General features: G+C 45.0%; 1 protein-coding gene across 1 annotated transcript; it reads left to right on the top strand.

The window, feature by feature from the left end:
- The first annotated feature begins 27,736 nt into the window (after positions 1-27,736).
- On the top strand, positions 27,737-34,778 carry LOC123122430 (phospholipase D delta). The gene is made up of 11 exons (XM_044542629.1): positions 27,737-27,846; positions 27,955-29,353; positions 29,991-30,107; positions 30,463-30,657; positions 30,835-31,107; positions 31,191-31,259; positions 31,434-31,581; positions 31,957-32,105; positions 33,223-33,393; positions 33,930-34,127; positions 34,220-34,778. The coding sequence occupies exons 2-11, from the start codon at positions 28,379-28,381 to the stop codon at positions 34,511-34,513; spliced, it is 2,589 nt and encodes an 862-aa protein (XP_044398564.1). The 5' UTR covers positions 27,737-27,846; positions 27,955-28,378; the 3' UTR covers positions 34,514-34,778.
- Positions 34,779-72,089: the final 37,311 nt, after the last annotated feature.

Here is a 72,089-nt window from a genome sequence, read left to right on the forward strand (position 1 = left end):
AGTCGCCCGCATGAAATCCATCCTAGTTGATTATGCTGACTCTGTTGGTCTGAAGATTAACTTCCAAAAGTCCACGTTGATTCCCATAAATCTTGGCTTGCAACAAGCTTCTGCCCTAGCGCAAATTTTTGGCTGTACGGTCGGATCCCTACCCTTCACATACCTGGGTCTTCCCTTGGGAACGACAAAACCAACCCTTCTTGAGCTCATGCCAATGGTTTGTGCAGTTGAGAGAAAGCTGTCCACGGCCCTCTCCTTGCTTTCAGCTGGTGCCAAACTCACTCTGGTAAACTCTACCATTACTTCGTTGTTGATCTATGCCATGTGTACACTTAAGCTGCACCCCAAGGTGATTGAACACATTGATAAGCTGTGTAGATACTGTTTGTGGGCCAAAAACACAGAGACAGGAGTTAAAAATAATTCTTTGGCTGCTTGGGAGTTGGTCTGTAGATCGAAGCGCAACGGTGGTCTTGGGGTGATTGACATCAAAACGCAGAATGTCGCACTCCTCCTCAAACACCTTTTCAAGTTCTACAATCATCACGATGTCCCATGGGTGACTCTAATATGGGATACTTACTATGTGGGTCGAGTGCCACATGCAGCAGACCAGATCGGCTCTTTCTGGCGGCGTGATATCATGCAGCTCAGTAATGTGTTTCGTGGCATCACTCAGGTTGCGATTGGGGACGGATCTTCAGCTTTGTTTTGGAAGGATGTCTGGATTAAACATGATCATGATGAACCACTCTCCGAGGTCTTCCCCCGTGCCTTTTCCTTTTGCACAAACGAGGATGAGTCGGTGGGAACTGTTCTGACGGCTACTGACCCCGCTATGCTTTTCCATCTACCTCTATCTACCCAAGCGAGACAGGAGGTCAGAGAAATTCAGCAACGATCCAGGCATGTTGTGCCGGAGAGGGATTCCGCTGATTCTTGGGTTTGTACCCTTGGAGGAAAGTTCTCGTCTAGCAAAATACTACAACCACTGCTTCAGGGAAACGATAGCCGATGAGGCCTTTCTGTGGCTTTGGAAAGCTAAGAGCCCCATCAAATTCAAGCTGTTTGGCTGGCTGTTGCTGGTTGACCGTCTAAACACAAGGAGCATGTTGAAACGGAGACACTACACTGTTGTGGACAACATTTATACATGCATGATGTGCCAAAACCCGCCAGAGGAAACGGTTGAACACCTCTTTTTCTCATGCCCATTTAGCCAGCGATGTTGGGCCAAAATGGGATTGTTTTGGCCGAATGTGGGTAATAGGGTATCTTTGTTGCATGCTGGTAGAAATCAATGGAGTCAGCCGCTGTTCATGGATATTTTCTTGCTGGCTGCATGGAGCATTTGGAAGGAGAGGAACAATGAGTATTTCAGAGGGGTGCCTTACTCCTTCGTGGCATGGCTAGATAGATTCAAAAACCTACTAAGCCTGCTTGTGCACAACTGTAAAGAAGAGCTTCGCCCCTTCCTAGACTCTTATATACAAAACCTGTAACTTACATACACTCTTTTCTCTTGCTTGGTCTGAGGGGGGCCCTCGAATACCCCTCACTTGTAATGATGTAATTGTTGTGGTGTGAGTAATACAAAGTCAGTGGGAGCCTCTCCCACTGTCGTTACTGTTCAAAAAACATCTTTCTTCTTTTGCATATCACACAAATCAACGAAGCTATTTAGATGGGTAGCGACATCTTCACTAGGAAGGCCGGCGAATTGATCTTTCATGACAAGATTCAACACGGAAATATTAATTTCACAAGATTCAGCATCGGTAAGAGGAGCAATCGGAGTGCTAAGAAAATCATTGTTGTTGGGATTGGTAAAGTCACACAATTTAGTATTGTCTTGAGCCATCATGACAAGCAAGCAATCCAACACACGAGCAAACAAGAAGCAAGCGAAAAAGAGGTGAACGGAAAAGAGAGGGCGAATAAAACGGCAATGGTGAAGTGGGAGAGAGGAAAACGAGAGGCAAATGGCAAATAATGTAATGCGAGGGATAAGAGTTTGTGATGGGTACTTGCTATGTCTTGACTTGTGCGTATACTCCCCGGCAAGGGCGCCAGAAATGGCTCATTGACGGGAAATCAAATCTTGACTTGACTTGGCGCGAATCTCCCCGGCAACAGCGCCAGAAATCCATCTTGCTACCTCTTGAGCACTGCGTTGGTTTTCCCTTGAAGAGGAAGGGGTGATGCAGTAAAGTAGCGTAAGTATTTCCCTCAGTTTTTGAGAACCAAGGTATCAATCCAGTAGGAGACCACGCTCGAGTCCCACGCACCTACACAAACAAATAAGAACCTCGCAACCAACGCGATAAAGGGGTTGTCAATCCCTTCACGGTCACTTACGAGAGTGAGATCTGATAGATATGACAAGATAATATTTTTGGTATTTTTATGATAAAGAGTAAATAAAGATGCAAAGTAAAATAAACGCCGCCAGAAATAGCTTGTTGTCGGGAGGTTAATATGATGGAAAATAGACCCGGGGGCCATAGGTTTCACTAGTGGCTTCTCTCAAAATAGCATAAGTATTACGGTGGGTAAACGAATTACTGTCGAGCAATTGATAGAACTGAGCATAGTTATGAGAATATCTAGGTATGATCATGTATATAGGCATCACGTCCGTGACAAGTAGACCGAAACGATTCTGCATCTACTACTATTACTCCACACATCGAACGCTATCCAGCATGCATCTAGAGTATTAACTTCATAAGAACAGAGTAATGCTTTAAGTAAGATGACATGATGTAGAGGGATAAACTCATGCAACATGATATAAACCCCATCTTTTTATCCTCGATGGCAACAATACAATACGTGTCTTGCTGCCCCTACTGTCACTGGGAAAGGACACCGCAAGATTGAACCCAAAGCTAAGCACTTCTCCCATTGCAAGAAAGATCAATCTAGTAGGCCAAACCAAACTGATAATTCGAAGAGACTTGCAAACATAACCAATCATACATAAAAGAATTCAGAGGAGATTCAAATATTGTCATAGATAATCTTGATCATAAACCACAATTCATCGGATCTCGACAAACACACCGCAAAAGAAGATTACATCGAATAGATCTCCAAGAAGATCGAGGAGAACTTTGTATTGAGATCCAAAGAGACAGAAGAAGCCATCTAGCTAATAACTATCGACCCGAAGGTCTGAGGTAAACTACTCACACATCATCTGAGAGGCTATGGTGTTGATGTAGAAGCCCTCCGTGATCAATGCCCCCTCTGGCGGAGTGCCGAAAAAGGCCCCAAGATGGGATCTCACGGGTACAGAAGGTTGCGGCGGTGGAAATAGGGTTTTGGCTCCGTATCTGATGTTTCTAGGGTATATGGGTATATATAGGAGGAGGAAGTACGTCGGTGGAGCAACGAGGGGCCCACGAGGGTGGAGGGCACGCCCAGGGGGTAGGCACGCTCCCTTCCTCGTGCCTTCCTCGTTGATTTCTTTACGTAGACTCCAAGTCCTCTGGATCACGTTTGTTCCAAAAATCACGTTCCCGAAGGTTTCATTCCGTTTGGACTCCGTTTGATATTCTTTTCCTTCGAAACACTGAAATAGGCAAAAAACAACAATTTGGGCTGGGCCTCCGGTTAGTAGGTTAGTCCCGAAAATAATATAAAAGTGTATAATAAAGCCCATTAAACATCCAAAACAGAATATAATATAGCATGGATCAATAAAAAATTATAGATACGTTGGAGATGTATAGTGAATTATTTGTGTGCCAAATATATGTTGATGATATTATCTTTGGCTGTACTGACCAACGTTATAGTGATGAATTTGCCTATATGATGAGTGAAGAATATCAAATGTCTATGATGGGAGAATTGAAATTCTTCTTAGGTCTTCAAATTCGTGAACAGCGCAATGGCATATTCATATCTCAGGAGAAATACCTCAAGGATGTATTGAGGAAATTCGGCATGCAAGATTGCAAAGGCGTCAAAATCCCTATGCCCACAAATGGCCATCTATGCACTCATGAAAATGGTATTGACTTCGATCAAAAGGTATACCGCTCCATGATTGGCTCTTTATTTTACTTATGTGAGATATTATGCTTAGTGTTTGCATGTGTGCCCGCTTTCAAGCTACACCGAAGGAATCACACCATAAGGCTATGAAGCATATTCTTCGATATCTAGCTCACACACCAACACTTGGATTATGGTACCCCAAGGGCTCGGCTTTTGATCTCATTGGATATTCAGACTCTGACTATGCGGGTGATCGTGTGGACCGCAAGTCAACATCAGGCACATGCCATTTCCTCGGACGATCTTTGGTCTGTTGGTCCTCGAAGAAACAGAACAGCGTATCACTGTCTACTGCTGAAGCTGAGTACATTGCTGCTGGTTCATGTTGTGAACAATTGCTATGGATGAAGCAAACCCTCAAGGACTACGGCATCAACCTGAAGAATGTGCCTCTCTACTGTGACAATGAGAGTGCCATCAAGATTGCTCATAACCTAGTTCAGCACTCGAAGACAAAGCACGTTTAGATTCGGCATCATTTTCTTCGTGATCATGTGTTCAAGATTGCTCATAACCTAGTTCAGCCAACATATCTATTGAGCATGTGAAGACTGAAGACCAGCTAGATGATATCTTCACAAAGCCCTTGGATGAGAAGAGATTTAGCAAGTTGCGGTGTGAGCTAATATCCTATAATCTTCGAATGTCCTTTGAAAAGGACACACATCCTAACACTTATGCAAAATTTATGACCTTGATGTGCAACACACGTAACGTTTTTCTTCAATCAGTAAAGATTAACCCTCTAAGTGTGAAGAAATTAACGAATAATTTGATTCTCAGAGCCCTACGAAAATTGTACGCGGTGTCTGAAATCATCATTCTTATACGGTGGGTCACGCCACCAACAAAAGTTGAAAATCTTCAATTTGAGTTTTTCCTCATTTTTGAAATTCCTCAGTTGTTCTTTTTTCTTCAACTTTGCATTATCTTCACTTGTCCCGTCGTTTTTCTTCATTGACTATATATATATATGAGTTTATGTCCTCTACAGCATTCACTTATTGCTATTTCTTCAAGTTGCCTTTTCTGCTAAGTGAATGTGATCGGACCCTTCCCCCTCTATGCTATACTCAACCTAATCTATTCACAAATTCTTCATGTGCGTTCTATTTGAAACTTGTTCAAAATCTTCACTGTGTCCTAGTCAGCTGAAGAATTTGCGAACGAAACTTTAAAAAAAATCTTATCCGAATTTTCGGCGTTTGCCGCTCAAACCGTCCGCATTCCGCGAAATACTTATCTTTTCACCCACGATCTCACACGATCGCCACCTCTCAGTACGTGGGTGACACATGTCGCATGAATGAGAAGGGTCAGGGGCATGTTCGTCCAATTTCTTCGGGCGAACAGTTTTTCACTTTGGCTATAAATACCCCTCCCCTTCCTAACTCTGTTTTTACTACGCTCGAGCTTCTCAAAACCTAGCGCCACCGCTACTTCCATCGTCGCCGGTGAGGAAGAGCTTCACTGCCTCGACCTCGTCGTCGTCGTACTCGCGCCGGCTGCGGATTTCTTCACTCCGCCGCCGCTGTAGCTGTCTTCCTCAGCCAAGTTAGGGCGTGGAAGATCTGAACCAATGAGCTTCACATCTACACTTCCCAGTTCGTCGTGTTCTTCGTCAAGGGTAATTAAAAGTTACTTTTACTACACTCATTGATTCAGATGTTTTCTACAAAATCTTCAAAATGTGTTTATTCTTCAAATCTTCACACACTAAACACCTCACATGTCATCTGTTCTTGATCCGTTTTTCTAAGCAACATTTTTCTTCAAGATTCCTCAATTGTGTGGATCTTCGATCTGCACAACTCTGGAACCTAAGACAAAGAACGCTTAGTAAAATTCTTCAAGACTCATCTGGTTAAATTCCTCAAACCTGTACGTTTTTGCAAAACCTTCTGAGAACGCATATGACCTCTCCAAATTCCTCGCAACTATACTCTGTTCACAGGTACTCATGTCCGCTGCTGAATCACTAGGTTCTCATCAACTTAACTCATTTGCAGCATTCCTCGAAGAAACGTTGCACACATCTTCAGAGAATTCTATTGTTCAAATTCCTCAGCTGAAGAAAATGGCTGATGGTAAAAAGCCACAGAAGGGAGGAAAGAGGCCTGAAATCAATACTGCTTTTCAGATCCCTGATGACATATACAAGGACTATTGCACTCCTGATGAGGCCAAGTTTGGCAAGGAGGACAAAAATCAGCTAAGGTGCGCATACAAAGGATAGAGAGGACATGGGCACGGGAATGGAGGGAGTACAGATATGTTACTCCCAAGTATATGAAGAAATTCACTCTGAATCCTCCATGCCCAAGACCTCCATTGGCACCTGGCCAAAAGCTGATCCCACCAGCCTCAAGCGTGGTGAGGACTATCCTGATGAATGGGCCAAGCACCAGGCCAAGCTAGCCAAAATGGCTCAGGAAGCATGATACGTCTCCAACGTATCTATAATTTTTGATTGTTCCATGCTATTATATTATCTGTTTTGGATGTTTATGGGCTTTATTAAACACTTTTATATTACTTTTGGGACTAACCTATAACCCAGAGCCCAGTGCCAGTTCCTATTTTTTTCCTTGTTTCAGTGTTTCGAAGAAAAGGAATACCAAACGGAGTCGAAACGGAATGAAACCTTCTGGAGAAGTTATTTTTGGAAAGAAAGCAATCTGGGAGACTTGGAGTGCACGTCAGGAAAGCAACGAGGGAGGCACGAGGCAGGGGCGCGCCCTCCACCCTCGTGGGCCCCTCGTGGTTCCCCTTACCGACTTCTTTCGCCTATATATTCCCATATACCCTAAAAACATCGGGGAACAGAATAGATCGGGAGTTCCGCCGCCGCAAGCCTCTGTAGCCACCAAAAACCAATCGGGGCCCTGTTCTGGCACCCTGCCGGAGGGGGGGATCCCTCACCGGTGGCTATCTTCATCATCCCGGCGCTCTCCATGACGAGGAGGGAGTAGTTCACCCTCGGGGCTGAGGGTATGTACCAGTAGCTATGTGTTTGATCTCTCTCTCTCTCTCTCTCTCTCTCTCTCTCTCGTGTTCTTGAGGTGATACGCTCTTGATGTATCGCGAGCTTTGCTATTATAGTTGGATCTTATGATGTTTCTCCCCCTGTACTCTCTTGTAATGGATTGAGTTTTCCCTTTGAAGTTATCTTATCGGATTGAGTCTTTTAATGATTTGAGAACACTTGATGTATGTCTTGCATGGGATACCCGTGGTGACAATGGGGTATTCTATTGATCCACTTGATGTATGTTTTGGTGATCAACTTGCGGGTTCCGCCCATGAACCTATGCATAGGGGTTGGCACACGTTTTCGTCTTGATTCTCCGGTAGAAACTTTGGGGCACTCTTTGAGGTTCTATGTGTTGGTTGAATAGATGAATCTGAGATTGTGTGATGCATATCGTATGATTCATACCCACGGATACTCGAGGTGACATTGGAGTATCTAGGTGACATTAGGGTTTTGGTTGATGTGTGTCTTAAGGTGTTATTTTACTACGAACTCTAGGGCTGTTTGTGACCCTTATAGGAATAGCCCAATGGATTGATCGGAAAGAATAACTTTGAGGTGGTTTCGTACCCTACCATAATCTCTTCGTTTGTTCTCCGCTATTAGTGACTTTGGAGTGACTCTTTGTTGCATGTTGAGGGATATTTATATGATCCAATTATGTTATTATTGTTGAGAGAACTTGCACTAGTGAAAGTATGAACCCTAGGCCTTGTTTCCTAGTATTGCAATACCGATTGTGCTCACTTTTATCATTAGTTACCTTGCTGTTTTTATATTTTCAGATTACAAAAACCTATATCTACCATCCATATTGCACTTGTATCACCATCTCTTCGCCGAACTAGTGCACCTATACAATTTACCATTGTATTGGGTGTGTTTGGGACACAAGAGAGTCTTTGTTATTTGGTTGCAGGGTTGCTTGAGAGAGACCATCTTCAACCTATGCCTCCCACGGATTGATAAACCTTAGGTCATCCACTTGAGGGAAATTTGCTACTGTCCTACAAACCTCTGCACTTGGAGGCCCAACAACGTCTACAAGAAGAAGGTTGCGTAGTAGACATCAAGCTCTTTTCTGGCGCCGTTGCCGGGGAGGCAAGGTAAGCGGCACTCACACCCCGTCAACTAAGCAGTTTCTGGCGCCGTTGCCGGGGAGGTTAGTGCTTGAAGGTATATCTTTAGATCTTGCAATCGAATCTTTTAGTTTCTTGTTTTATCACTAGTTTAGTTTATAAAATAAAACTACAAAAAATGGAATTGAGGGTGCCTCATATGCTTCATCTTTTTAATATCTTTCGTGAAAATGATGGAAAGGAAAATTGTGCTCAAGTACTAGAAGAAGAATTACATAGAATGCTTGGCATAAAATATGTGAATGATGAGCATGATTTCAATGTTGTTAGTATGAATTCTTTGAATACCCATGATCCTAATGATATGCAAAGTCACAAGCTTGGGGATGCTATGTTTGATGAATATGATATGTTTAGTCCCCCAAGTTTTGATGAGCAAATTTATTATGATGAAAGCATGCCTCCTATTTATGATGATTATTGTGATGACATATATGCTATAAAGAATAAATATAACCATGAAACTTGTCATCATGATTTTAATTTTCAATTGGATTATGTTTCACATGATAGTTATTTTGTTGAGTTTGCTCCCACTACTATTGATGAGAATAAATTTGCTTATGTGGAGAGTAATAAAATTTCTATGCTTGTGCATCATGAAAATAATGCTTTATTTGCTGGTTATATTGTTGAATTCATTCATGATGCTACTGAAAATTATTATGAGGGAAGAATGTATGCTTGTAGGAATTGCAATAATATCAAGTTTCCTCTCTATGTGCTTAAAATCGTGAAGTTATGCTTGTTTTACCTTCCTATGCAAGTTGATTCTTGTTCCCATAAGTTGTTTGCTCACAAAATCCCTATGCATAGGAAGTGGGTTAGACTTAAATGTGCTAGTCATATTCTTCATGATGCCCTCTTTATGTTTCAATTCTTATCTTTTATGTGAGCATCATTGAAATCATCATGCCTAGCTAGGGGCGTTAAATGTTAGCGCTTGTTGGGAGGCAACCCAATTTTATTTTAGTTTCTTGCTTTTTGGTTCTGTTTAGGAATAAATAATCCATCTAGTTTATGTTTAGATGTGGTTTTATGCTTTAATTAGTGTTTGTGCCAAGTAGAACCTTTGGGAAGACTTGGGTGAAGTCTTTATGATCATGCTGTAAAAAAACAGAAACTTTAGCGCTCACGAGATTTGCTTCAACTTTTGACTGGAGAGTGCTATTTAGTTGATTATTTTTGCAGATGATTACTAGACACATTACTCAGGTCCACCAATTTATTTTAGAATTTTTGGATTTCCAGCAGTATATGTTTGATACAGATTACTACAGACTGTTCTGTTTTTGACAGATTCTGTTTTCATTGTGTTGCTTGCTTATTTTGATGAATCTATGGCTAGTAAAATAGTTTATAAACCATAGAGAAGTTGGAATACAGTAGGTTTAACACCAATATAAATAAATAATGAGTTCATTACAGTACCTTGAAGTGGTGTTTTGTTTTCTTTCGCTAAGGGAGCTCACGAGATTTTCTGTTAAGTTTTGTGTTGTGAAGTTTTCAAGTTTTGGGTAAAGATTCGATGGACTACGGAATAAGGAGTGGCAAGAGCTTAAGCTTGGGGATGCCCAAGGCACCCCAAGGTAATATTCAAGGATAACCAAGAGCCTAAGCTTGGGGATGCCCCGGATGGCATCCCCTCTTTCGTCTTCGTTCATCGGTAACTTTACTTGGAGCTATATTTTTATTCACCACATGATATGTGTTTTGCTTGGAGTGTCATTTTATTTTCTTTAGCCTTGCTTGCTGTTTGAATAAGATACCGAGATCTGAAATTATTAAATGTTAGAGATTCTTCACATAGTTACATAATTATACAACTACTCATTGATCTTCACTCATACCTTTTGGAGTAGTTTGTTGTTTGCTCTAGTGATTCACTTATATCTTTTAGAGCATGCTGGTAGTTTTATTTTGAAGAAATAGATGAACTCTCATGCTTCACTTATACTATTTTTAGAGTCTTAAACAGCATGGTAATTTTCTTAAATTGGGAAATTAATCCTAATATATTTTGTATTCAGGACTAGTAAAAACTTTCTTATGAGTGTGCTGAATACTAAGAGAAGTTTGATGCTTGATGATTGTTTTGAGATATGGAGGGAGTGATATTAAAGTTGTGCTAGTTGAGTAGTTGTGAAATTGATAAATACTTGTGTTGAAGTTTGCAAGTCCCGTAGCATGCACGTATGGTAAATGTTATGTAACAAATTTGAAACATGAGGTGTTCTTTGATTGTCATCCTTATGAGTGGCGGTCGGGGACGAGCGATGGTCTTTTCCTACCAATCTATCCCCATAGGAGCATGCGCGTAGTGCTTGGTTTTTGATGACTTGTAGATTTTTGCAAGAAGTATGTGAGTTCTTTATGACTAATGTTGAGTCCATGGATTATACGCACTCTCACCTTTCCATCATTGCTAGCCTCTTCGGTACCGTGCATTGCCCTTTCTCACTTTGAGAGTTGGTGCAAACTTCGCCGGTGCATCCAAACCCCGTGAATGATACGCTCTTTCACACATAAACCTCCTTATATCTTCCTCAAAATAGCCACCATACCTACCTATTATGGCATTTTCATAGCCATTTCGAGATATATTGCCATGCAACTCTCCACCGTTCCGTTTATCATGACACGTTCATCATTGTCATATTGCTTTGCATGATCATGTAGTTGACATAGTATTTGTGGCAAAGCCACCGTTCATAATTCTTTTTGCCACCGTTCATAATTCTTTCATACATGTCACTCTTGGTTCATTGCATATCCCGGTACACCGCCGGAGGCATTCATATAGAGTCATACTCTGTTCTAGTATCGAGTTGTAATCATTGAGTTGTAAATAAATAGAAGTGTGATGATCATCATTTTCTAGAGCATTGTCCCAAGTGAGGAATAAAAAAAGAGAAAGGCCATAAAAAAAGAGAAGGCCCAAAAAAATGAGAGAAAAAGAGAGAAGGGACAATGTTACTATCCTTTTACCACACTTGTGCTTCAAAGTAGCACCATAATCTTCATGATAGAGAGTCTCTTGTTTTGTCACTTTCATATACTAGTGGGAATTTTTCATTATAGAACTTGGCTTGTATATTCCAACAATGGGCCTCCTCAAGTGCCCTAGGTCTTCGTGAGCAAGCAAGTTGGATGCACACCCACTTAGTTTCTTTTGTTGAGCTTTCGTATATTTATAGCTCTAGTGCATCCGTTGCATGGCAATCCCTACTCCTTGCATTAACATGAATCGATGGGAATCTCCATAGCTCATTGATTAGCCTCGTTGATGTGAGACTTTCTCCTTTTTTGTCTTCTCCACATAACCCCCATCATCATATTCTATTCCACCCATAGTGCTATATCCATGGCTCACGCTCATGTATTGCGTGAAGGTTGAAAAAGTTTGAGATTACTAAAGTATGAAACAATTGCTTGGCTTGTCATCGGGGTTGTGCATGATGAGAGCATTCTTGTGTGACGAAAACGGAGCATGACTAAACTATATGATTTTGTAGGGATGAACTTTCTTTGGCCATGTTATTTTGAGAGGACATAATTACTTAGTTAGTATGCTTGAAGTATTATTATTTTTATGTCAATATTGAACTTTTATCTTGAATCTTTCGGATCTGAATATTCATACCACAATTAAGAAGAATTACGTTGAAATTATGCCAAGTAGCATTCCACATCAAAATTTTTGTTCTTATCATTTACCTACTCGAGGACGAGCAGGAATTAAGCTTGGGGATGCTGATACGTCTCCAACGTATCTATAATTTTTGATTGTTCCATGCTATTATATTATCTGTTTCGGATGTTTATGGGCTTATTAAACACTTTTATATTACTTTTGGGACTAACCTATTAACCCAGAGCCCAGTGCCAGTTCCTGTTTTTTTCCTTGTTTTAGTGTTTCGAAGAAAAGGAATATCAGACGGAGTCGAAACGGAATGAAACCTTCTGGAGAAGTCATTTTTGGAAAGAAAGCAATCCGGGAGACTTGGAGTGCACGTCAGGAAAGCATCAAGGGAGGCACGAGGCAGGGGGCGCGCCCACCCCCCCGGGCGCGCCCTCCACCCTCGTGGGCCCCTCGTGGCTGCCCTTACCGACTTCTTTCGCCTATATATATTCCCATATACCCTAAAAACATCGGGGAACAGAATAGATCGGGAGTTCCGCCGCCGCAAGCCTCTGTAGCCACCAAAAACCAATCGGAACCCTGTTCCGGCACCCTGCCGGAGGGGGGGATCCCTCACCGGTGGCCATCTTCATCATCCCGGCGCTCTCCATGACGAGGAGGGAGTAGTTCACCCTCGGGGCTGAGGGTATGTACCAGTAGCTATGTGTTTGATCTCTCTCTCTCTCTCGTGTTCTTAAGGTGATATGGTCTTGATGTATCACAAGCTTTGCTATTATAGTTGGATCTTATGATGTTTCTCCCCCTCTACTCTCTTGTAATGGATTGAGTTTTCCCTTTGAAGTTATCTTATCGGATTGAGTCTTTTAATGATTTGAGAACACTTGATGTATGTCTTGCATGGGATACCCGTGGTGACAATGGGGTATTCTATTGATCCACTTGATGTATGTTTTGGTGATCAACTTGCGGGTTCCGCCCATGAACCTATGCATAGGGGTTGGCACACGTTTTCGTCTTGATTCTCCGGTAGAAACTTTGGGGCACTCTTTGAGGTTCTATGTGTTGGTTGAATAGATGAATCTGAGATTGTGTGATGCATATTGTATGATTCATACCCACGGATACTCGAGGTGACATTGGAGTATCTAGGTGACATTAGGGTTTTGGTTGATGTGTGTCTTAAGGTGTTATTTTACTATGAACTCTAGGGCTGTTTGTAACACTTATAGGAATAGCCCAATGGATTGATCGGAAAGAATAACTTTGAGGTGGTTTCGTACCCTACCATAATCTCTTCGTTTGTTCTCCGCTATTAGTGACTTTGGAGTGACTCTTTGTTGCATGTTGAGGGATATTTATATGATCCAATTATGTTATTATTGTTGGGAGAACTTGCACTAGTGAAATTATGAACCCTAGGCCTTGTTTCCTAGTATTGCAATACCGTTTGTGCTCACTTTTATCATTAGTTACCTTGCTATTTTTATATTTTCAGATTACAAAAGCTATATCTACCATCCATATTGCACTTGTATCACCATCTCTTCGCCGAACTAGTGCACCTATATAATTTACCATTGTATTGGGTGTGTTGGGGACACAAGAGACTCTTTGTTATTTGGTTGCAGGGTTGCTTGAGAGAGACCATGGTCAACCTACGCCTCCCACGGATTGATAAACCTTAGGTCATCCACTTGAGGGAAATTTGCTACTGTCCTACAAACCTCTGCACTTGGAGGCCCAACAACGTCTACAAGAAGAAGGTTGCGTAGTAGACATCAAAGCAGTGAGGAAATTTAATGAAGACTCTACTGCTACTGCTACCACTGCTGAGGCCTCTGCAAGCAAGCCAAAGAAAGCCATGGCAAAGAAGCCTGCTCATAAGCCAAGCGCTTCACCCCAAATGCCCTCACGGCCAAGTTCCTCAGCAATGCCCTCACGGCCAGATTATTCAAAGCCCTCACGACCAACTCCTCAAGCTGCTTCAACTCCTCCAAAGTCCTCAGCTCCTCCGACAAAATCCTCAGCACCTGTGCATCTCGCCTCGTGCCAAAGGACAACATGCATCTCTATTGCCTCAGGAGCTTCTGCTAGTTCTTCAGCTGCACCAAATTCCTCAACTGGCCCCACTCTGCTGAAGACAAAGGCCACTGTTGGACGAGGCTCTCGAGCAAGTCCTCGCAAGAAGCAGGTCGCCTTTCAAGTGTCGTCTGATGAAGACGAAGCTGATGATGAGGAACTTGCTGAAATCATCAGAGACAGGCAGCTCAGGACCGCTAGAGCCAAAGGCACAAATGTGCCTCTACTTTTGGATCCAAAGTTGATCCTTGTTTACATTGATCTCTGGCACAAGGACCCCAACACTCCTATGCCTGACTTCAAGCTGACACCTGGACAAAGTCATATGTTGACTACCTTCATTCAAGAAGAAAAATGGAAATTTGAAAAGGCCAGGCAGTTGAAGAAAGCGCAATACAAGAAGGAGCGCTACCTGAAGAAGAATGTTGTCAAAATGTCAACTAATGAACTTGTAGCTATTCAAGCTAAGATCAAGCAACTCAGTGATGAATTTGACGCGTACCGCGCTGATTGGCTGGGAACCAAGGTCCGTTTTGTGAATCTTGCTGATAAATTCACTTCCAATGTTGCAGCCCCAACGCAACAAGAAATTCCTCAGGCTGAAGCATCTGCTCAGCCTACTGAAGAACATGCCAGCACCGCTGATGAAAATTAGGCTGCTGAAGAAAATGAGAGTACCAGGGCTGATGACTGCATTCCAGCCGCTGATGAAACTGCCAGGGCAACCACTAGTGTTGCGCCTGAAGAACAAGTCAGGCCAGCTGAAGCGTCAACCGCTGTGCCTGAAGAAACTGAAAATGCCAGGGCAACTGCATCAGTTGTGCCTGAAGTAATTGAACCAATTTCCTCTGCTCCTCCTGCACCTACCCCAACTCCAATTCTTCCTTCTACATCAGATGTGAAGAAGACCAAGGCTGCAGAGCGGGCAGCTGTGAAGAAAAGGAAAGCATCAACTTCATCAGATTCTTCAGCTCCGAAGAAGATGAAGACATTGACAAGCTCATTTGAAAATCCAATTGATGTTGTTCCAGTCTCCTCCATGCCATCAAAGGAACTCGTTCCCTTTGGTGAATAATATGAGATCCCAAGCGGATCTGATGAAGAAACTCCTTTTGCTGCTTCGTCAGAGCAGTTGGATGAAGAAATTGAAGCGGATGCAATCCCTTGAACCCCAATAGTCTCATCGCCCATGCCTCAGTTCACTGCTGAAGAGGCCGGCGTTGAAGAAATGAGTGAAGAAGAAGATGTGGACATTGGAAGCACTACTCCATTGATGAACGATGACTTTTGGGAAAGTCAGCACCCAAATTCTCCTCTGTTCACACCTCTGCAACAAATTCCTCAGTTCCCTGTGAATACTGAAGTACAAATGGGATCTGATGAACGTCATGCCACTCCGTCTGTACATGAAGAGATTCCAGCCACTAGTGCTGAAGAAAATGTTAATGAAGAATTGAAAACCCAGGCTGCCACTGAAGAAGAAGCTGAAATTCCTCAGCCTGTGGAACCTGAGATTGCGATTCCTGAGGTGGTGACGCAATTGACTGATACTCCTCAGCCCAAGCCAAAGGATCCCTTCTCGAAGAAGCAAAAATTCAAGGCTGATGACTTCTTCGGCAAGCATGTGTTCTTCACTGATTATAATCCTTATGACTCTGCTCGTCTTAGAAGGAAGCGCTTCTGGATTGCCAGCCAAGCAAATTTTTATTCTTCACTTCTATTCGACAAAGACAAAATCTTGGAGCATGAGCATATTCCTCACGTGGATACAGAATCACTGCCTTGCTTCGCCCCTGTCCTCGGTGTTCTTCATGACGCAGGACTGCTCAACTTTTGCACAGATATTTGTGATTGGAATGAAGAGCACATTCTTCAATTCTATGCAACCTTGCACATCACAGGTGATGCTAATGATATAAACTCTTGGGTCTTGGACTGGATGACCGATAATACTCATTTCAAAGCACCGGCCTCTGAATTGCTTCATGCCCTGCCCATCAGTCCTCCCCTTGACAGTGCTCGTTGCATATGCCACGAACCTGAGCTTACAGATCACTACATGCAAGTGCTGATGAAGCCTCCGAAGCCTGGTCAAGCCCCTAGAACCAAATTCCTCGTGAAGGAATTGCTTTATGTGCCTAGGACTGTCTATTGCATTCTGACGAAGACTTTGAGTCCAATCAAAGGCCACGACTCTAATGATGAAGAAGTCGTTGGCATCATGAAGAATCTGCTGTTCAATATCATGCATGGCATTCCTGTCAACTATCACGATTTCTTCATGAGGACTCTGTCAAATGTTGCACTCTCTCCGTTTGAGCTGAAGCCTTACGCTCCCTGGATTATGAGATTCCTCAGAACAAGGTCTTCACTCAACTACAAAGCTGATACACTCAACCATGGCAGCTTCTTGCCCCCTATTGAAGTCCTCAAGCGGACATATTCCTCAGCTGATGAAAAGGGCAAGTCACCTGCTATTATTGATGAAGGCATTCGTCCATTGGATGGTCAGTTCCGCAAAGCTACTTCTTACTCCACCAATGATGACTCTGCTACTCATGATTCTGCTGCCAATGCTTCAAAGCCAAATCCTCAATCCACAGCTCCAAGAGTGATGACTGACCGTGAGCTGCTTCTTAGTCTTCACCAGAAAGTGGATCGAAACCACAAATGGGTTAAGCATCAGTTTGGTTCTATTCTTCACAACATGACTGCTACACACAATGTAGTGAAGGAAAACCATTTCTACCTCCATGAAGTTTTTGGTCACACCTGGGCTATTATGTCACATCTGTATGGTGAATAAGATATGAAGCAAATGGGTCTCAAGGAAGATTATAACTGGTCTGCTCCTCCACCGAAGAAATACAAGAAGGTCAAAGTTCCTTCCTTGGTGGCCAGATCATATTCTTCATCGCACGACGGACGAGCATGAAGACTTGGACGACACTGCGGCAGGCCCTACAACAACAACCGACCCCAACAATGCTGGCGCTCCTCCATCATCATGATATTCTTCAGGGGCGTTAGTCCTCACTTTTCGACCCTTTTGGTCATTCGATGACAAGGGGGGAGAAAGTTGAGTTAGTCTTCAAGTGGGTCTACATATATGGGCGTTTTTTTTGCTAAGTTACAACTCTCGTTCTTCTGATGACTTTATTGGATCGAGTTGTAAACTTAAACCCTATGGTGGTCTGATACTTTTGTTGTGTTCTTCTGCATGCTTATTCCTCATATATGTTAATGCACGCATGTTGAATTACATCAGTCACCATATTTCATCATGCATTTCAAATTCTTCATATTATATGTCAAATGCGTGTATGAATTACAAGATATAGGGGGAGATCTCCACGATTCTACTCTTCAAGTGTGCATTGCTTCAAAAGAAAATTCCTCACTATGCACATCTTTAGGGGGAGTTCTTCTATATCTTGCAATCAAATTCCTCAATATCAGTATTTACACTCATATGATTTATCCCTGTTGAAAACTTAACCTATATTGTCATCAATCACCAAAAAGGGGGAGATTGTAAGTGCATCTAGTGCCCCTTAGTGATTTTGGTGTATTGAAGACTTATAGGTTAAGGGACTAATGTGTTTGTGAGTGTACCAAGGTCTATAAGTCTATGAGGAGTTTGATATTTATAGAGAAAGTCGACCCCTAAAAATGAATGTCTTCGACTGGAGACTTTGGTATTCTGAAGACTTTCTGAAGACTTTGAAAGTGAAGAAATTGGTGTGACCTTGAAGACTTGGTATTCATTCGAGGAACATGAAGCGTGAAGACTTTTGTTTTCGAAGTTTCATTTTCTCTTTCTTGAGTCATAGGAAACACCGTACTGTTAAAGGGGGTCAAGGAAATACTAAGGAAAATTTTCCAAGTGATGCTCAACTCAAAATCCTACACCTACCAATCCCTTCGAGTGAAGCCATTGGAAATCTCATACAGTTCAGTCAATTTCTTTAGTGACAGAGACGAGGTTCTTCTGGTCTCTGAGGAATTTGTTCTGACTGAGGAGTTAGGAATTCGCCAGTGCGGATTGCCTACACAGTGAGGAACATGATAGCCCTGAGGAATTTGATAGTCAAATTTCCGACCGTTGCTGTGCTATGCGCCAGCTGTCCCAAAATATCTACCCACCTAACGGTCATATCATTGAAGGGCATTTATGTCTTATCATGTCGGGCTGCTCCCTAGGCTATAAATAGCCGCCCCTACAACCACTAGTTGGTTGGCTGCTCCGCGAGAAACTGACACTTGTCATTTGAGAGCATCCCATCCTCCGAGGACTTTGAGCGAAAATCATCAAGTGAGGAAAACCCAAACCCAAACACCTTCAAACCCAAAGTGATTGAGCATCACTGAAGAGATTGATCCTGTGTGGATCCGACGCTTGTTACCTTTGAAGACTGTGCTTCTTCGAGACGGTTAGGCGTCATGGTCTGAGCATCCAAGAGGAAATTGTGGATCGCCGAGTGACCGAGTTTGTGAAGGTTTGGAAGTCACCTGAAGACTTACCATGAGTGATTGGACGAGGTCTGTGTGACCTTAGTTCAAGGAGAATACGGTGAGGACTGTGCGTCCGGGACTGTGCGTCCTCAGGTTTAAATACCTAGCCGCTCCAACCGGATGTACAACTGAGACAGCAGTTGGAACTGGTCTACCAAATCATTGTCTTCACCGAGCTTACTGGTTCTATCTCCTCAACTCTTTCATTTCCTCATTACTGTGTTGTGAGCCTGTTCATATCTGTTTGAAGACTTTGCCTGAAGACTTTCTCAATTTCCTCAGTTCAATTTCTTCAGTCTGTTTGTCTTCATCCTGTGTTATCCTGTGTTTACGCTTTCTATACTCCGTGCTTGTCTTCATTTCATCATGATGACCATGCTTGTGTTTCATTATGTTTACATCTGAGTACTTATTCCGCTGCAAGTAGTTCTTCGCTTAGGAATTTCCTCAGTGAAGAATTCATAAAAATCGCCTATTCACCCCCCTCTAGTCGATATAACGCACTTTCACTATAAAGAAAAGAATATGATATGACATGTTAGGCAGCATTCCACATCAAAAATTTTGTTTTTATCACTTACCTACTCGAGGACGAGTAGGAGTTAAGCTTGGGGATGCTGATACGTCTCCAACGTATCTATAATTTTTGATTGTTTCATGCTGTTATATTATCAATCTTGGATGTTTTATAATCATTTTATAGTCATTTTATATCATTTTTTGGTACTAACCTACTGACATAGTGCCAAGTGCCACTTGTTGTTTTCTGCATGTTTTTATATCGCAGGAAATCAATATCAGACGGAGTCCAAATGCCACGAAACTTTACGGAGGTTTTTTATGGACCAGAAGACACGTAATGGGCCCTGGCTGTGCCTGGGGGGGTGCTCCGAGGAGAGCACAACCCACCAGGGTGCGCCAGGAGGCCCAGGCGCGCTCTAGTAGGTTGTGCCCACCTCGGGTGCCCCCGGACCACCTCTTTGCTCTATAAATACCCCAATATTCCAGAAACCCTCGGGGAGTCGACGAAATATTGATCCAGCCGCCGCAAAGTCCAGAACCACCAGATCCAATCAAGACACCATCTCGGATGGGGTTCACTACCTCCATTGGTGCCTCTCCGATGATGCGTGAGTAGTTCTTTATAGACCTATGGGTCCGTAGTTAGTATCTATATGGCTTCCTCTCTCTCGTTGAATTCTCAATACAATGGTCTCTTGGAGATCCATATGATGTAACTCTTTTGCGGTGTGTCTGTTGGGATCTGATGAACTTTGAGTTTATGATCAGTTATATCTTTTTATATCCATGAAAGTATTTGATTTTCTTTGATTATAGCCTCGTAATTCTTCTCTGATATTTGGGTTTTGTTTGACCAACTTGATCTATTTATCTTGCAATGGGAAGAGGTGCTTTGTAGTGGGTTCGATCTTATGGTGCTTGATCCCAGTGACAGAAAGGGAACCGACATGTATGTATCGTTGCTACTAAGGATAAAATGATGGGGTCTATCTCTACATAGATAGATCTTGTCTACATCATGTCATCGTTCTTATTGCATTACTCCGTTTTTCCATGAACTTAATACACTAGATGCATGCTGGATAGCGGTCGATGTGTGGAGTAATAGTAGTAGATGCAGGTAGGAGTCGGTCTACTAATCTTGGACGTGATGCCTATATAATGATCATTGCCTGGATATCATCATGATTATCTGAAGTTCTATCAATTGCCCAACAGTAATTTGTTCACCCACCGTTTGCTATCTTTCTCGAGAGAAGCCACTAGTGAAACCTACGGCCCCCGGGTCTCTTTCTCATAGATTTGCATTTGCGATCTATTTTTCCTTTGCATTTATTTTCAGATCTATTAAACCAAAAATACAAAAATACCTTGCTGCAATTTATTCTTATTTATTTTGTTTGGCGTTCGATCTATCAATCTACTATAATTTTATTCGCGTCCGTTTGCCCATCTTGGGCCGCCGCTACCCGAAAGGGATTGACAACCCTTTTACACGTCGGGTTGCGAGGATTTGTTATCTGTGTGCAGGGGCTATTTACGTTGTGTTGCTTGGTTCTCCTACTGGTTCGATAACCTTGGTTTCATATCTGAGGGAAATACCTACCGCCGCTATGCTGCATCATCCCTTCCTCTTTGCGGAAATACCGACGTAGCTTCAAGCCGCCATAACGCGCGCGTGCTCCCTTCCCGGGGCAGGGAGGCGGCGGCGGTGCTCCTCGGTTTGGCTGCGGTCCGGCGGCCCTGCGGCGGCGGCCGGTGGCAGGCGTGGTGTCGGTGCCGCCCCTCGGCGGCAGGCCAGCGTGGTGGAGCTGGGTGGCCGGCGTCGTGCCCCCGGCCCAGATCTAGGCCCGGCAGGGCCCATCTGGGTCCTAGTGGGCCGTCCCCCCGGCGTGGCCTCGTTATCTGCGGCGCGGTGAGGAGGAGGTGCGGCTCGGATGTGGGGCAGCGGCGCCGACGGCATGCCGGCAGCAGCGCGAGGGCGGGAGCTTTACGGGCCTACGAGGGCTCGGTCGGGCCTGTGGGCCCACGGGCCTCGTGTGCTCCTGCTATTGCGTCCGGATGGCTACCGTCGCTGACGGTGGAGGTGGGGCCCTCCAGCGTGCCGACGGTGCTGTTGCCCTAGTCCCGGCTCTGATTCTTTGCCGTGTTGTCCTCACTTCGCAGTGCCGTGGTGAGACGGCGTGGGGGCCTCAAGACCGCGTTGGCGCAGGGTGGTGGTTGGTTTGGTGGCAGGCTCTGGAGCGCCCGAGCTGCGGGTTGGGATCGGGGGAAACCCCTATCGGCTTGGCCAACTCCGGCGTGGTGGCGCCTGTGGGTGCCACCTGACCTTCCGGGAGGGCGTCGGGGGCTACCCTTCCTCTCGCCTCGTCGTGTACCGGGGGAAACCCTTGGCAGCAGCATCATCATCGTCGCGATCCTTCTTGGAGGTGTTGATAGGTGTCGGCGCTTCGGAGTCTTGGAGCCTAGTGGAAGATCCCGGTGGGCACAGCGATCGGGAGGCTTCTTCGTTTTTGTTGATCCGTCGTTGTCGGCATTTGTTTCTTTTGCTCTTTCTCCGTCGTTTCTTTTGGGTGTGACTGTGCTGCTTCCGCCCCAGCAACTATCCCTGTATGGTATGGTTGGTTGCTTTGCGATACAAAGCGGGGGGAAACCCTTTTTCGGTAATAACTAGCATCTCTCCGCCGACCGCGTGTCGATCCCTCCAGTGCCCGCGAGCGACCGCGCCCGCCGCGAGGACATCAACCGACGGCGTCAGTTCCTCCCACCGGATCTACTGGCGGACTCCAGGTACGCCATAGATTCGCCGCTATGGGACACGTGGCTCCGCGACGAGCACGACCGGCGGCGGCAATCCTTTTTTGCCGGCCGACCTCCTAGCCCGCACCGCCCGCGTCCTCCTCGTGCCGATGACAACCCTCCCCAGGCGTGGGGCCGTAGGCGTGTGCGCGGCATCACGCTGACGCCTTCTCCGTCCCCGTCCTCGTCCCCGCCACCGCCGCCGCCCATGACCGAGAAGGAGGAGGCCCGACTCATGAGGCGTGTCATGGAGGACTCCATGAACACGCACGACGAGCGGCAATGGGATGGCCTGGAAACCGCTCTGGCCCTGTCAGCGACTGGAGACGTGGCCATCCCGGAGATGGACGTCGACGTCAAGGAGGAGGTGCCGGAGGAGGTGCTGGAGGAGGCGCCCATCGCCGCGTGGAACCCTCGTCTACTGGGCCAAGCGTGGAGCTGGTCGTGCACGACGCCGAAGATGGCTGACTCCGTGGGTGTCGCCCCATGGTCAGCCACACCGCCGCGGTCACCAGAGCACGAGGAGGAGCCATGGGAGGAGGTGGTGTAGGCGCCTCCGGCGCAGGCGCCACCGGTCTGGTAGGGGCCGCCAGCACACCTGTGGAAGGCACCGCCCTACGTCGACCTCACCGGCAACGACGACGAGTAGGACGGCGACTCTTGAAGACGACGACGGCCACCGGCGACGGCCTTTATCTACTTTTTATGTCTTTTATTAAGTTTTAGTTTAATTAAGACCCGTGGTACTATGGACGTATGGGCGTATGGACGTTTTATGTTTATATTCATGTTTTCGTATTATTTGCAAGTTTATTTTCTTTATTTTTGGGGCAAAAATAAGAAGGCCACGACCCTGGACAGTTTGGGGCGAGGCGTGCCCGTTGGGCGCACCGATGCCCACACGACAGCAAAGCGGACGGCCGTGTCCATTTTCCTGCCCCAAACGGACAAAAAACGGACAAACAGGACGTCTATTTGGGGTCGCGCGTTGGAGTTGGCCTTACGAGTGGCGTCCGTCCTTGTCTGCGTCAATGATACCGGTGCCCCCAACCGATCGACCCATTTTGATCCGCATGATCGGATTTATCTCAACTAATATATTTGCACCATCAACCATAGCTTTTTAGATTGCGCAAATGAAGCTAGAATGAACGTCGGCATGATGGCATCATGCCAAATAAATGCCTCCTAGCCGCAATTCACGTCGCCATACATGCCAACGTACAAAAAGTCGTTTGTCGGCCACAGTTCATGCTGGCATACATGCCAGGATACAAAAAAATCATGGCTGGCCATCCTCGAAGATCAACTCTCTTCGGGATCGTATGCTTGGCCACCTTCGAAGATCAACTCTCTTCGGGATCGTATGCTTGGCCACCTTCGAGGATCAACTCTCTTTGGGATCGTCTGCTTGGCCACCTTCGAAGATCAACTCTCTTCGGGATCGTATGCTTGGCCACCCTCGAAAATCAACTCCTCCATGTATTCATTGTAGGAGGCCGTGTCGTCCGTTGTCGATGCCACCATAGACATATCGGCAAACAGGTTGCGGCCATTTGGAAAATTGCTCGTGGGGATCTTCCGCCACCACGGGCACTGCCGACATGAATTCACCCATTTCCAGCGAGCCGTCCCAAGACAACGTGGTGAAGCGGGTCGCGGATAGTTGTGTTGAGAAAGAAACCGGTATGTTGTCGAGCTGTGCGGCGACTCCGGGAGCGGTGGGCGGGCAGCCCACGAGCCCGTGCTCGCCGCGGAACCCTAGCACGAGGAGGACCTATTGTGTGGCCTTGGCAACGAGGGCATCGCGCTCCGCAACGATGGCCTGGCGTTTAGCGGCTACGACTAGGGCGACGACCTCGGCGGCTTCCTTTTTCTCCGCCTCCTTCCTCCGGGCAGGCCTCTTCGCCGTCTCGGCGGCCGTCACCTCCAAGGTGCGCACCTTCTTCGGCTTCTTTGGGCGCACAACTCAGGCGACCATGTTGTGGACAGTGGCCGCCGGGAAGGGGGCGACGGTGGGGTTGGGCATGTCGGCCATGGCGGGAAGGCGGGAGGGTTTTGGAAGAGAGTGGAGGGAATGGCGCCTTGGTGTGCCACAGACGAACGGGCCTGGGGGAGGACGCCGCGGACGTCTACTGCGTGCTCGAGCGAAAGCAAACTCGACCCAAATTTGGTTCCGAAATCGTCTAAACAAACGAAAATGGACATTTGTCCGTTTGCGCCGACGTGTTGGGCCGCGTTTTTGTCTGGCAGGCTGCATACGAACGATAGGTGGACAAAAGGCCGGGGCGTTGTAGTTGGCCTAGCGTCAACCCATTTGCTTCTCGAGCGTCCGTTTGGGTCGAAACAGACAGAAATCGCGGCCCAACGCGTCGACGCAAACGGAGGAGTGTCTGTTTTTCGTCCGCCGCGACCCATTTTTGGCCCAAATTTGGGCCGGTTTTGCGTAGGCGTGGACGCACGCGTCGTCCGCCCTTGTCCTCTCCCTGGCCCGCCCAATAGTGGAACATCCACCCTCATTTACCCTCTTTCCCCAAAACCCTCCCGCCTGTTCGCCATGGCGGACGGGCCAGCCCCCACCACCGGCTTCCGGCCGCCACGATTGACATAGTGGGCACTGGACCCGTGCGCGCAAATAAGAAGCCCAAGAAGGTATGCACGCCGGAGGAGACGGCCAAGGAGACATCGAAGAGGGCTCGCCAGAGGGCCAAAGAGGTGGAGAAAAAAAGCAACCGCCACCGCCGCTGCGCAACAGCAGGTCACCGTTACGTTATAGAAAATAAGGCCCTCGTCGACAAGGCCAGGCAGCAGGCCCTCATCATGCTAGGGTTCCCACTAGGTGAGCTGGCCACTCTTGCCGCCACCGTGGCCGCGGCGAGCACAACTCATCGGCTTCTAGCTCGCCACGACCGGAGTCGCCACACACCTCCACAATGACGTAGAAGAACGGGTTCCCTCCCCAATACGGCGCATACCGCTTCTCCACCTTGCCTTAGGACCGCTCGCCGGAAGTGAGCATGATCGCACCGGCCATCCGCGTGCCCATGACCATCGACCTCAATGCCACATTGTCGGCCGGTCAGTCATCCACCGGGATGCAGCGGAAACTGAAGGAAATATGCCCTAGAGGCAATAATAAAGTTGTTATTAATATTTCCTTATATCATGATAAATATCTATTATTCATGCTAGAATTGTATTAACCGGAAACTTGATACATGTGTGGATACATAGACAAAACACAGTGTCCCTAGTAAGCCTCTACTAGACTAGCTCGTTAATCAAAGATGGTTAAGTTTCCTAACCATAGACATGTGTTGTCATTTCTGAACAGGATCACATCATTAGAAGAATGATGTGATGGACAAGACCCATCTGTTAGCTTAGCATAATGATCGTTAAGTTTATTGCTACTGCTTTCTTCATGACTTATACATATTCCTTTGACTATGAGATTATGCAACTCCCGAATACCAGATGAATACCTTGTGTGCTATCAAACGTCACAACGTAAATGGGTGATTATAATGATGCTCTACAGATGCGCGTGATGGCCCAATCTACTATAGTGATTTCATGGAGAATATCATTTTCGAGGGTGAACAAGACTACAATGTCGACGACATCCAAAGTCAAGATGACCGCGACCATTTCACCCAAGGCCAAGAATACATGGACGGCCACGGCAACCAAGAAGATACCGACGACCAAGGCGACCAATGGCAAGAAGACACATACGACCAAGAGGAAGAAGATGATGTGCACATCGAGGGGGAGCCATTGTTCACGATGAGCTTGTTAACAAGCCAATGCACAAACCAAGGCAGAAAAACATTCGGGTGGGAGCATACACCAAGGATTATTACAAGTTGATTTGCAAGGCTTAGAAGGAAATTGGACAATACACCAAGGCCGGCGCCGAGCAAAAAGGATCAATGTTTTGGGCTCCATGCGTACTTCCATGAGCATAGGAAGTTCCTGCCCTACAAGTTTGAGAGCAAGTGTGGCGACATGTCAATCGCAAAGAGGTGGGGGTTCATCCAACAAGAATGCAACAAGTTTTGTGCAACCCTTGAGAACATCCAAGGCTGCCCCGTGAGTGGCATAGGCATCAAAGACATGGTACTCCACTCCTACCCTTTGTTCATATGTGTGTATCTTGTTGATTGATGCTTTCAACTCCATTACATATGAATGTATGTTGTTGTCATCATTTTGAATTGTAGGCATTCTAAGCTTTGGAAGCTCTCAAGACCCAACATGGGAACAAGCCATTCACCCTCACCCATTGTTGAATGGTCATTTGTGATTGCCCTGAGTTTAAGGAGCAATATGCCATCCAAAAGAAGAATGGAGAGCGGGCGGCGGTCGTTGAGCATAGTGAAGGTGAGAGGCGGCCAAGGAGGAAGACCAACTCGAAGGTGGATGACAAGCGTGATGCGACCACATTCGCCTTGCAAGAAATTTTGAAGGGGTCTATGACCCAAAAGAAAGCGAGGGAGAAGAGGAAGCAGCAAGAGAAGTAGGATCAAATGAAGGCCTACACCGAGATACAAAAGAAGAAGCGCGAGATCGAGGCGAGCATTGCAACGACAAAAAGCAAAAGAGGCGGCGCTCGCGGTAAAGGCGAAGGAAATGAAGATCATGACGGTCGACTTGACCAAGGTGTCCCAAGAAGAAGGGTTTGATTCGAGAAGAGACAAAAGGAGATGCTCGAGCTAGATGGATGAACTATGGCTGGGGCGCGATCATTTTGTATACCGGCAAGAACTCTGGCCGAGATGCATGAACTATGACTCTTTTTTATGTGCTGGCAAGTGTGCCCACAAGGACTATGATGATTTTTTTTATATTGACATGAATGCCGGCCGCTGGCATGTACGCCGACATGAACTATGGCTGTCGGGCATCGCAAAAATATATGTTTGTTCTAAAAAATTCGGCGGGACAGACGAAATGGATCGGCCGATTGATTGAGTGCAGTGACCGGACTTGGGATGACGTCGACGGTCGGATGGCGTTCCTTCAGCCGACCCAAACCTATAAAAAAGGGCCAAATCCATGTTGTCTGTTTCGTTCTAATTTTTTTTTGCGTCTGTTTGTGTCGGGCCTTGAAGCTGTCCTAACCGTCAGTCCGTTTCGCACGCGCGCATGCTTTTCCTGCTGCTTCTGCTTGTGCTTTACACCGGCTGGAGGAAATGGCACCAAAACAAACCCCGTTTCTAAAATCTACTACTCAAAATGGAAACGACGCCAATCCTACAGAAACGACCCCAGCAAAGTAACTCCCGAACCCGCCTGTAACAAACATTCACGCACCAAACGGCCGGAGTAGTACTATAGTGGCGCCAAAACGGCCGGACCCTACCACCGAGTCGAGGAGCGTTTATCCTCCAGAAGAAAAAAGAAAAAGAGTCGGGGAGCGTTGGAGAAGTTGGATTTGGGCTGGGGAGCGGAAGGCGACAGACAGACCGCCCGCCCGCCCGCCACCGAGTCCCGGCGCCAAAACGGGCCGGACCCTACCCCGCCAGCTCGGCGTTCTGTGGCATAGGGAGGCCACCTCGCCTGTCTAGTTTGACCCACTCCCGCTCCGCTCAGCGCGGCGCCACGCGACCCGACGCGCACGCCATCAACGTCATGGATCCAAGCCCGCGCTTCCACACGCCCGCGACGTGCCCCGCCGCCCACCACCTCATCAGCAACCACCCACCCGCCCGACCCGAGAGAGAGAGTCCATCCCGGCCGACCTGAACCTGGCCGCACGCAACGCAGATCCCCACCCAACCCAACCCAACCACTCGCGCGCGTGAGCGAGCGACCCTGGGACCCGGGCCCGGCCTCCCCGATCGGATCTCATCTCGCGGGCTCCACCGGTCAGCGCCCGTTACGCACGCCGGAGCTGGTCGTACGTGCGACCGTTGCGCCTGCGTTCCACCATAAAACGCACGGCAACGCCCAGGAAAAAGCCGTTTCTAACCCCCGCACACCCACTCGCGCGCGCCAGAAAAATAGTCGCTCGACTCCTCCGGTTAAAACACTCCACCACAGTTCGTTCGAGTTCATATTTTTCATCTTCGGTTGATCTGCAGCTGCAGTGCAGAGTTTTTTGGTTGTGATTCCATTCTGAATCTTCGGAGCCTCTGTTTTTTTTGTAGGTGGAGCCTCTTTTTCATGGATGTAACTGTCTCGGAATGAATCAAGGCAAGGAGGTGTGTTGGGTCGAGGAACATTTTTCATGCAGCCCCCTTTGCTGCCCATAAAGATAAGAAGAAATCGGCAGTGGAACGTAAACCCCATGCGTTATTAGTAGTATTTCTCTGGCGAAAAGTAAAACCCATGCTATTTTAGGCTAGATTGCCAACGCCGAGATCCTCCACCACCTCACCACCCACCTCCTCCTCCAGCTTTGCCGTTCCGGTCCGCGTCCTCCCCCGCGTGGGTGGCCTCGCCTCCCCCACCGGAATCCCCGCCGCGTCGCGGGGGCCGTCGCGGTTGCACGAGAGGCGGAACCGGGGGCCCGGCCCCGATTTCAAGCTGGCCGCCTCCGCCGCCACCGCGCCCCGCTCCGCGTCGCCGTCGATGGCGTCGTCGGGCGGGGACGAGTCGCCGTCGCCGGCCAAGCCCGTGCTCCTGCACGGGGACCTCGACCTCTGGGTCGTCGAGGCGCGGCTGCTGCCCAACATGGACATGTTCTCCGAGCACATCCGCCGCTGCTTCGCTTCCTGCGGCACCGCCTCCTCCTGCGCGCCCAGGCAGCCCCCGCCCAACAGCCGCGGCGTCGGGGAGGCCGGCAGCCGCCGCCACCACCACCGCAGGATCATCACCAGCGACCCCTACGTCACGCTCTCCGTCGCCGGCGCCGTCGTCGCGCGCACCGCCGTCATCCCCAACAGCCAGGAGCCGCGCTGGGACGAGCAGTTCTTCGTGCCGCTCGCGCACCGCGCCACCCTGCTCGACTTCCAGGTCAAGGACAACGACACCTTCGGCGCGCAGCTCATCGGCACCGCCTCCGTCCCCGCCGAACGGGTCCTCGCCGCCGCCGACGAGGTCGAGGAGTGGGTCCCCATCCTCGGCACCAGCGGCAAGACCTACAAGCCCCGCACCGCGCTCTTCATCCGCTACCGCTTCCGCCCCTTCGCCGCCAACCCGGTGTACAGGCGCGGCATCCCCGGGGACCCCGACCAGCAGGGCGTCAAGGACTCCTACTTCCCGCTCCGCCACGGCGGAAAAGTCACGCTCTACCAGGACGCGCACGTCAACGAGGGGGACCTGCCGGACGTCCAGCTCGAGCGGGGGAAGAAGTTCGAGCACAACCAGTGCTGGGAGGACATCTGCCACGCCATACTCGAGGCGCACCATATGATCTACATCGTCGGCTGGTCGATCTACGACAAGGTGAAGCTGGTGCGCGAGCCGTCCTCGTCCAGGGCCCTCCCGGAGGGCGGCGAGCTCACGCTCGGAGAGCTGCTCAAGTTCAAGTCGCAGGAGGGCGTGAGAGTGTGCCTGCTCGTCTGGGACGACAAGACGTCCCATGACAAGCTCTTCATCAAAACGGTGAGGCATTACGATCTGCTTCTGCCTCTAATTTCACTTCACTTCCTAGTTTGGATAGCCGTCGGAAACGTCCCCAGATGCATTTGATGTTGACTTGATTGCGAGGAATTCTTTGGATTTTGTTCCATAGATAGATAGGGATTTATTATTGCGCAGGTTGGTGCATTTGAGTGTTCAGTCAAGTAGTACTTGTTCATATGTTTTTTGAGAGGTTACTTGTTCATAAGTAATTTCCATATTCGTACGAATGTAATAGAGGGTAACAATGAATTCATGACTGTTACAGACTTGCAACAATAAACGGAACCTGGATATTCTTATCCAAGAAAAGCCTGAACCTGGATATATGGCCTGGGAGTGTTCTCTCTGATTCCAGTTTACCATAATCTATGACCATACCTCTTTTCTGAGCTCACACCTCGGCCGTGTTCTCCAAATCTACTAATTAGTGAGCACAGTTTAATTTTTCGATTAAAGGGGCCACATGGCCCGCATTTTCATTCATAAAAGGGTGCACACTGCACAGTTTATGATCCCCATCATAATTCATACTTGCTCTTCCTTTTGATGTCCTGTTATTTAAGGGGTTCTATGTCATAATATCTGAGAGTAAGTCCTCCTTTCTATGCTTTTGCAGGGTGGTGTGATGGGAACGCATGATGAAGAAACTAGAAAGTTTTTCAAGCATTCCTCAGTCATCTGTGTTCTTTCACCTCGATATGCCAGCAGTAAGCTGAGCATTTTCAAACAACAGGCAAGTTCAGGCAGTGTGCTTGTACTTTATTTGTATTTTATTTCTTTGTTGATAGGTTGCAAGTAATTGCTATCATCATTATCCTTAAGCAAGTTAATATTTACTCATGCATCCTCTTTTAGGAGAATTTGAACGTTCTTTAATATCATGATGTGTGTCTTGGTGCCTTATGGATAGTAAATGATGCCAAGTTGACATATAGCTTTATATATGTAAATAAAATCAGGAGGTCACTGTCATGTTGCTTTCAGAATAAGCATCATCTTAGTCTTGTGAATATCTTTTGTATTCTGCAGGCTACTCATATACTCTTTTGTTTTGCCACATTTGGCAATCTTGAACTACTATCTTGCAGGTTGTTGGGACATTGTTTACACACCACCAAAAATGTGTGCTGGTTGATACACAAGCTTCGGGAAACAAGCGGAAAGTTACTGCTTTCATTGGGGGCCTAGATCTTTGTGATGGGCGTTATGATACTCCTCAACATAGGCTTTTTAAAGACCTTGACACAGTATTTGAAAATGATTTCCATAACCCAACATTTTCGGTGAGTTCATCTTTGCCAATATGTTTTACTCTACGCTTATCAAGTTGAAGTCGAGGAAGTAAAGCTTCTGGGAGCTGGTGTCATGTGTGAATGCCTGACTGCCAGAGCTTATCTTGCACCACATTAATCTCATTGAGTTTTAATCTTCCTGTCATCATATGTATTCCCTTGATGCAGGCAGGCGCAAAAGGACCGAGACAACCATGGCATGATTTGCACTGTAAGATTGATGGACCAGCTGCCTATGATGTCTTGAAGAATTTTGAACAACGCTGGAGAAAGGCATCCAAATTCCGTGATCGATTTAGGAAAGTATCTCGCTGGAAAGATGATGCTCTGATAAAGCTGGAGCGTATCTCGTGGATACTTAGTCCTTCCCCTAATGTTCCAAATGATCATGTTAGTTTGCGGGTTTCAAAAGAAGAAGATCCTGAAAATTGGCATGTTCAGGTCTTGGCACCGGTCTTTAAATTGTGCTTATGTCAGTACTTGTGTGAATTCTTGGCAGTGGTTAACATATATTAATTCTTCAGGTATTCCGGTCAATTGACTCGGGCTCTCTAAAAGGATTTCCTAGTGATTGCAAAGAGGCTTCAAAGCAGGTTAGTTTGGCACGTCTTCATTATACTCCTTAGCAATGTTCAATAAATCCACATCTATACTGAAATTTGTGGTGCTGTTTCATCTTTTTCTTTTTTCTTTTTTATTTTGTCCTGTACTATTTGGAACAACGTTCTTCTTGTATAAAGTACTTACCATTTAATGGACTTGTGCAGAATCTTGTGTGCCGAAAGAACCTCATAATTGATAAGAGCATTCACACAGCATATGTCCGGGCAATCAGATCAGCGCAACATTTCATTTATATAGAAAATCAGTATTTTCTTGGTTCTTCGTACGAGTGGCCATCCTATGTGAATTCAGGTTTGGGGTTCTTCCTTTGTATCCTGTCTGAAACTTCGTATCCTGTCTGAAACTTGGAATATTGATTGTTAGGTACAGAATACCTTCCACAGTTGCCTGCATATTCTTCTGCTGGCAAAACAAGGCAAACATGCACCACATGATGCATGGAGAACATAGATTTAGTTTGCTCTTCGTACTTCTATTAGATAGGCCACATTGCAGGGGGAATATGGATTCATTTTGCTTGTCCTGCTTCTATTAGATAGGCCACATTCTTTTTGTTTCATTCGTGCCTTTGTTGCTGTCGGTCCTGTTGTGTAAATTCAACATTGATGTTTAATTTTATGACATGATCTAGACAAACTGGAATTTTGATCCCTTGGGATGTTGCAGGTGCTGACAATCTGATACCAATGGAATTGGCCCTCAAAATTGCAACCAAGATTAGAGCTGGCGAACGGTTTGCAGTTTATGTAGTCATACCAATGTGGCCTGAAGGAGTCCCTACCTCGGCCTCTGTGCAAGAAATTCTTTTCTTTCAGGTAAGCTCTATTTTGTAAAAGCATTATAGCAGCTATTAGGAAACTCCAAATCTGAGATTAGATTTATTGAGATACTGAAATTCCAATCTGAGATTCAGTGAGATATGGAAATCTCATTCGACCTTGTAATTTCAGTCTTCTCCCAATGAATGAATTTCCATTTGAGTGCACGTTGGCATACTCCCTGTCCCTGATGTTTATGCCGTTTTTTTTGTTTTAATACAATATATTACTCTACTTTATGACCAACCCCCTTTGTTTAGCTCAGCGCTATTCTATTCTCGTCTTCGTTTTGGTAAAAAAAATCTCTCACTAGTGTGATCCTTTTTGTTCAGCAGCAGTAAAATTTCATAGAGGCAATGTAGTATGTAATGTCGTTATTGCTGTAAAATCTGCGGAAGTGCAATGCTGATTGTACGCGAATGATGATTACCCCATACATGCCTACCATATTATAAAGAGATCTTCCGATTTGCCCCTTTTGTAAACCTTTAATTGTCCATGCCACTGAAGGCAGGGAATAGCTTTGAAAAATCTAATGAAGATGATACAATAAATCTAATGAAGTTCGATATAGAACCAGGGGTTACAACAGTGCACAGGCTTCGGATGTTTTTTTTTCCTATTATTAAAGGGTTCTCATGGTTCCCATTTTCATTACAAAAGTGCTGTCCTGTACAATCCTATGCTTAACACTATCCCTACATCCCTGATACACAGGCCGTATCATGGGATGTCTAAAGATCTTACTACTAAAAAGCAGTAACAAAACTAAGCATCTGCTAGAATAAGGAAGACCAAAGTTCAAAAGCAACCGAGCTTACAATGACAAGCTTCGGATGCTTTTCACAAATTAGCATGTGAAGTATCCCATAGGCCCTTCCACCACTCCTATGTTCTCCTGCTGGGATCACTTCACCCATGATTCATCAAAATCCATAATCTACACTCATAGTTTTCTGCCTGATGGCTGTTGATACTTGATAGGCTTGATTCTGCAAGAGAGGATATACAGTGAAGAGTGACACAGCTCACTTGTAGGCTTCCCCATAAAAACACAACTCACTTGTAGGCTTGAATAAATAAAAAATACTAATTGTTTGTTCTTTTCTCACAGGCTCAGACAATGGAGATGATGTATGGAGTAATCGCACGAGAGCTCAAGGCCATGAATATTGAGGATGCACACCTTCAAGATTACTTGAACTTTTACTGTCTAGGCAATCGGGAAGAACCGTCAACAGATGGTAGCCCTGAGTCAGATAAATCTACAGATAAAAGTGCAGCGGTAATGTCTTGTTGTATTCTTCATTCCTTCATAGAAAGAATATTTTCTGAAGTTGGTACGTAGTATCATCAGTTTTAAGCGTTGCTTGTCTAGTGGACATTTGGCTAAAGTTCTAGTGGATGTCAAAACATTCAGATAGCTTGCTAGAGAAACCCTGAGGCATCATTGGTTTGGAAAGTTGCTTTCTTACCTTATGTTACCAAAATGTTGGTTTAGCCAACTGTTGGTGCGGTAGGATCTTTATGTTTGCCAATGCCGTTTCAAAAGACTGAAGCAATTACTGTTACATTGATTGAAGTTTTGTTTTGTTTCTATCCTTGATCGTCGTAATTTATAACACCCCCCCCCCCCCTTCTTAAATTGGTCCAAGGAATGTTTTTCTCTTTATGAGTAACATGGTGTATATACGAACGAAGAGTTGGCAAACATAATTTACTCATCATGAGCATTGTTCCAGCTCTTCCTTTCCTAAAAGTTTAATCTGAATTAACACAGTTATTTTAACCCCCCCCCCCCCCCCCTTTGAAAATTGATAGGGCCTGGCTAGAAAACATCGGCGGTTCATGATATATGTTCATGCAAAAGGGATGATTGTAGACGATGAATACGTAATTTTGGGCTCGGCAAACATCAATCAGAGATCCTTGGCTGGCTCGAGAGATACCGAAATCGCAATGGGTGCCTACCAGCCTCATCATGCATGGTCTTCGAAGAAGGGTCATCCTCACGGCCAGGTTCGTGGACTGGCTTTCTCCTTCAGCTTCTTTTTTACTGGTTAACAGCAGAGGTTTCGTTAGAAGTGTTGTAACCTTTGTTTTGCTTGCAGGTGTATGGGTATAGGAACTCCCTCTGGGCAGAACACCTTGGTATGGTTGATGACCACTTCAAGGAACCTTCTAGCCTGGACTGTGTAAGATTAGTGAACCAAATAGCCGAAGAAAACTGGGAAAGATTCGCGTCAGAAGAGATGAAAACGTTGCAAGGGCACCTCCTCAGATACCCAGTGAAGGTAGAGCCCGATGGTAAGATTGTCCCGCTGCCCGACCAAGAATGCTTCCCCGACGTTGGCGGCAAGATCTGCGGCGCTCCGACCTCGCTTCCTGATTCGCTGACGATGTAGCATCACAGTACTGACTTCTCTTCAGGGTCCAATCTGGTTCGTTTGCTCACCTGTAAAACCTCTCTGAATGTCTTGTCTCGCCGACGGATGGTAATCTGTGATCACACATTGTGTGGCGTATAGGGAAAGCACGGGCTGTTCACGGTGTGTTGTAGAGTTGTGCCTTTGTAAGATTTTTTCTACAGTCTGTACATGAGACAGGGCAGGGCAGGGTCATTGATAGTTTTGGACATCTCTACTGCGAACTGTTCACAGCCATTTTTCATTTGGTGTCATGTGTTTTGTGCTGCCAGCTCTTCCCACAGAAAAACCAGGCAAAAACGTTGCAAGGGCCCCCGTGACTCTCTGCTCGTCGCTCCATTGCCGCTCCACCGCGTGAGCAGCATGACGTTCTGGAAAGCTCCTGCGGAACCTCATTTCGAAATGCACCTGCCATGCCATGGTTTTTTACCTGTGTAAAGTGTAGGTTATTGATTCTAAAGTCCTAATGTCGTTGGGTGGCAATGGCATGCAGTCAGTATGCATGTTGTGTTTGAATTAGTTACGTAGCTACGTACAAAGTGAGGATTTTCACCAACCCCCCAGTTTGACAAGCCGGAGTTTCAACTCATTTCTTGGTCGCCAAAGAGTTTACCTTCAAAGAAAACCAATACGTAACAAAAATCTGAAACTGTGCACATTACATGTATCACGAATGGAAGCTGGTAGGGCTTACACAAGTCACGAGTTCACTGCAATTAGTCCAACGACAATCCAAACTTCATCTTCCTCTTCAGTGTATTCATTGTCTGGATCTGCCGGGTTGTAATCTGCATCTAAGAGCTGAGCATTCCCTTCCTCTTCTTCCTCTTGTTCTTCTTCTACCTCTTTTTCATGGGGATGATCTAGTGTTGGCTGATCTGCATGGTCCTGCAATGGCTCATCAACAATGTCATCATTCCACTTCTCTTCTCCTCTTTCTCTTCTTCTGCCTCTTCTTCATGCGGGTTGTAATCTGGATCATCCAAGTCATGAAAGCATCTTCTGACGTACCATGGGTGTTCCTGTACATTTTAAAGGAAACTTGGAGAAGAGTTTGAGTTCTGCAATGTGAAATCCTCTCCGTATGGACTACCCGTAATAAAGCCATTTTGGAAGGAAAGTTTTTCCGGCACCCGGCTGACTTGATATATAAATTGCCCAAATTCTCTAAAGAGGTATGTGCCGGTGGTGCTTGAACTTGCAACGGATGTTCACTTTAGTGTCTGAACTTGAGATATATGTCGAAATGTTTCTAAAACTTGGCTAGGATTCGGACCAAAGACAAGACACTCGTGAGAAAACTATGCTGGACACTCCAACAAGTAGGTATTGCTTGGAAAGATGGCCCCTTGGCACCAATCTATTCCAGAGAAAATGCTCGTGGCCCTTAAATGGCTGCAGCCACTGGCCCATGTTGGACACGTTATTTAAAAAAACCGTAAAACGTCTGTAAATTATAATCACAGTAATACAAATAAAGGTTACCTATTCATGTGTGTATTCATATTATACATAAAACGAGAATAACTAGCTTTTGAAAAATGTTCATGTAACTTTAAAAGTACTCACATATTATTTAAAAAACATTCTATAAATGAAATAATATACATGAATTGAAACAATGTTTGTATAATATGAAACAATACAATTATTTTTAAAATTCCAGTTCATATATATTATTTTAATTGTTCAAACAATTGAGTAATCATACACACATTTTTTAATTTATAAGTATGTTGTTTACTAAAATGTTTGTATAACTAAAAAATATTCGTAATTTAAATTTTTAAATGTTTATATGAGCATTCACTTGTGGATTATATTTACATTACGTAAAAGTTATGCTTATAAGCATTGAGTGAAAGTGTACACCAATGCGTATTCATAAATAATTAGTAAACGTTGTTGTCCATATTTTTGTAGGAGTATAATTGAAATATAAGCCATGCCTGTATCAAAATGTTGTATTCGCTGAAATTATTTTATTAATAAGACACAAATATACGAATGTAAATTTTTATTATTATGATTATGATTTACAGACGTTTTACTTTTTTTTTAAATTACGTGTTCAAAATGGTCCACTGGCTGCAACCAGGGCTCATGCATTTTCTGTCTATAATACCTTAAGGCCGAGGGAGCTAGCTATGCATCAAATCCTATTTGGAGTAGTGGCCAGCACAACTCTCTCTTCATGGCAGGTGGGTAATTTATAGCAACTTGGGGGGTATTTATTATGACGTACGGGCAGAAGTATTAGCCCTTTTATTATTAGGTAAAGATTCTGGAGTCTTCTTTCGATCAATCGTGATATGAAAAACCAACAAGAAGGTGCCAAGTACTTTTCTACTTCTTTTAATGCTTGGTTATATTCACTCATACAAATTATGATATGACTAAAGCCTTACTTCTTAATACTAAATTTTAACTTCAAGTACATCGTGTCTTATTTCAGCACCTGATAATGAATCTTCACTTCTATTTAGGACACCGCTTAGATTATTTCCTATGGATAAAATCTCTTGTTTAATATAATCATTATTCTTACAAACTATAAGATTTCTCCCTTTCGATTCTTCTAACTTCTGTAGAACTAGATCAGTTTTATTTTTCAAACCTGAGTATTTTTCTGCTAACTTTTGATGTTCTCTTAGCAGACTTTCAAAATTTTGGTCTAAATTATCTTACCTTTTCACCCAGGATATATAAAAGTTATGGATGAGATCAACAATTAAATGTAGTTGGCTATGAGAAGTATGCCATGTATGTTCTTCAGAAGGATTTATTATGCACCATATGCTAATATTTTCTATATTAGAAATAACTCTACCTGAACTAACCTCTAAGTTCGAATACTTTAGTCTTTCAATGATTAAAACGCTGGCTGAGATACCAACACATATTAAAATTTTGAAGGACTTGTAAAATCAATGAAGGCGGAAACTGAAAGAAGAAATTCTAAATGAATGAAAAATTTGAAGAACTAAAGAAAGAATATGATCAAAATTATGATTTCAATATTTCTGAGGCAAACCATATGGACATTGCCGGACACTGTCGACCAATTGAATAAAAGAGCTAAGCATAATAATCAAATATAAATTGATATGAATATCAATTATTTGGGCGCGGAGGACTTATAACCAAATTTTGATAAAACATTATCAATACTTGGGCGAGGTAGACCCATACCAATTTTTTTAAATGAATATAATAAATAGACACAACATGAATATTTGTGCAAGAAGCAAACATGCAATATTCGTATCAGGAAAGATTAAGGAGAAGAGTTAAGCTAATCTCCTCAATCAAGACAAGACCCTTCATCCATCTTAAAATATTGAGCCATGCATGAGAGCTAAAATATTCAACCATGCATGGATGACTTATATTGTACTACGAGGCATACAAACGGTGCATGCAAGGCTTGGAATTAAATATCAAGGCAAGAACTGCAATGGAGACAAGAGCTTCCGTCTAAACAAAGATTGTCTGTCAAGACAAGGTTCTCAGTCTGGACAAAATCATCTATCAAGACAAGGATTCTAGCCTAGACAAAATCCTCTATCTGGACAAGGTCTTCAATCCGTGGTCTATGCAAAAGCTTTTAGGCTATAACATTTAGCAAAAAATGAATCTTAATGCTCAAAACAAAAACGCAGTCACGCATCGGAATCATGCATGGCCAGGTTATGCAAACAAAGATGCTTAATTGTGTAGACTAAAAGGCAGATAAAAATGGGGCTATTTCATCAGCTCACACGAAGGAATATGCATGACATTGAAGCCGTTCAAGGCATGTAGTAGTATACCATCCAGAGAAGAGAAGAATAAACTAGTGACCACGTGGTGTCCCTCGCGCACTATAAAAGGAGGACTGAGCGCTGCACAACACCAAACTACAGAGCATCGCAACACCCAAGCACCATAGCCCTCACACTCCTCAGTAGTCATAGTAGTAGCCTCTATCTCCACTTGTAATAAAGCCTTTGAGGCATTGTATCATTCCATGGTGGAGGTAGGCAGAAGGTAGCCTTCTTTTCTCTTTGTAATCCCTTCGGGGTCTCCCAAAAGGGAAAACCGTATGTAAATTATGTTACCGGTACGAAGTAGTTTCGTGTTTCACTTGATCTTTCTATTATGAATTTATGAGATGAGTTCTTACGCTAGGGATCCTATAGGAGAAAGCTCTGTCGATAGTTCTCTGTTTAGCCTGTGTGGTGTCTGTTGAGAACCTTGTAGCTGTAGAGAAGTGTTCCCTTCGGGTGTTAATAAGGGGCGTGCTACGCGTCCACCGGGTGATCTTTTTAAAAGATCGGTCGGGTTGCGAGCCGTCAGATCTGGCACATCGTGCGGCCAACCGATGCCACCACTATGGCAATAGAGGTCTTGTTGCAGATTTTTTTGCAACATAGGTCTTAGTCTGCAACACAGGCCGTGTTGTGGATTTTTTTGCAACGTAAGTGATGTTTCAGATTTTTTTTCCTGTTTTAAGTTTTTTTGCAACATAGATATTGTTGCGGAAGGAATTTTTTGCAACATAAAAGTCGTCGGCGTTGCCGGCAGCACCTCAAGCTTGTTATTCAGAGGCGAGGGCTGCTGCAGCACCTCGAGCTTGGCTCGAGCAGCAGCTCATGGGAGCGCAGCAGCAACACCAATCAAATGGTTGTGCAGTAGCAGCCGCCCGCCCTCGATGTGGGATGGTGAGGAGACGGGAGAGGAGCAAGGGGTAGAGGATTGGGATGGGGGAGCTCTCCACGTAGGAGTCATGGGGAAGAGAGACCTTGGACCGGGAAGATGGCTGGCGAGGAGGAGAGTGCTGCACGGGACGTGTGAGGAAGAAGAATGGGCGAGAAATACACCTGTGGAGGAATCGGTGAAGAGATAAGATTCGATTGTTGCGTGCGTGTGATGAGACACGTGGCTTCCATGGGACGCGACGGATGAATTGGCATGATCCGCCGGCTGAAACGAAGTGTTTCCCATTATATAATGGCTATAATATCAATATGTAACTGTGCAAGTAAGTAAAAATGTTTCTCCCTTGTGGGAAGAATGTTGTAATACTGATTCATGTACAAGTTGGTTCACAACCACTTTTATTTGGTGCTACTGCTATGTGTTTTGTGGAGCCAACTATTTGCACAAAAGGATGTCCGATATCTAGTGAAAAATCAGCCAAAAACTATTCGAGTTGTCGAGCAAGAAGAAGCGCTAGTCCCTCTCCCACCATCCTCGATCTCTCTCAGCATCCCGTCTCTATCCTCGTCGCTCCATTGCCACTCCGGCCGTGGCGCCACCGTCTCCCAATCCCAGAGCCCCTTGTTCGGTACATGACCATGCCTGAGAAGCACGACGTCTCGCAGCGCTGTGCACACGCGCGTGAGGAACCTCACGAAGTGCACCTGCCTCGGCGTCCCCTCGAAGCCACCTACCACCACCTCTCCTAGCCGGGAGTGCTTGAACTTCAGCGACGGCGCCCACCGGATCAGCTTACCGGTCACGACCCCGGTGCCAGAGTCATCGCCATCGATGTGAATGTGCATCATCTCGAGGAAAGGCGCGGCCTCGAGGATGTAGCGCGTCCACGTGATGTCCCACGATGATGGCATGTCCGCCACGAGCAACCTCTTCAGCTTGCCCAATGGCGGCATGTCGCCGAGAGACCGTAAGATCCACATGTCTGGCCCGGTGAACCGGAGGACGAGGTCCTCTAAGCTCGTGAGGCCGCTCAAGAATCTGCTGAGAGGGTGCATTTTCCGTACGCCATGCAACACGAACTCCGGAGTTATGGCGTCAGCGTCCTCGTCGTGGCTGAGGCTGAGGCGCGCCAAGCGCGGCACCGAGCCGAACTTGAGCTCGAGGGGAGCGCCCATACATGCCAGCCTCTCAAGCCTCGGCAAGGCGCGCAGATCGATCACTCTGAGCGTGAGGCTGGTGAGCTCGAGGAACAGCTCTGTGATCCGCGAGCCGGGCGCGTCTATGGTGAAGGACCTCCCGTCGCACTCACAACCACATGACCTTAGGTGCAGCACCTCCAGCGCTGGGCATGCCCGGATGACAGACTGGTATATGCGGCCGCGCGTGGACCTCGGCATGTCTTGCAAGACGAGCATGGTGAGCGCGCTGAACGCGTGTGCCGGAGCTGGCGACGGGTTTGCGTCCAATCTGAAGACGTGCGGGGTGCAGTTTGTGAGCTTTAGCCTCTTCAGCTTCACGCCGCCGCCGCAGTTGGGTAAATGGATGTCCAAGTAACGGTGGGGGAAGCTGTAGCTCGGGGCGCGGTGACGTCCATCGGAGTTGAGGACGACGATCTCAAGGTCTTCTACTCCCCGGCGGCCAACGGCCGTGGCAATGAGGCGATTCAAGGTTCCACGGTTGTGGGTGGGGAAAATCTCAAGGCTCACCCTGTGCACGTGCCGGCAAGGCTCGGCGCCGTCGTCTGTGTCCAGGAAGCCGCCGAGTGAGTCGGCCAACGAGCGCATGGCGCGGCGCTCGTATCGGCCTAGGACGAGGTCGACCTTCTTGAGTTCAATATAGGCGCGGCGGTTCAGGGCGCGGATATGGCGCCGGAAGTACCGACGGTAGCGCTCCGGGAGGGCGTTGCGGACCTTAAACTCGAGCGCAGGGAGCTCGCGTAGGAGGAGGGCCCAACGCTTGGAGAGCGCGGCCGTGCCGAGCGCAGAGCGGGTGTCGAGGCGGCGGATCACGAGGCGGAGCACGTCGTCGGGGAGTGCGTCGAGGCGGTCCTCCTCGCCGGCGGACGAGCAGAGCGCGGGCGGCCGGTCATGCGCGAACAGGGGCGCGTCCAGTTCCATGTCGATCCGGCGAGACTGGTCGCCTCGTGAACTCATGGCGCTCGATCGATCGGTGCAACTATGGCAACCTGAGATCGAACAGGCTACACTGAGATTATAATCATTATATGGAGGCATATACATACACACACACACACATATATATATATATATGGAAAGGAACTCGATGAAAAAGAGGACGGGGCCGAGTTCGTGTAGGGTTATATATGGAAAGGAACTCGATGAAAAAGAGGACGGGGCCGAGTTCGTGTGGGGTTCGGTTTCTCGAACCAAACATGGCCCACGTGCATAGGTCATCTTAGCTCGGCAGTAAAAAAAAATTTGAATCTTGTAAAGCTTTATTATTGCGTCACAATATTGGTAGGGACGAATACAAAATCTCTGGGCTGGCCTAATCAAATATGGCGGTCAAACCATACAGATAAAGCATACTTTGCGAATTATGAGCCTCCACATTCAAGGTCCTATACTCATGACTAAAGATACATGAAGAAAAACTACTAGCTCTAGCTTTAATCTCTTGAATTATGGCACCAAAAGTTGCACAACTCCCTTGCTTGATCGCATCAATGGCCACCTTGCAGTCTGACGCGATGGACATATTGTTTATAGAGAGATCTTCAGCAAGAGCAAGAGCCTCTCTAATTGCCAATGTCTCCAAAATCTGAGGATCAAAAATGTTGCTGAAGACAAGTGCCGAAGCTCCCAATAATCCTCCTGTTTCACCTCTGCATATGGCCCCAACAACGCCAAACCTCCCTGTCCTAGATACGGTTGCGTCCACATTGGTTTTCATGTGCTCGGGGGTGGCAAAATCCACGCCCTTGTCCTTTTTGTCGACAACACAAGTGGCATGTCCTCCTTTTTCTGCAAAAACTCAATACCCGTCAGGTATGACTTGATGAACTTGTCAATTCCAAAAGGAGTTTGATAAATGTCCTCATGTATCGTCTTCCGACGCGCACTCCAAATGGCCCATAGTGTTACAGTCATCAAAAGGAATTGATCCGGTGGGAGGGACTCACTCATTGAAAAGAGCCAAAGCTTAGCATATGTCTGCGTGGTCATGGTCATGTGCTCGACCAGCTCCGCGTTCGACAATGCCCAAACACAGCGAGAGGCGCTGCATTCCAGCAGGGCATGGCGCCAATTTTCGAGCGCGCCACACAGGGGGCATAGGCAGGTCGTTGACATGTTACGATGGAGGAGAACATCCCCCGTTGGGAGCGAATGTTGGGCCAAACGCCATGCAAAAAACCTCAGCTTGGGTGGTACTGTGATCTTCCAAAGTGATAGCCACCCCTTGGATTCAGCTTCTAAATTTGATGGGTCCTCTCTTTCTTCCAGCCAAGCCTCACGACTGATCTTGGTTTTGAGGACCATTCTATATGCTGATCGGACGGAGAAGCGGCCCTTAGGATCCTCATGCCAAGCCCAGAAATCATCAACCTGCCGCGAGCAAAGTATGATTTGTAAAATTGCCTCCACATCAACAGGAAGGAATACCTGTCGGATTATTTCCTCTCGCCATGAAGCCATGGAGTGATCAATTAATTCGGAGACCATCTGTGGGGGATTGGTAACTAGGGACGGAAGAGGTTTCATCACCCCGTTCCTCGGTATCCAACTATGTGACCAAATGCTCGTTGCTTTCCACCCAAGATGGCGCGCCATACCTGGGAGGGATGCGACCCCAACTCTGCCTCCAGAATAGAGCAATTAGGAAAATATGCAGCTTTAAGGATTCTGGCACTCAACGATGATGGCTCGTTCATGATTCACCGGACCTGTCGTGACAGTAGGGCCAGGTTGAAGATCTCTATATCCCGGAATCCGAGGCCTCCCAAATTCCTGGGTCTTGTCATCAAGTCCCATGCTACCCAGCAGGGTTTGCGTTTACCTCTCTTACTTCCCCACCAAAACTGTCGTATGATTGAAGTCACAGTCTCACAAAGGCCTCTAGGCAGTCTGAAGCAAGACATAGAAAACACTGGAATAGCTTGGGCCACTGATTTAATAAGCACCTCCTTTCCTGCCGCTGACAAAAGCTTTTCCATCCAACCTTTTACCTTCTCCCAAAGTCTATCGCACAGGTACTTGAAAGTACAATTCCTTGACTGCCCAACATTTGTAGGCATGCCCAGATACTTGTCACTCAGAGATTCATTTTGAACATTAAGAATGTTTTTCATCTCCTGTCTAAGGCTCTCAGGACACCCTCTACTGAAAAAGATAGAAGATTTATCATGGTTGACTCGCTGTCCTAAAGCTAAACAATATTTATCCAGTAGATTTGAAACCTCATTTGCCCCCTGAGTACTAGTCTTAAAAAGCAGCAGGCTGTCATGTGCAAACAAAATGTGATTCACTGCCGGAGCCGTGGGGGCCACCTTTATTCCACCAAGCACTGATGACTGAGAATTGTGTTTTAGGAGGCACGAAAGGCCCTCTGCTGCAATCAAGAAAAGGTAAGGAGAAATAGGATCTCCGTGCCGAATACCTCTTGGTGGATTAAAACTCTCCAACTTTTCACCATTAAACATGACTGAGAAGGATACTGAAGTGATCATGCTCATTACCGTATCAATCCACTGAGTCGCAAAACCAAGTTTTCCAATAATGGCCTTGAGGTAAGGTCACTCTAGCATGTCATAGGACTTCATCATATCCAACTTGAGTGCACAAAAACTGTTAGATTTTGAATTATTCCTCTTCATAAAATGTAAGGATTCATAAGCACATATGATGTTATCAGCAATTAACCTTTCCGGGACAAACGCCGACTGTTCATCCAATATAATATCTGGTATAGTATCAACTTTAACCTGTTGGCTACCACCTTTGAAGCAATCTTATAAAGCACATTGTAAAGACTAATTGGCCTGAATTGGGTTAAGAGAGTGGGGTTCGTTACCTTGGGTATTAATACCAGAGTAGCGAAAATCCATCTCTGCACCCGAGCTCATCTGCACCCGCACTGACGAAAAAAATCAAAACAAATACTAGAAAAATTCAAAAAATTCCAATTTTTTTTGTGGTAGAAAATTTGTTGCGTGAGACCCGCTCCAAATTTCAAGTCATTTGGTTATATGAGCAGCTCCCAGCAAAAAATACAAATTGGGGGTCTGTAAAAATGTTTACCGTTCATGTACTGTTTTGACCCGATTTATCTTTTTTGCTGAGAGCTGCTCAGACGTCCAAATGACTTGAAATTTGGAGCGGGTCTCATGCATCAGATTTTCTACCACACAAAAAAATTGGAATTTTTTGAATTTGTTTTGTATTTTTTATGATTTTTTTCTAACCGGGTGCAGATGAGCCTGGGCACCGAAACGCCCTACTCCCAGAGTAGTGTCATTTATACATGCCGCACTCTCTTCACCTTTTACTATCCGGAGAACCGCTTTGGTTACCTCCTCCCCACATATGTCCCAATGACGCTGGTAAAAGTGTGCAGGAAAGCCATCTGGACCTGGAGCCTTCGTGGGGAACATCTGAAATAGTGCATGCTTGACCTTGTCGGCAGTGTAAGGGGCGCATAGGGCAATATTCATCTCATGGGTAACTTTCTGTGGCACATGTTGAAGGACATCATCAACCCCCCGCACTCCCTCTGAAGAATACATATTGCGGTAGAAGTCTGTTACCATCTGTTTCAGCTCCGCCGGATCATCTGTGTGTATACCCATAGCATTAGAGAGCGCCCTAATCATGTTTTTCTTCCTCCTCATATTAGCTCTCATGTGAAAAAACTTTGTGTTTCTGTCACCCGCAGCCAACCATGATCCTTGATCTTTGTCTCCACATGATTTCCTCCCTATGGTAAAGCTCGACGAGTCGTTCGTTTAATTTCAGCTCATTATGATTCAGAGAGGTCTGAGTGGGAGCATTACGAGCCTTTCTAGATCGGACTTAGCTTTCTTGATTTCCTTCCTAGCACTCCCAAACGTGTTAGTATTCAATGCCACGAGATTCTTGGAAAAGGCAGCAAGCTTACTGCGCAACCCCTCAACTCCTAGCTCGCCCGGGGTCTCACTCCAACCAGCATTGATAGTGTCCTGCCATGATTTGTGTGCCTCTCACATGACCTCGTAGCGGAAGCATGGTTTTGGCCAAGGCACACTATCTTCGAACTATAACAATATCGACCCATGATCAGATGATGCGGATGTGATATGAGTCACGCTCGCCGTTGGGAACCTGCAACCCATTCAGACGTTGCCAGCGCGCGGTCCAGTCTAACACGGGTGTAGGAGCCCCCCCCCCCCCCGCGCGACTTTCTTCTCAAACGTCGAGAACCTGCCCTGACAGCCTAGGTCCATCAACATGCAAACGTCAACTGTGTCTCTAAAACCATGGATCTGGGCATTGCTTTGGTTCACAACCCCCTCGTGTTCATCCGGACGTAAAACTTTGTTAAAATCCCCCATGCACATCCCAGGAAGGGAGTTGTAAGTGGCCAACCCTTTCGTAAGATCCCATGTTTGATGTCTTAGGTGAGTTTGGGCCTCCCCATACAGACATGTTAATCTCCACGTGTCTCTTTGGTTCTCATCAATCTTCGCATCAATACGATAGACAGAGTCACCCAAGATCTCAACCTTAATATTATTATTCCAAAAAATTCCAATTCCACCACTTCTACCTTGACTATCAATAGCATAAGGATTATCATAACCCAAAGTACCAGCTAGAGATTCTACATGTGCTCCTTTAATTTGTGTTTCAATGATACACAGCATGGTAGGGGCAAACTTCCTCGTGAATTCGCGAAGCTCTCGAATTGCCGTAGGTTTGCCCGCACCACGGCAGTTCCAACATAGAGCACTCATTGGGCCCGGCGGCGCTCCTCGAAGGAGCCCGCCAAATTTTTCACAGCACCATTCACTCCATCATTTCCATCCCTGTTTACCCTAGACCTCTTCGGGTCTCTCTGTGGAGGGGGGCTTGCAAGTGTACTACCCGCCGGCACAATGGCCACCTGAAGTTCACTAGGGTTTACATTCTGCGCCGTCACAGGTGATAGCTGGTTCTTATCCTTCTCCTGGCTATCCAATATTTTCCTGCTTAGTTCTTCCATGTCAACATCTTTGCCATGAGCAGTCTGGTCCACAGAGTGTACTTTTCCTCCCTCACCAAAAACCTGGTAGCCATGATCCTTATTCTCATCAAACCGTCCACCAGGGCGGCCTCCATCCGAGTGCGCACCCGAACGGCCTGCGACACGGCCACCCCGTCTTCCACCTCGACGGACACGGCCCTCTCCAGCACCTCGTCCATTGCACAAAAACCAATCAGCCCTGAGGTCCTTAAAGACCAATGCCGATGGAGGATGAACTCCGTTCCCATGCTCCTTGAATAAGTGGCCAAGCATACCACAAACCGCACACCAATCCGGCAACCTTTCATATTTTACTCTATAGATCTGCCTTTCACCACCTCTTAACATGGACACCGCGTTCTTCAATGGCTTAAAGACATTGATTCGCACCCAAACGCGATAGAAATTTCCAGTGAAGTCATGTGACATTGATTCTGCAAAAAACACCTCCCCAACCTTGGCTGCGAGCTGTGGCACTAGATGAGCGTATAAATCTAGAACATAATGGATTTGGATCCATATATCGATCGTCTCAAGCTTGATCGTGGATGGTTTTGTAATCCCGACATACGGTGCTAGTATCACCGCATCTCCTCTAAAGTTCCATGGTCCATCCTGCATGACCCTCTCCCAGTCCCCCAAGCAAGAGAATTGAACAGAATAGAGGTTATCCTCAAGAGGCCTGAACTTCGCCTGTTGCGCTATGTCCCATGCCGCACGCATGTTTCTGAAAAACCAAGTCTGACTATAGGTCTTGCTAGTGTTGACCTGAGCCAGCGTGATCCATCTTGATTCCAATGGCGACGCTTCTTTCTCATCAAAGACCACATCATCCAAGTCCTCTTCATTCAGCCCAAGTTCCTGCATCATGTGTTCCACCTCGCGGGCCCCCGATGAGCCTGAGGCTCCACCAGACGTCATGTAGATCTCTTACCCGATGCGCTAAACAGATCAGGTGATTCGGGGGAACCCTAGACTCCGCCGCGACCCGAGGACAAAACTGTTGGGGAACGTAGTAATTTCAAAAAATATCCTACGCACACACAGGATCATGGTGATGCATAGCAATGAGAGGGGAGAGTGTGTCCACGTACCCTCATAGACTGAAAGCGGAAGCATTAGCACAACGCGGTTGATGTAGTCGTACGTCTTCACGATCCGACCGATCAAGTACCGAACACACGACACCTCCGAGTTCTGCACACGTTCAACTCGATGACGTCCCTCGAACTCCGATCCAGCCGAGCTTTGAGGGAGAGTTCCGTCAGCACGACGGCGTGGTGACGATGATGATGTTCTACCGACGCAGGGCTTCGCCTAAGCACCGCTACGATATTATCGAGGTGCACTATGGTGGAGAGGGGCACCGCACACGGCTAAAAGATCCAAGAGATCAATTGTTCTGTCTACGGGGTGCCCCTCTCCTCCGTATATAAAGGGGGGAGGAGGATAGGGCCGGCCAAGGGGAGTGGCGCGCCCAAGGGGGGCAATCCTACTCCAAGTAGGTTTGGCCCCCACCCCTTTCCTATTCCAAGTAGGAAAAGGGGGAAGGAGGAGGTGGAGAGAAGGAAGGAGAAGGGGGGCCGCCGCCCCCTTCCCTTTCCCAATTCGGATTGGGGCAAGTGGGCCGCGCGCCACCTCCTGGCCTCCCTCTCCCCTTTCCACTAAGTCCCATAAGGCCCAATAGCTTCCCCGGGGGGGGGGGGGTGGTTCCGGTAACCCCCGGTACTCCGATAAATGTCCGAAACCTTCCGGAACCATTCCGGTGTCCAAACATAGTCGTCCAATATATCAATCTTTACGTCTCGACCATTTCGAGACTCCTCGTCATGTCCGTGATCACATCCGGGACTCCGAACTACCTTCGGTACATCAAAACACATAAACTCATAATATAACAGTCATTGAACTTTAAGCGTGCGGACCCTACGGGTTCGAGAACTATGTAGACATGACCGAGACACGTCTCCGGTCAATAACCAATAGCGGAATCTGGATGCTCATATTGGCTCCTACATATTCTATGAAGATCTTTATCGGTCAAACCGCATAAGAACATACGTTGTTCCCTTTGTCATCGGTATGTTACTTGCCAGAGATTCGATCGTCGGTATCTCAATACCTAGTTCAATCTCGTTACCGGCAAGTCTCTTTACTCGTTCCGTAATACATCATCTCGCAACTAACTCGTTAGTCACAATGCTTGCAAGGCTTATAGTGATGTGCATTACCGAGAGGGCCCAGAGATACCTCTCCGACAATCGGAGTGACCAATCCTAATCTCGAAATACGCCAACCCAACAAGTACCTTCGGAGACAGCTGTAGAGCACCTTTATAATCACCCAGTTACGTTGTGACGTTTGGTAGCACACAAAGTGTTCCTCCAGTAAACGGGAGTTGCATAATCTCATAGTCATAGGAACATGTATAAGTCATGAAGAAAGCAATAGCAGAATACTAAACGATCAAGTGCTAAGCTAACGGAATGGGTCAAGTCAATCACATCATTCTCCTAATGATGTGACCCCGTTAATCAAATGACAACTCATGTCCATGGCTAGGAAACATAACCATCTTTGATTAACGAGCTAGTCAAGTAGAGGCATACTAGTGACACCCTGTTTGTCTATGTATTCACACAAGTATTATGTTTCCGGTTAATACAATTCTAGCATGAATAATAAACATTTATCATGATATAAGGAAATAAATAATAACTTTATTATTGCCTCTAGGGCATATTTCCTTCAGTCTCCCACTTGCACTAGAGTCAATAATCTAGATTACACAGTAATGATTCTAACACCCATGGAGCCTTGGTGTTGATCATGTTTTGCTCATGGAAGAGGCTTAGGCAACGGGTCTGCAACATTCAGATCCGTATGTATCTTGCAAATTTCTATGTCTCCACCTGGACTTGATCCCGGATGGTGTTGAAGCGTCTCTTGATGTGCTTGGTTCTCTTGTGAAATCTGGATTCCTTTGCCAAGGCAATTGCACCAGTATTGTCACAAAATATTTTCATTGGACCCGATGCACTAGGTATGACACCTAGATCAGATATTAACTCCTTCATCCAGACTCCTTCATTTGCTGCTTCCGAAGCAGCTATGTACTCCGCTTACGTAGATCCCGCCACAATGATTTGTTTAGAACTGCACCAACTGACAGCTCCACCGTTCAATGTAAATACGTATCCGGTTTGCGATTTAGAATCGTCTGGATCAGTGTCAAAGCTTGCATTGATGTAACCTTTTACGACTAGCTCATTGTCACCTCCATAAACGAGAAACATATCCTTAGTCCTTTTCAGGTATTTCAGGATGTTCTTGACCGCTGTCCAGTGATCCACTCCTGGATTACTTTGGTACCTCCCTGCTAAACTTATAGCAAGGCACACATCAGGTCTGGTACACAACATTGCATACATGATAGAGCCTATGGCTGAAGCATAGGGAACATCTTTCATTTTTCTCTCTATCTTCTACAGTGGTCGGGCATTGAGTCTGACTCAATTTCACACCTTGTAACACATGCAAGAACCCTTTCTTTGCTTGATCCATTTTGAACTTCTTCAAAACTTTGTCAAGGTATGTGCTTTGTGAAAGTCCAATTAAGCATCTTGATCTATCTCTATAGATCTTGATGCCCAATATATAAGCAGCTTCACCGAGGTCCTTCATTGAAAAACTCTTATTCAAATATCCTTTTATGCTATCCAGAAATTCTATATCATTTCCAATCACCAATATGTCATCCTCATATAATATTAGAAATGCTACAGAGCTCCCACCCACTTTCTTGTAAATATAGGCTTCTCCAAAAGTCTGTATAAAACCATATGCTTTGATCACACTATCAAAACATTTATTCCAACTCCGAGAGGCTTGCACCAGTCCATAAATGGATCGCTGGAGCTTGCACACTTTGTTAGCTCCCTTTGGATCGACAAAATCTTCCGGTTGCATCATATACAACTCTTCTTCCAGAAATCCATTCAGGAATGCAGTTTTGACATCCATTTGCCAAATTTCATAATCATAAAATGCGGCAATTGCTAACATGATTCGGACAGACTTAAGCATCGCTACGGGTGAGAAAGTCTCATCGTAGTCAATCCCTTGAACTTGTCGAAAACCTTTTGCAACAAGTCGAGCTTTGTAGACAGTAACATTACCGTCAGCGTCAGTCTTCTTCTTGAAGATCCATTTATTCTTAATGGCTTGCCGATCATTGGGCAAGTCAACCAAAGTCCACACTTTGTTCTCATACATGGATCCCATCTCAGATTTCATGGCCTCAAGCCATTTCGCGGAATCTGGGCTCACCATCGCTTCTTCATAGTTCGTAGGTTCGTCATGGTCTAGCAACATAACCTCCAGAACAGGATTACCGTACCACTCTGGTGCGGATCTCACTCTGGTTGACCTACGAGGTTTGGTAGTAACTTGATCTGAAGCTTCATGATCAATATCATTAACTTCCTCACAAATTGGTGTAGGTGTTACAGGAACCGGTTTCTGTGATGAACTACTTTCCAACAAGGGAGCAGGTACAGATACCTCATCAAGTTCCACTTTCCTCCCACTCACTTCTTTTGAGAGAAACTCCTTCTCTAGAAAGGATCAAATTTAGCAACAAAAGTCTTGCCTTCAGATCTGTGATAGAAGATGTACCCAACAATTTCCTTTGGGTATCCTATGAAGACACATTTCTCCGATTTGGGTTCGAGCTTATCAGGTTGAAGCTTTTTCACATAAGCATCGTAGCCCCAAACTTTAAGAAACGACAACTTTGGTTTTTTTGCCAAACCACAGTTCATAAGGCGCCGTCTCAACGGATTTTGATGGTGCCCTATTTAACGTGAATGCAGCCGTCTCTAAGGCATAACCCCAAAATGATAGCGGTAAATCAGTAAGAGACATCATAGATCGTACCATATCTAGTAAAGTACGATTACGACGTTCGGACACACCATTACGCTTGGTGTTCCGGGTGGCGTGAGTTGCGAAACTATTCCGCATTGTTTCAAATGTAGACCAAACTCGTAACTCAAATATTCTCCTCCACGATCAGATCGTAGAAACATTATTTTCTTGTTACGGTGATTTTCCACTTCACTCTGAAATTCTTTGAACTTTTCAAATGTTTCAGACTTATGTTTCATTAAGTAGATATACCCATATCTGCTTAAATCATCTGTGAAGGTGAGAAAATAACGATATCCGCCGCGAGCCTCAACATTCATCGGACCACATACATCTGTATGTATGATTTCCAACAAATCTCTTGCTCGCTCCATAGTTCCGGAGAATGGCGTTTTAGTCATCTTGCCCATGAGGCACGGTTCGCAAGTACCAAGTCATTCATAATCAAGTGGTTCCAAAAGTCCATCAGTATGGAGTTTCTTCATGCGCTTTACACCAATATGACCTAAACGGCAGTGCCACAAATAAGTTGCACTATCATTATCAACTCTGCATCTTTTGGCTTCAATATTATGAATATGTGTATCACTACTATCGAGATTCAACAAAAATAGACCACTCTTCAAGGGTGCATGACCATAAAAGATATTACTCATATAAATAGAACAACCATTATTCTCTGATTTAAATGAATAACTGTCTCGCATCAAACAAGATTCAGATATAATGTTCATGCTCAACGCTGGCACCAAATAACAATTATTCAGGTCTAAAACTAATCCCGAAGGTAGATGTAGAGGTAGCGTGCTGACCGCGATCACATCGACTTTGGAACCATTTCCCACGCGCATCGTCACCTCGTCCTTAGCCAATCTTCGCTTAATCCGTAGTTCCCGTTTCGAGTTGCAAATATTAGCAACAGAACCAGTATCAAATACCCAGGTGCTACTGTGAGCATTAGTAAGGTACACATAAATAACATGTATCATATACCTTTGTTCACCTTGCCATCCTTCTTATCCGCCAAATACTTGGGGCAGTTCCGCTTCCAGTGACCAGTCTGTTTGCAGTAGAAGCACTCAGTCTCAGGCTTAGGTCCAGACTTGGGTTTCTTCTCCTGAGCAGCAACTTGCTTGCTGTTCTTCTTGAAGTTCCCCTTCTTCTTCCCTTTGCCTTTTTTCATGAAACTGGTGGTCTTGTTGACCATCAACACTTGATGCTCCTTTTTGATTTCTACCTCCGCAGCCTTTAGCATTGCGAAGAGCTCGAGAATTGTCTTATCCATCCCTTGCATGTTATAGTTCATCACGAAGCTCTTGTAGCTTGGTGGCAGTGATTGAAGAATTCTGTCAATGACGCTATCATCCGGAAGATTAACTCCCAGTTGAATCAAGTGATTGTTATACCTAGACATTCTGAGTATATGCTCATCGACAGAACTATTCTCCTCCATCTTGCAGCTGTAGAACTTATTGGAGACTTCATATCTCTCAATCCGGGCATTTGCTTGAAATATTAACTTCAACTCCTGGAACATCTCATATGCTCCATGACGTTCAAAACGTCGTTGAAGTCCCGGTTCTAAGCCGTAAAGCATGGCACACTGAACTTCGAGTAGTCATCAGCTTTGCTCTGCCAGACGTTCATAACATCTGATGTTGCTCCTGTAGCAGGTCTGGCACCTAGCGGTGCTTCCAGGACGTAATTCTTCTGTGCAGCAATGAGGATAATCCTCAAGTTACGGACCCAGACCGTGTAATTGCTACCATCATCTTTCAACTTTGCTTTCTCAAGGAACGCATTAAAATTCAACGGAACAACAACACGGGCCATCTATCTACAATCAACATAGACAAGCAAAATACTATTCAGGTACTAAGTTCATGATAAATTTAAGTTCAATTAATCATATTACTTAAGAACTCCCATTGAGATAGACATCCCTCTAATCATCTAAGTGATCACGTGATCCAAATCAACTAAACCATGTCCGATCATCATGTGAGATGGAGTAGTTTCAATGGTGAACATCACTATGTTGATCATATCTACTATATGATTCACGCTCGACCTTTCGGTCTCAGTGTTCCGAGGCCATATCTGCATATGCTAGGCTCGTCAAGTTTAACCTGAGTATTCCGCGTGTGCAACTATTTTGCACCCGTTGTATTTGAACGTAGAGCCTATCACACCCGATTATCACGTGGTGTCTCAGCACGAAGAACTTTCGCAACGGTGCATACTCAGGGAGAACACTTTTATCTTGAAATTTAGTGTGAGATCATCTTATAATGCTACCGTCAATCAAAGCAAGATAAGATGCATAAAAGATAAACATCACATGCAATCAATATAAGTGATATGATATGGCCATCATCATCCTGTGCTTGTGATCTCCATCTCCGAAGCACCGTCATGATCACCATCGTCACCGGCGCGACATCTTGATCTCCATCGTAGCATCGTTGTCGTCTCGCCAATTTATGCTTCTACGACTATCGCTACCGCTTAGTGATAAAGTAAACCATTACATGGCGATTGCATTGCATAGAATAAAGCGACAACCATATGGCTCCTGCCAGTTGCCGATAACTCGGTTACAAAACATGATCATCTCATACAATAAAATTTAGCATCATGCCCTGACCATATCACATCACAACATGCCCTGCAAAAACAAGTTAGACGTCCTCTACTTTGTCATTGCAAGTTTTACGTGGCTGCTACGGGCTGAGCAAGAACCGTTCTTACCTACGCATCAAAACCACAACGATAGTTCGTCAAGTTAGTGTTGTTTTAACCTTCTCAAGGACCGGGCGTAGCCACACTCGGTTCAACTAAAGTTGGAGAAACTGACACCCGCCAACCACCTGTGTGCAAAGCACGTCGATAGAACCAGTCTCGCGTAAGCGTACGCGTAATGTCGGTTCGGGCCGATTCATCCAACAATACCGCCGAACCAAAGTATGACATGCTGGTAAGCAGTATGACTTGTATCGCCCACAACTCACTTGTGTTCTACTCGTGCATATAACATCCACGCATAAAACCTGGCTCGGATGCCACTGTTGGGGAACGTAGTAATTTCAAAAAATTTCCTACGCACACACAGGATCATGGTGATGCATAGCAACGAGAGGGGAGAGTGTGTCCACGTACCCTCGTAGACCGAAAGCGGAAGTGTTAGCACAACGCAGTTGATGTAGTCGTACGTCTTCACGATCCGACTGATCAAGTACCGAACGCACGGCACCTCCGAGTTCTGCACACGTTCAACTCGATGACGTCCCTCGAACTCCGATCCAGCCGAGCTTTGAGGGAGAGTTCCATCAGCACGACGGCGTGGTGACGATGATGATGTTCTACCGACGCAAGGCTTTGCCTAAGCACCGCTACGGTATTATCGAGGTGGACTATGGTGGAGAGGGGCACCGCACACGGCTAAAAGATCCAAGAGATCAATTGTTGTGTCTATGGGGTGCCCCTCTCCTCCGTATATAAAGGGGGGGGGGAGGAGAGGGCCGGCTAAGGGGAGAGGCGCGCCCAAGGGGGGGCAATCCTACTCCAAGTAGGTTTGGCCCCCCCTTTCCTATGCCCTTCCAAGTAGGAGAAGGGGGAAGGAGGAGGTGGAGAGAAGGAAGGAGAAGGGGGGCCGCCGCCCCCTTCCCTTTCCCAATTCGGATTGGGGCAAGTGGGCCGCGCGCCACCTCCTGGCCTCCCTCTCTCCTTTCCACTAAGTCCCATAAGGCCCAATAGCTTCCCCCCGGGGGGGGAGGGGGGGTGGTTCCGGTAACCCCCGGTACTTCGATAAATGTCCGAAACCTTCCGGAACCATTCCGGTGTCCAAACATAGTCGTCCAATATATCGATCTTTACGTCTCGACCATTTCGAGACTCCTCGTCATGTCCGTGATCACATCCGGGACTCCTCACTACCTTCGGTACATCAAAACACATAAACTCATAATATATCCGTCATTGAACTTTAAGCGTACGGACCCTACGGGTTCGAGAACTATGTAGACATGACCGAGACACGTCTCCGGTCAATAACCAATAGTGGAACCTGGATGCTCATATTGGCTCCTACATATTCTACGAAGATCTTTATCGGTCAAACCGCGTAACAACATACGTTGTTCCCTTTGTCATCGGTATGTTACTTGCCCGAGATTCGATCGTCGGTATCTCAATACCTAGTTCAATCTCGTTGCCGGCAAGTCTCTTTACTCGTTCCGTAATACATCATCTTGCAACTAACTCATTAGTCACAATGCTTGCAAGGCTTATAGTGATGTGCATTACCGAGAGGGCCCAGAGATACCTCTCCGACTATCGGAGTGACAAATCCTAATCTCGAAATACGCGAACCCAACAAGTACCTTCGGAGACAGCTGTAGAGCACCTTTATAATCACCCAGTTACGTTGTGACGTTTGATAGCACACAAAGTGTTCCTCCGGTAAACGGGAGTTGCATAATCTCATAGTCATAGAACATGTATAAGTCATGAAGAAAGCAATAGCAGAATACTAAACGATCAAGTGTTAAACTAACGTAATGGGTCAAGTCAATCACATCATTCTCCTAATGATGTGATCCCGTTAATTAAATAACAACTCATGTCCATGGCTAGGAAACATAACCATCTTTGATTAACGAGCTAGTCAAGTAGAGGCATACCAGTGACACTCTGTTTGTCTATGTATTCACACAAGTATTATGTTTCCGGTTAATACAATTCTAGCATGAATAATAAACATTTATCATGATATAAGGAAATAAATAACAACTTTATTATTGCCTCTAGGGCATATTTCCTTCAAAAACCGCCCCTGGCGTTCCTGATCGACCCAGGAGATCGGTGGTAGGGAAGTAAGAAACTACTTGACGGCGGCGAGAGACGCCCCGGGAGAAAGAGAAACCCTAACGGGGGGAACGTTCGTGCGACTGCTGGGAAGCATAGTTCGGCGGTAATGGACAGCTACAATAAGGGCACCCCCATTTATCGCATTACGCGAGCAAACACGGAAGCCTCGCGTCCGGGCGAGCACAGATGGGCCAGCCCATCCACGTGGGAGGCAAAAAGGCCTGTTTTTTTCCCTGTTTTCTATTCTCATTTTTGCTTTATATTTGTAATTTCATTTATATTTTAAAATATTCTACACATATATACAATAAACACTATTCAAAATCACATTTAAGACAATGTTGAACAATTATTTGAAAAATGTTGAATAAGTATTAAAAATGTTGAACAAGTATTTGAAAATTTTGAATCAGTAATAAAGTGTTGAAAAAGTATTTGAAAAATGTTGAATAAGTATTAAAAAATGTTGAACACTTATTTGAAAAATGTTGAACAAGTATTTGAAAATATTGAATAAGTATTAAAAATTGAAAAATTATTTGAAAAATGTTGAATAACTATTAACAATTGTTGAACGAGTATTTTAAAAATGTTGAACAAGTATTTGAAAAATGTTGAACAAATATTTATAATTTTTGAACAAGTATTGAAAAATGTTGAATAGGTATTTGAAAAATGTTGAAAGAGTATGTGATTTTTTTTGAAAAATTATAAAAAATATGGAACAAGTATTTGAAAATTTTGAATAAGTATTAAAAAGTTGAACTATTAGTTAAAAAATGTTTAATAGGTATTAAAAATGTTGAATGAGTATCTGAAAATATTGAACAAGTATTAAAATGTTGACCAAGTATAAAAAATGTTGAATAACTATTAAAATGTTGAGGAAGTATTCGAAGATGTTGAAAAAACGTTCGGACAGTGTTGAACATATATACAAACAATGTTGATCACCTGTTGCAAACTTTCTTTTGACATGTACGAAAAATGTAAAGTGAAAACAAAAACAAACATCAGGAAACACACAAGAAAAAAAAATAAGAAGAAAAAAGAAAACAAAACAAAAATGGAGAGAGAAAAGAAAACAAACAAGATGAAACAAATCAGAGAAAAAAAAGAATGCAAAAATGGAGAAGGAAAAAACATATGAAACAAATGAAAAAGAAAAAGGTAAAAGAAAAATTGGAGAAGACCAGCTCTGTTGCTTCTTGTAAACCTCGATCCTATTAACAATCAGTAACATGTCGTAGGCGGAGTGGTTAGCTGCGGAGCTCAGAAACATCAAGACCAAGGTTTGATCCCAGCGGGCAGCTCCTTTATTCCTAAACTTTTTGAATATGCGCGCGCTAAATGGGCCGGCTCGTCATTGTGCACGTCAACGCGAGAATCGGTTAATGCGATAAATAGTTTCTTCACGACAATAATGGGCGCCACTACTTGTCGCGCGTGCCACGAGCATTCCCTCGCTGAAGTAAACCGACTGGGAAGCAGACAGCAGGCCCATCCGTGCAGGAGCCAGAGCCTGTTTTTTTCTTCCTGTTTTCTGTTCTCATTTTTTTTTTGTAATTTTTGTACTTTTCTTTATACATATATTCTAAATATATGTTTATATATTACAAAAAAACACTCTTCGAAAACAATTTGAAAAAAATGTTAAATAAGTATTAAAAACTGTTGAACAATAATTTTAAAATTGTTGAACAAGTATTTGAAAAATGTTGAATAAATATTAAAAATGTTGAACAAGTATTTGAAAATGTTGAATATGTATTAAAAAATGTTGAACGAGTATATGAAAAATATTGAACAAATATTTACAAAATGTTCAATAAAAATTTGAAAAATGTTCAAAAACTATTTTAAAATGTTGGACAAGTATTAAAAATGTTGAAAAATTATTGGAAAAAAATGGTTGAACGAGTATTTAAAAATGTTGAAAATTATTTATACATTGAACAATTATTTAAAAAATGTTGAATAACTATTAAATGTTGAACAACTATTTGAAAGATGTTGAAAAAGCGTTTGGACAATGTTGAACATGTATACAAAAAATTTTGATCGCTCGGTACAATTGTTTTTTGACATGCACGAAAATGTAGAGTGAAAACAAAAACAAACAAAAGAAAATACACAAGAAAACCAAAAAAAAGGAGAAGACAAAAGAAAACCAAACAAAAAATGGAGAAAAAAAGGAAACGAACAAGAATGAAATAAATCTGATCTGAGAAGAGACAAGAAAGAATACAAAAAACGGAGAAGAAAAACCAAATGAAACAAACGAAAAAGAAAAACAGGAAAAAAATGTTGAATAAGTTTTAAAAAATGTTGAATGAGTATTTGGAAAGTGTTGAACGGGTATTTGAAAAGTGTTGAAATGTGGAACAAGTATTTGAAAAGTGTAGAATAAGTGTTCGGACAAAGAAAAAATGAAGAAAAACAGAGAAGGAAAAAAATGGAGAGGAAATAAAGAAAAAAAAAAGGGAGGAGAAAACCGTCACGTTGTACTTTTAGTGGGTCGTGTCCTAGCTATTATCACGAACTCCTAGCGTGGCGCGGTGGCTAGTGCACTGCGTTTGTTCGTGCGCCACCATTATCGATCCTTGGTACTTCCCTTTTTACGTTCTACTAGTAAGATGCCCGTGCGTTGCACGGAACATCTGAGATGCATTGATCCAGGAGTTGTTTATTTGACAAAGTGTAAGTGCATCTAGTGCCCCTTAGTAATTTTGGTGTATTGAAGACGTATAGGTTAAGGGACTGATGCGTTTGTGAGTGTACACAGGTCTATAAGTCTATGAGGCGTTTGGTGTGCACGTGAAGACTTGGTATTCATACGAGGAACATGAAGCGTGAAAACTTTTGTTTTCGTAGTTTCATTTTCTCTTTCTTAAGTCATAGGAAACACCGTACTGTTAAAGGGGGTCGAGAAAATACTAAGAAAAAAATTTCCAAGTGATGCTCATCTCAAAATCCTACACCTACCAATCCTTTCGAGTGAAGTCATTGAAAATTTCATACAGTTCAGTCAATTTCTTCAGTGACAGAGACGAAGTTCTTCTGGTCTTTGAGGAATTTGTTCTGATTGAGGAGTTAGGAATTCGCCAGTGCGGATTGCCTACAAGTGAGGAACATGATAGCCCTGAGGAATTTGAGCCTCAAATTTCCGACCGTTGCTGTGCTACGCGCCAGCTGTCCCAAAATATATTATCCACCTAACAGTCATATCATTAAAGGGCATTTATGTCTTATCATGTCGGGCTGCTCTCTAGGCTATAAATAGCCGCCTTCTACAACCACTAGCTGGTTGACTGCTCCGAGAGAAACTGACACTTGTCATTTGAGAGCATCCCATCCTCCGAGGACTTTGAGCGAAAATCATCAAGTGAGGAAAACCCAAACCCAAACACCTACAAACCCAAAGTGATTGAGCATCACTGAAGAGATTGATCCTGCGTGGATCCGACGCTTGTTACCTTTGAAGACTGTGCATCTTCCAGACGGTTAGGCGTCATGGTCTAGAGCATCCAAGAGAAAATTGTGGATCGCCGAGTGACCGAGTTTGTGAAGGTTTGGAAGTCACCTGAAGACTTACCATGAGTGATTGGGCGAGGTCTGTGTGACCTTAGCTCAAGGAGAATACGGTGAGGACTGTGTGTCCTCAGGTTTAAATACCTAGCCGCTCCAACCAGACGTACAACTGTCACACCAGTTGGAACTGGTCTACCAAATCATTGTCTTCACCAAGCCCACCGGTTCTATTTCCTCAACTCTTTCATTTACTCATTACTGTGTTGTGTGCTTGTTCATATCTATTTGAAAACTTTGACTGAAGACTTTCTCAATTTCCTCAGTTCAATTTCTTCAGTCTGTTTGTCTTCATCCTGTTTTATCCTGTGCTTATGCTTCCTGTACTGTGTGTCTATTTTCATTTCATCATGATGTCCATGTTTATGTTATGTCATGTATGCATCTGAGTACTTATTCCGCTGCAAGTAGTTCTTCGCTTAGGAATTTCCTCACCCTGAAATTCCTTTGTGAAGAATTCATAAAAATCGCCTATTCACCCCCCTCGAGTCGACTTAATGCACTTTCAATTGGTATCAGAGCAAGGTACTCCCTTGTTCTGTGTGATTTTAGTTTAATCGCCTGGAGTTTTAGTTATGTCGACTGCAGGTATGATCAAGGTCTCTGCTGGGTGTCCTACCTTCGATGGGACGGACTACCCCTACTGGAAGAATAAGATGCGAATGCATCTTGAGGAAATAGACAACGATCTCTTGTATGTTGTGGAAAATGGTGTTCAAGCACTCGATTCTCAAGCGAAGAACATCATATGTGGCCATCTGAGTAAAGGGCAGTATGGCAGAGTGAGTGTTTTGGAAACTGCTAAGCTTATCTGGGATAGGCTGTCCAAAGTAAATGAAGGAGTCTCGACACAGCGTGACTCTCGTGTTGACGTTCTTCGCAATCTCTTCAACCGCTTCAAAAGACTCGACAATGAAAATGTTCAGCAAACCTTCGATCGCCTCACTGACATCTCAAATGAGCTTCAAGCACTTGGTGCCACTGAAATCACCGACCATGAGGTGGTGAAGAAATTGCTGAGATCTCTTGATTCCTCATTTGATACTCTGGCACTGATGATACAAGAACATGGAGATTACAAGTCACTTGATCCTGCTAATATCCTCGAGAGGCTAAACACTCATGAGTTCCAGCTTGCTGAGAAGAGAGATCTCTATGGTTCGAGCTATGGTAGATCAAGCGCCCTGAAGGCCAAGGCGGTCTCTGAATCTGAAGGTCAAGATTCTGGTAGCAGCCTTGGTGATTCTGAAGAACTGAGCCAGGAGTTAGCATTGCCCGTGAAGAAATTTCAGAAATTCTCAAGGCGTGGTCGCTTTAGAAAATCCTCAAGGAGTGATGATTCCTCATCCCGTGACTACAAGAAGAGGCTATGCCACAAATGCAAGAAACCTGGTCACTACATTTAAGATTGTCCTTAGTGGGAAAAGGAATCAAAGAAGAAGAAATACAAGGATTACAGTTCTGATGACTCAAAGAAGAAGAAGAAATCTTCAAAGTCTTCATCATCAAAATCCTCGAAGTCTTCATCTCACAAGAAGAGCAGCTCTAAGAAGGCTTTGACATTCATTGGAAAGGAAATGGACTCTGAAGCCGAATCTGAGGAACATGAGGAAGAGGAAGCATCCGAGGAGTCAGAATCTGGTGTGGCGAGCCTAGCCCTCGCTACTACGTTCGTCAGCAAGTCCATCTTCAACACTGAAGAAAATGGCTTCCACAACAATGCTGATGATGATGATGACTACGCTCCCACCTATTGCTTCATGGCAAAGGGTGCCAAGGTACTCAAATATCCCTCCTCTGAATCAAGTGAGGATGAATCTGATGAAAACCTCAAGCCTAGCTACTCTAAACTTGCTAAGATTGCTGTGAAACAACAAAAGGCTTTTGAAAAGGTTCAAAACATGCTAGACAAAAGTGATGATATGTTGGGTGAAGAAATGGATCGCACTAAAACTTTGACTGAAAGTCTTCAGAGACTTCAGACTAAGTTTCACAACCTTCAAAATCATCATAACACTCTCTTATCTGATCATGAGAAGCTTTCTTATGAATTTCTTCAAAGAAAGCAAGATCTTGAAAAGCTAAGGGTGAGTTATGAAGATCTTCAGAAGGAGCGTGATTCATTACTAGCTCAACAAATCAGCGCTGCTCAGGAAGAATTTATTCCTCCATGTTTGAAGTGCATTGAACGTGAATCTGCTAATTCTTCACCTGAATGTTCAAATGCTTCTACTGCTACAAATTCTTCACCTGTCTCTGCTATCACTAATTCCTCATCTGAGGATATTACTAGTATCACTGATGATGCAGGGCTGAAGGAATTGTATATGACAAGCATGTACAAAAGCCTCAAAGGGCATCAGGCTCTTTGTGATGTGCTTAAAAAGCAGATCCTCAACAGGAACCCTAGGAAAGAGGGTATTGCATTTGAGAGGAAATTCAATGCTGATGGAACATACTGGAAGCTTGAGCAGTGCCCGGTTGCTACAAAGGGACCTCCAGTAGATCCATATACTCTATCTGGCTTTACATGTGAATCTCCTCATTCTTCTGATGAGTCATTTGACTCCAACTATAAACTGTTCAAAAATCCGAATGGTGAAGTATTTGCTACATATGTTGGGACTAACTGCAGGAACGGTTCTCCTATGAAGAAAATCTGGGTTCCCAAAAGGTGCCTTGAAAGTCTTCAGGTGAATGTCATCATGACACCACCTGTGAAGAATAGGAACCCCAGATCAAATTCTTCATATGGATCCAAGTCCTCATATGGACCAAATTCTTCACGTGGATCAAATGCCTCAAGAGGATCAAAGTCCTCACATGAATATCATCGTGCTAACACTTCTGTCTCGCAGGGAAGATCTAAGGGCTATGAATATGAGCATTATTCTTCTAATCATTATGTTCATAAGTCCTCGAAAAATGTCTCTGCTTATTCATATGCTTATCCAAACTCCTCCTATGTGAAACAAAGTGGACTAACTTCTATGCCACCTTTCTCTTATGGAGCTCGTAGAATGATGAACTCTTTGCCACCCCTTCAGATGTGGGTGCTGAAGAAAATGAACTAATCTCTTTTGCAGGGTCAGGTCTCCAGACGTGCTTAGACGTCCAAAGAATTTGCTGGAGACCTGAATATGCCTGAAAGGACACAGGCTAATCATGAAGAAATGAATCCTCATTTCTCACGTCCTCATACTGCTTTATCTGTTCTATTGCTTGATGAAATTGATCTAATGAAATTGATGTCATATTCTTCATTGATGAAGTATATGAGTTCATAAGTTGCACTAATTCATCTGCATGATGATCTACCCAAAGCCACTAAGTGGGTCCTCGATAGTGGATGTATGAATCACATGACTGGTGACAAGAATCTATTGATGGATGTTCCCTTATCTCCATCGCATCTGAAGCATATCATCTTCGCTGACAAAGGCAAAAGCAAGGTATTGGGTCTAGGTAAGGTTGCGATCACAAAGGATCGACACATGGACAAAGTCATGCTTGTCGAGTCCTTAGGATACAACCTCATGTCAGTCTCAATGCTTTGTGATCTTGATATGGTTGTTATCTTTGGCAAGTATCGTTGTGTTGTGATCATGGAAGCTGACAATTCCAAAGTCTTCAAAGGCTTTAGGAGAGGAGATCTTTATATTGTTGATTTCTCTACAGGACCACAACCAGCTATATGTCTACTTGCAAAAGCTTCAGAAGGCTGGCTATGGCATCGACGACTAGGTCATGCTGGCATGAGGAATTTGCACACGCTCGCGAAGAAGAAGCATGTCATTGGCATTGAGAATGTCAAATTCCTCAAGGATCACTTGTGCGGAGCCTGTGAAGCTGGAAAGATGACCAAGGCCAAGCATCCAGCGAAGACTATCATGACTACCACTCGACCATTTGAATTGCTTCACATGGATCTCTTTGGTCCTAACCATTACTCTGCATTCACTAATGAAGCATCTCTATATGGCTTTGTTATTGTTGATGATTACTCTCGTTACACATGGGTGCATATTGTCACTTACAAACGTGAAGTGCAGGAAGTCTTCAAACGATTTTCCTCGAGGGCTTCCACCAACTTTGGTGTGAAGATAAAGCACATCAGAAGTGACAATGGAACTGAGTTCAAGAATACTGGTCTTGATGACTATCTTGATGAACTTGGTATTACTCATGAGTTATCTACTCCTTATACTCCTCAGCAGAATGGCGTCGTGGAGCGCAAGAACAGGACTCTTGTTGAGATGGCTCACACTATGCTTGATGAATACAAGACACCTCATCATTTCTGGATTGAGGCGATTGATACTGCATGCCACATCATCAACAGGCTATATCTTCACAAATTCTTCAAGAAGACTGCATATGAATGCCTCACTGACAAGAAACCCAATGTGAGTTATTTCAAAGTCTTCGGTGCTAAATGTTGGATTAGAGATCCTCATCACAATTCTAAATTTGCACCGAAACATGAAGGTTTTATGCTTGGTTACGGAAAGGACTCGCACACCTACAGAGTCTTCAACATCGTTCACCACAAAGTTGTTGAGACTGTAGATGTGCGGTTTGATGATACTAACGGATCACAAAGAGAGCACCTACCACCTGTGCTAGATGAAAGGTCTCCTGAGGAATCCATCAAGTTCGAGGCCACCGAGAATGTCATTCCTACCGAAGAATCTGCTGAAGAAGTCATTCCAGAACGCGAAGAACATCATGCTGATGCACCTGAGGAAAATGGTGCTGATGAAAATGCTGATCAAATTCCTCAACGACAACCCGCTCATCCTCGCGTTGCAAATGAAGTGCAGATTGAGAAAATCATCAGCGACATCAACATACCAGGTCCTCTCATACGCTCAAGATCTTCACATTTGTCTAACTTTTGTGGGCACTTTGCTTTCGTCTCTATCACAGAGCCCACTAAGGTAGATGAAGCATTTCTGGAGCTTGAGTGGATTCAAGCTATGCAAGAGGAATTATATCAATTCGAGCTTAACAACGTCTGGGAACTGGTCAAACATCCAGATCCTCGCAAGCACAATATCATTGGCACAAAGTGGATCTACCGCAACAAGCAAGATGAAAATGGCCTTGTGGTGAGGAATAAGGTACGACTTGTAGCTCAAGGCTACACACAGGTTGAAGGAATTGACTTCGATGAAACTTTTGCACCTGTTGCTAGACTTGAGGCTATTCGAATATTACTTGCTTATGCTAACCATCATGACATCATCTTATATCAAATGGATGTGAAAAGTGCATTCCTCAATGGTAAGCTTGAGGAAGAAGTATATGTTGCTCAACCCCCAGGTTTTGAAGATCCAAAGCATCCTGACAAAGTCTTCAGACTTAATAAGGCCCTCTATGGCCTCAAGCAGGCCCCTCGGGCGTGGTATGATACTTTGAAGGAATTCCTCATGAAGAAAGGCTTCAAACCTGGTTCACTTGACCCAACTCTTTTCACTAAATCCTATGATGGTGAATTGTTTGTGTGCCAAATATATGTTGATGATATCATGTTTGGCTGTACTGACCAACGTTACAGTGATGAATTTGCCTATATGATGAGTGAAGAATATCAAATGTCTATGATGGGAGAATTGAAATTCTTGTTAGGTCTTTAAATCCGTCAACATCACAATGGCATATTCATATCTCAGGAGAAATACCTCAAGGATGTACTGAGGAAATTCGGCATGCAAGATTGCAAAGGCGTCAAAATCCCTATGCCCACAAATGGCCATCTATGCACTAATGAAAATGGTATTGACTTCGATCAAAAGGTATACCGCTCCATGATTGGTTCTTTATTGTTTTTATGTGCATCTAGGCCAGATATTATGCTTAGTGTTTGCATGTGTGCCCGCTTTCAAGCTACACTGAAGGAATCACACCATAAGGCTGTGAAGCATATTCTTCGATATCTAGCTCACACACCAACACTTGGATTATGGTATCCCAGGGGCTCGGCTTTTGATCTCATTGGATATTTAGACTCTGATTATGCTGGTGATCGTGTGGACCGCAAGTCAACATCAGGCACATGCCATTTCCTCGGACGATCTTTGGTCTGTTGGTCCTCGAAGAAACAGAACTGCGTATCACTATCTACTGCTGAAGCTGAGTACATTGCTGCTGGTTCTTGCTGTGCTCAATTGCTATGAATGAAGCAAACCCTCAAGGACTATGGCGTCAACATGAAGAATGTGCCTCTCTACTGTGACAATGAGAGTGCTATCAAGATTGCTCATAACCCAGTTCAACACTTGAAGACAAAGCACATCCAGATTCATCATCATTTTCTTCATGATCATGTGTGGAAGGGCGACATATCTATTGAGCATGTGAAAACTGAAGAACAGCTAGCCGATATCTTCACAAAGCCCTTGGATGAGAGGAGATTTAGCAAGTTGCGGTGTGAGCTAAATATCCTAGAGTCTTCGAATGTCCTTTGAAAAGGACACACATCCTAACACTTATGCAAAATTGATGACTTAGATGTACAACACACGAAGAAACGTTTTTCTTCAATCAATGAAGCTTAACACTCTAAGTGTGAAGAAATTAACGAAGAACTTGATTCTCAGAACCCTATGACAATTGTACGCGGTGTCTGAAATCATCATTTTTATACGATGGATCACCCCACCAACAAAAGTAAAAAAATCTTCAATTTGAGTTTTTCTTCATTTTTGAAATTCCTCAGTTGTTCAATTTCTTCAACTTTTTAGAAGTCTTCACTCTTCCACAACAACAGGAAGAGTGAAGACTTCTAAAAAGTTGAAGAAATTGAACAACTGAGGAATTTCAAAAATGAAGAAAAACTCAAATTGAAGATTTTAACTTTTGTTGGTGGGGTGATCCATCGTATAAAAATGATGATTTCAGACATCGCGTACAATTGTCATAGGGTTCTGAGAATCAAATTCTTCGTTAATTTCTTCACACTTAGAGTGTTAATCTATATATATATATATATATATATATATATATATATATATATATATATATATATATATATATGAGTTTATGTCCTCTACAACATTCACTTATAGCTATTTCTTCAAGTTGCCATTTCTGCTAAGTGAATGTGATCGGACCTTTCCCCCTCTATGCTAAACTCAACCCAATTTATTCACAAATTCTTCATATGCGTTCTATTTGAAACTCGTTCAAAATCTTCACTGTGTCCTTGTCAGCTGAAGAACTTGCGAATGAAACTTTAAAATTATCCTATCTGAATTTTTGGCGTTTGCCGCTCAAACCGTTCCACATTCCACGATGGATTTATCTATTCACCTATGATCTCGCACGATCGCCACCTCTCAGTACATTGGTGACACATGCCACGCGAATGAGAAAGGTCAGGAGCACGTTCATCCAATTTCCTTATGCGAGCAGTTTTTCACCACGACTACAAATGCCCCCTCCCTTCCTCACTTTGTTTTTACTCCGCTCGACCTCACTCCCTCGCTCGAGCTCTCAAAACCTAGTGCCGCCGCTACTTCCATCATCGCCGGTGAGGAAGAGCTTCACTACCTCGACCTCGTCGCCGTCGTACTCGCACCAGTCGCGGATTTCTTCACTCCACCGCCGCCGTAGATGTCTTCCTCTGCCAAGTTAGGGCGTGGAAGATCTGAACTGACGTACTTCTAAATCTACACTTCACAGTTCGTCGTATTCTTCATCAAGGGTAATTAAAAGTTACTTTTACTTCCCTTGTTGATTCTGATGTTTTCTACAAAATCTTCAAAAGGTGTTTATTCTTCAAATCTTCACACATTAAACACCTCACACAACATCTGTTCTTGATCTATTTCCCTAAGCAACATTTTTCTTCAAGATTCCTCAATTGTGTGGATTTTCAATCTGTACAACTCTGGAACCTAAGACAAAGAACGCTTAGTGAAATTCCTCAAGACTCATCTGGTCAAATTCCTCAAACTTGTTCTATTTGCAAAAACTTCTGAGAACGCATATGACCTCTCCAAATTCTTGGCAACTATATTCTGTTCACAGGTACACATGCCCGCTGCTGAATCACTAGGTTCTCATCAACTTAACTCATTTGCAGCGTTCCTCAAAGAAAAGTTGCACACCTCTTCAGAGAAATCTATTGTTCAGATTCCTCAGCTGAAGAAAATGGCAGATGGCAGGAAACCTCAGAAGGGAGGTAAGAAATTGGAAGTCAACACAGCATTTGAAATCCCTGAGGACATCTATGATGAATATTGCACTCCTGATGAGGCCAAACATGGCAAGGAGACCAAAAATCAGTGCAAGGTGCGCATACAAAAGATAGAGAGGAGATGGGCCAGAGAATGGAGGGAATATCGCTATGTTACTCCCAAGTACATGAAGAAATTCGCTGTACACCCTCCATGCCCAAGACCTCCATTGGCACCTGGCCAAGAAGCTGATCCCTCTAGCATCAGAAGAGGTGAGGAATTTCCCAAGGAATGGGCCAAGCCTCAAGCTAAGCTGGCCAAAATGGCAAAACAAGCAGTGAAGAAATTCAATGAAGATTCTGCTCCTGCCACTGCTGAGGCCTCTGCTAGCAAGCCTAAGAAGGCCATGCCCAAGAAGCCTGCACAAATGCCTCTGCTCTCCACACTCCTCAACAGGCCCCACTCTGCTGAAGACGAAGGCCACTGCTGGACGAGGTTCTCGGCCAAGTACTCACAAGAAGCAGGTCGCCTTCCAAGTACCTGTGACACCCAAAAATTTTATTTTGGTTTTATCAAAATCTTTATTTGATTTGAAGGAGGGTATTTAAATTTTCCTTCTACAGGACTCTCCCTCTCAAAGATTTTCTTTTATGACAAGTATTTTGTTTGGATTCACCCAAGACTTGACTTTTGGTCTTGGAGGTTCTTCCATCTTATGTGGACCCAACACAAATGTTTTTCATTTGGAAAAGTTTTTGAAAATCTTTTTTTAAAATGGCCTATGGCATTTGGGGTGATCCTTTTCCCTTTCAAAAATCTCCTCTTGCCATGACATGAGTGGAAACCCCCTCCCTAAAGCCATCTCCCATCTTTGTATCAAGTTATACTTCAAATCCAGCAAGTTGAACCTCTCCATGATTTTCCTCCCAATTATTTCTAATCAAAAATATTTTCTGCCTTCTATTTTGGCTCTTGGAGATTTACAAAGGAACTACCTTTTCTCCTTTGAGTTTGGCCTCCAAACAAATTTCCCTGGCTAGTCCTTAGAGCCCTCAACCAAGATCCATGAAGATCCACTGGTCTCCAGTTCAAATATTTGAAATTGTGCTTGCTGCAAGTTTGGACCATATTTGCCAAATTTGATGAAATTCATTTGTTTTGTCTTCCTAAAAATCTGAGAAATTCAGGCAGCCTCTGGATGCATTGAGAGGTCACCTCACCAAGTCCCAGCTCCAGAAAAAATTTTCTTCATGCCAAATCATTTCGTCGAACACCTGAGAGGCACTGTCACTGTCAAAATTCAGAGTTCAGTAAACAGTTTCAGAAACTGCTGTCATTTTCTTCAGAACTCCTTCTCGATCTCGCCAATAGCCACGGTGGCGCCGTGCGCCCTGTGCCTCCTTCTTATCCCTGCGCCGCACGATCGCCTGGAAGCTTGCGGGCGTCGGCGACGAGCAGGAGGAGGTGCGCCACCCCGTGAGCGACGGCAGGAGCGCCCTTTGCGGCTGCCAGAGAGGCGCAGCGTTGGACGGCGCCGTCCAGCGCCGCCCAAGCCACCAGAGGCCACCGCGTTGCCATCCACTCACCGTGCACGCCGCTGGTCCGTCGTCGTGAACTGGTAGGCGCGGAGCGCGCTCTCTGCCGCCGCCGTGCCCGTACGGCCGTTCCGTCGGGGACAGGCGTATTACACCAAGCCCGACCGAGGTTTAGCGGGGGAACGGCACCAGTGACCCTCCCTGATGGTGCCTAGCCACCTAAACCCCCTGCCCAACCTCTGCCTCGCCGTAATTGCTCGCCGGAGCTATCCCGTTCACGGCCACCCCCTCGGATTGCCTATAAAAGGAGGCCCCGAGCTCGAACTCGAACCCGCACCACCCCTACACACCACCAATACCATGCCAAGCCACTGGGAGAGCCCCGAGGGAGTCTTCTTCCCCAACTCCGGCCGCCTCGACCCGCTTCGGGACCCAGCTCTATTCACTCCCGTGCGTGCACCCCTACCTCTCAGCTCTTGCCAGTAGCCTCCTAGTACATCCACATCTCTGACCCGCGCATCAATTTGAAGCTTGGAGCACCCACCGGAGAGCCCCACCATCGCCCGAACAACCGTCTGCCGGAGAAAGTGTCGTCGTCGACGTGGTGCTCTCTGACGGCCAAGTCCACCACCCACCGACGCGGAAGAACACCCTGAACCTGTTGGTACCCTCCGATCTCTCTCCCTCGCCGTGGTTCAACACCGGTGACCACCGCAGCCTTCGGGCGCCGGTGAGCTCCGTTGGAGTTTTTAAACCTGACGGGTGGGACCCCCCCGTCAGCCTCTCTTCTTTTCCCCTTCGAACCGTTTTCTGAAAGCGCGTTCGGGCAAAACGTGTTTTCTCTTTGGGCTGGCGTATTTCCTTCCGAACCGTTTTCTGTTTTCTCAAACAAGCCCCCGGATCTTTTCTGTTTCATCACAGATTAGTCCTTGGACTAAAACCCTTATATCTTTTTAATAAAAGATGCTTTTTGATTGATTCTTTTTCTGTCAGTCTTGTATTTTTGTCTAGTTTTTTATAGTATTTATTTGGAATTTTTTTGGAACAACTTTTATACACGCAACGATTTTCACGTTAGTATGCGGTTTCGTTATACCGTAGGTTCCGGAGGAGGTGACGGAGCCGCGAACTTCGCCGAGCTAGACTCCGACTTCTCCGAACCAGGCAAGCATGTTTGAAGCTTTGATATGATAGGTGTTTTGCATGTTTGCTTGAATGGTTTGTGCATGGTATATGAGCATCGGTGAGTTTTACGTTGCATGCAAGGCAACTAACCGTGTCTTTCGAAGTGACTGTGATCTTCGATGAGAGATGACCTGATCATGTGGTGACATGAGAGGTAGTAAGATGGTATTGTTGTAGCATGCCAGTCTTACGTCATCCGATAAACTCCGACGCTAACGTGGGCTGAGCCACGTTACCGTCCTTCCCCTTTCGTGCTGCCACATGTTTTCTGCAAAGAATACGGTTTAGTAAGTTGGTAACCTCTTTCCTTGTACACACCAAATAGAGGGGCCGGGATGAGGGTTCCATGGCCCTGGATTAAAGCCAGTCATCCGGTCAGGGGGCATGGGTGTTTCCGGTTGGGACCGAGAGGGGGGCACCCCTTAGAGCGCGCGGTATAAATTTGATCCCATGCTACGCGAGGTTGTAGCCTCCCCGTCTCAAGGTTTTTTCTTGAACGTTGCCGAGGGTGATTCCTGGCATCGGAATGTTGAATGGGTGTGTACTGGTTAGATGTGTTTCTCCTAAAACACCGTAAACGGAACTAGTCCCTTGTGACTACTGAAATCCGTTGGCTGTGGTTAAATAGTACAAACTCTGCAGAGTCAAATCCCTCCAAGTCATCGTGTCCGTGGTCAAGGACCGTGGCCAACATATCCCCATTCATGTCAGTCCCAACGTCCGTCTCCGTGAAAATCTCGGTGGGCAAGCTTGAGTGGTAAACCCGGTTGAGTGTTATTTCCTGTGGATGGACTAACCAGTTTATTATTTCGCACCTGATTATGTCTTTGTAATGAATTAAATTCATGAGCTACTGAAATATCGAGTTATGAAATATAAGCCCTTTATGTGATGTCGCTCAGACGTCCGACTGTGGCACTCTTGTCATTTACTTTCGATATAAGCCCATTATGTGATGTCGCTCAGACGTCCGACTGTGGCACACTTGTCATTTACCTTTGATATAAGCCCTTTATGTGATGTCGCTCAGACGTCTGGCACACTTGTCATTTACCTTTGATATAAGCCCTTTATGTGATGTCGCTCAGACGTCCGACTATGGCACACTCGTTATTTACTTTTGATATAAGCCCTTTATGTGATGTCGCTCAGACGTTCGACTATGGCACTCTTGTCATTTACTTTCAATATAAGCCCTTTATGTGATGTCGCTCAGACGTCCGACTGTGGCACACACTGTCATTTATGTTCCGTTATAAGCCCCTTTATGTGGTGTCGCCTTGACGCCCGACTGCAGCATTGTTATTTCATTTGTATCCTTTCGAGGAGTCATTTAGACACTCGATT

The sequence above is a fragment of the Triticum aestivum genome, chromosome 5D (genome assembly GCF_018294505.1).
Source record: "Triticum aestivum cultivar Chinese Spring chromosome 5D, IWGSC CS RefSeq v2.1, whole genome shotgun sequence".
NCBI classification, from domain to species: domain Eukaryota; kingdom Viridiplantae; phylum Streptophyta; class Magnoliopsida; order Poales; family Poaceae; genus Triticum; species Triticum aestivum.

Excerpts from the sequence above, each read along its gene's own strand:
- LOC123122430 (XM_044542629.1), top strand. The coding sequence starts at position 28,379 with ATGGCGTCGTCGGGCGGGGACGAGTCGCCGTCGCCGGCCAAGCCCGTG. Across the intron at positions 31,108-31,190 it reads CTGAAAATTGGCATGTTCAG|GTATTCCGGTCAATTGACTC; the intron begins GTCTTGGCACCG and ends TTAATTCTTCAG. Across the intron at positions 31,260-31,433 it reads GCAAAGAGGCTTCAAAGCAG|AATCTTGTGTGCCGAAAGAA; the intron begins GTTAGTTTGGCA and ends GGACTTGTGCAG.